The sequence below is a fragment of the Microtus oregoni genome, unplaced genomic scaffold (assembly GCF_018167655.1).
Source record: "Microtus oregoni isolate MIOR12 unplaced genomic scaffold, Mior012 000003F_ref0000135, whole genome shotgun sequence".
Lineage (NCBI taxonomy): Eukaryota > Metazoa > Chordata > Mammalia > Rodentia > Cricetidae > Microtus > Microtus oregoni.
The window spans coordinates 36,396,318-36,468,406 of NW_024543062.1; positions in this window are offsets into that span (position 1 = coordinate 36,396,318).

Genomic DNA, 72,089 nt, shown 5'->3' on the forward strand with positions numbered 1-72,089 from the left:
TATATTCAGGATTGAGACCTCCTCCTGATGAATTGTTCCTGTTATGAGTATAAAGTGACCGTCTCGGTCTCTTCTGATTGATTTTAGTTTGAAGTCAGTTTTGTTAGAAATTAGTATGGCCACACCTGCTTTTTTCTTAGGACCATTTGCTTGAAACACCTTTTCCCAACCCTTTACTCTGAGTAGGTGCCTGTCTTTGTGGTTGAGATGTGTTTCTTGCAAACAGCAGAATGTTGGATCCTGTTTTCGTATCCAATCTTTTAGCCTGTGCCTTTTTATAGGTGAATTGAGCCCATTAATATTAAGTGATATTAATGACCAGTGGTTGTTTACTCCGGTTATTCTTATTGCTTTTGGTAGTAGAGATTGTCTCCCTTCTTTGAGATGTGCTCGTGAAGGGTCATTAGATGCCTGGGTTATTGTAGGCAGTGTTGGCAGTGTTGGATTCCTTGGGTTGCGATTTTCCTTCTATTACTTTCTGTAGGGCTGGATTTGTGGCTACGTATTGTTTAAATTTGTTCTTATCCTGGAATGTTTTGTTTTCTCCATTGATAATGAATGATAGCTTGGCTGGGTATAGTAGTTTGGGTTTGCATCCATGGTCTCTTAGCTTCTGCAGAACCTCTATCCAGGACCTTCTGGCTTTCATAGTTTCCATCGAGAAGTCAGGTGTAAGTCTGATCGGTTTACCTTTATAAGTATTTGCCCTTTTTCTTTTGCAGCTCTTAATATTTTTTCTTTAACCTGTATATTTTGTGTTTTGATTATTATATGGCGAGGAGATGTTTTTCTTTGATCCAGTCTGTTTGGTGTTCTGTATGCTTCTTGAATATTTAAGTGAATATCTTTCTTTAAGTTGGGAAAGTTTTCTTCCATAATTTTGTTGAAAATATTTTCTGGGCCTTTGAGCTGTGACTCTTCTCCTTCTTCTATTCCTATTATTCTTAGGTTTGGTTTTTTTATTGTGTCCCATAGTTCCTGAATGTTTTGTGTTGAGAATTTGTTGGCTTTGCTGTTTTCTTTGATCTGTTCGTTTATTTTCTCTATGGTGTCCTCAGCATCTGAGAGTCTTTCTTCTAGCTCTTGTATTCTATTGATTATGCTTGTTTCTGTAGACTCTGCTCGTTGGCCTAGATTTTCCATATCCAGCTGGTCCTCAGTTTGTATTTTCTTCTTTGCCTTCATTTCAGTTTTCAATTCTTGAACTGTTTCCACTACCTGTTTGATGGTTTTTTCTTGGTTTCCCAGGGTATCATGTACGTATTTACTCATTTCTTCAAACTTTTTGTTATACTTCTCATCCATTTCTATAAGGGCATTTTTTACATGTTGTTTAAGGGACTCTATTATCTTCATAAAGTCGATTTTTTCCACTTCTTCTGTGTTAGGTTGTTCAAATACTTCTGTTGTAAGATCATTGGGTTCTGATGTTTTCATGTTGTTTTTCGGATTATTGGGAGAATTCTTGCCTTGGCGCCTGCCCATCTCCTCCTATTGATCCTATCCAATAGGTCCTTTAAAAACCGGATCAGGTTTCCCTGATCATGTGATTTTAATATCAGCTGTCTATGAATACTACAACCTTACTTGTGGGGAAAATAACAACAAATGCATAAATGTCCTTTGATTTTTATTTCTAGAATTTCAAATCAGTTTTTCTGAGCATTGGGAACTTGAATAACAAGCTGTAATGCTGCACAAAACATAGTTAATAAAATCTGTAGCATTGGTAGCTATCCCTGTTTTAAAACCTTAAACACTGACCCATCTCTCTAGCCCCTTCTTCCAGATTTCTAACCCACAATTTTAGTTCTTTCATGCTGGTTTGTGATTCCTTTTGGATCCCAGTATGTTTTTAGTCCTATCATCAAAGGACAGAGCCTATGATATCTACTCTTTTGCTCTTGGAATCTTTCTAACAGGAGAGATCAGCATCAGCTCACTCTTCCTGCCTTACACTTAAGAGAACAGTATTTGTCTTCTCCCACCTCAGGCTCATTGGGAATGCTTGGCTAATGTAGCATAGACAGGGGATACACACCACTTGAAATAACATATTGTGATTTTTCTCTAAATGAAGACACCTCCTCCTTCTTCCCTTCCTGCACCACCAGATGCAAGGAGCATTCAGTAATCAAGGCAGACTTACCCTTATGCCATGAAAGATGTGAGGGAAGCCTTTTCTGGGCAGATTCTCCCAGCCCAGCAGCAAAGAGAGATAGTTCAGTGTTTAAGAGAGACCTCTGTTCAATTCCCAGCAATCACATGGGGTGACACATAAGCACTTATAACTCCAGCTTTGTAAGATATGATATCCTTAAAATTTCACTACCATATACATATAGACACACACAATTAAAAATAAAAATAAATCTTGGAATGAAAAAAAAGAAGGCTTAGAATTAAGACAGCAAAGACCAATGGAAACTGGGCACCAAGAACTCACATCTTGACAGTACTTGCCCTACCTTCAGGACTAGTCAAGCTCAGAACCCACAAGAATAAGTCAACTGAGCACTCAAGCACAGCTCCCAAGGCGGGGGGGGGTAAATAAAACCTTAAACAAATATTCTTTTACAATATTTTAATTTATTTCCCATGTTTTGCAATTACCTCTTTTATGATGCAATTTCTTTTATACTTCCCTTTGAACTCTGACTTAAAGTTTGAAAGGCATTTTAAACAATCTGATATAGTTAGAGAAAATCTTGCTTAAACTATTTCTTAAAGAAACTGTGCTTGTTTTGCTTTCTCTGAAATTTTCCAATATGCTTTGTTCATGAAGGATTAAATTTATAGAAGAACCTCAAGATTTACTCTTACACTTTAAACTAAGTTCTAGACAATTGTTATCACCTATCATGGTGGGGAGTTACAGTTTTCCATGTTAAAACAGTATACAAAGAGATTTTCTCGTATTTCCAATTTTTGTCATCACTGTGGCATGACCAGCATTTGGCACAGTACTCATCCACAGGCAACAACCTGAATCGTCAGACTTTCTCAGTGCTATCTACTAGTTTCCTCTATGACATGGACAAGGTGTCATTTTCCATGCTTGCCTGCTTGTTTCCTCTCAGTGTCCATTTGTGTGAGGATTAATGTCTTTGCAAGTGGTTGGAAAGATCAAGCTACTTTATAATGCTGTTGTGGGAGCTGCGTGTTGCATTCCTGCCACCCCAGCTCCTGGTCGCCTGGCTAGCTAATGCCCCGAAATAACAACACACAAATTGTATTCTTTTAAACATTGCTTGGCCCATTATATCTAGCCTCTTCTCAGCTAACTCTCACACCTGGACTAGCCCATTTCTAATAATTTGTGTAGCACCCCAAGGTATGCTTACCGGGAAGATTCTAGCCTATGTCCATCCTGGGTTGGAGCTTCATCGCATCTGCCCCAGAGATGTGTAGCACCCTAAGGTATGCTTACCGGGAAGATTCTAGCCTATGTCCATCCTGGGTTGGAGCTTCATCACATCTGCCCCAGAGAGGGGAAGCATAGCATCTGATCTCACTTCCTTTTCCTTCCAGCTTTCTGTTCTGTTTACTCCTCCCACCTATGTTTTAACCTATGAGGGCCAAGAAATTTCTTTATTATAATTAACCAATGACCTTCCTCCATCATAATGCTGTGTCAGTCAAATCAAAAGTGTGAAGATTTGTTTGTTTGTTTGTTTGTTTTGTGGGGTTTTTTTTGACCTTGTATTAGTGGCTTTTAACAAATATAGGAGAAAAGAGGGGGAAAGACCTTAGTTCAGTATGCTAGCCTTTCAAGTCTCAGAATGTGTAAAGAAAAAGATGGAGTGTTAAAATATAAAGAACATGTGTGGATTACTGCTGAAAAACTGAGACGTTTAAGTATGACATTACTCTTGAAACATTAGATCAGTTGAAAGGATTTGCTCCATTAATTCTTAGACAGTTAACATTTCATACAGCAAAAAGGGTAATTAGTACCAGAATTCTCTTCAATCCCTTGAGAAGTTTTTGAACTTAATACTGCCAAAAGCTGTACTGCCCAAAGGTTACTGTTATTTATTGCCATTTCTTCCATCCTTAAAGAAAATTATTTCAATAGAAATTACTATGCAGACATTTTTAACATCCTAAAATCAATGACTTGAAATAAGTCCATCTGTTAAATGCTAAAATGGTTTTTCAAAGATATATTTTTGCTGGAGATATAAATTGTCTTTTAAAGGATAGAAGAGTGGTGAATAATTATTTAATTTTAAAGGGGAAAGGTATTCAAAGAGTTAGGATGTTAGAGTTATAGTGACTTTCACTAGTAGTAATGAACAGTGTATTGTTGAATAACTGAAATGAAATCTCATTCTTAATACGACACAGATTTTGATAGTAAATAGTAAGATTTTGTTTAGTTGTAGCAAGCATATCTTTTCATATGGTTCAAGACAACAAGTACACCCACAAGAAAATTAAGTTAACTAATAATATATTATGTAATCACATCTTGGTCTTCACCTAAGATAATAAGGAGTTGTTGCCATTTTTCCTTATATTTCTACTTCAGTTGTAAATTGTTCAGTGTCTATGCTTTATACTTGATACCTATATGGTCTTGTGTATGATTAATTAAAGAGTGATATATTAACATCAGAAATTTCTAATGTTGATAATATGTAAAATAAAAATATAAAAAAGAGAAAATGTAATGCTATAAGATTGCCTTCATTTTTATCCCCATGCATGTACACCTGCACACACACACACACACACACACACACACACACACAACCACAACCACTCATGTAAAAAAATCTTCATTGAAAAGCAATTGTACATCCTTCTTTCAAATGTTGAAAATTGGAGTTCAGATTTGGGGAGATGGCTTAGAGGGAACATTTTACAAGAGCCTGAGTTCAAATCATTCAAAACCCACCTAAAAACCTGGCAGTGATGGTATACATGCCTGTAATGCAAGTGTTGAGGATTGGAGCAGAGACTTGAGTACTGTTGAGTATTCATAGCTGCTGTCTTCACTCTAGGTTCAATAAGATAACTTTTATCAAAAGAATAGTGTAGGAGAAAAAAGTGTGAAACCAGATTTCCTCCTTGACCTCCTCATGTATGTACCAACACAAACATGTATACATACAGGCTAACATACCTGAAAAAATTGCACATGAAAACATACATGCATACCAAGTAATAAATTAATTGTTTTAATTTAGTTTAAATGGAAATTAGTGCAAAAGAAATTAGCAATACATTACAAAATTCAGCTTAGCACATATTCCTTCAATGACAAACAATTGTGTCAGCTTACACTGTCAGCAATATTTTGTCTTGTTTCTCATTTTTATGTATTTCTTTGGTAATTTTTGGTAAGCTTTAGGAATCCTTATTGGAGTTTTGCTCCTCAGGAAAACTAACTCATTATCTTCCATTAAAGTCAATTCGAAACAATTGCAAGTTCAGAATATCTCAATTTTTTTAAAATTTTAATTTCCATTCTTTTTAATAAGTAAAAAAATCTAAGACAGTGAAATATAAGTCAATTTTGATATATGCAAAAATTTTCCTATTTTTTCCTTAAATTAGTTCTAATAATATGTAAATTCTTACTAAGCATATCTCTTTACAAATTTGATATAAAGTTTTAACGTGATAAGTTCTCACTTTACAATATTTTGTCAATTACAGTTATAAAAGATACTGTATGTAATTCTTGCTAACACTGGTAAGCACTAAGCTACTTTCAACAAATACAAAGAAAGTAATATGCTGTAACACTGTGCTTTAAATTTCTAAGGCAATATACATTTCTAACCCCCTAAAGGAATTAGTATTTATCCATGAATTACATGTCTGTATGATGTGGAAGTGTCTTCTATTGCTTTCATTGGCTAATTAATAAAGAAAACTGCTTAGCTTGATAGGGCAGATTTTGGATAGGCAGAGTAGAACGAACAGAATGCTGGGAAGAAGGGAAGAGAGGCAGATGCTATAGCTCTACTATCCAAGATGGGTGCAGGTTAAGATCTTTCCTGATAAGTAACCACCTCATGGTGCTACACAGATTATTAGAAATGGATTAATCAAGATGTGAGAATTAGCCAGTAAAAGGATAGAGCTAACGGGCCAAGCAGTGTTTAAAAGAATACAGTTTCCATGTAATTATTTCAGGTGTAAATCTAGCCATGCGAGAGCTAGGTAGGATGAAAAGCAGGCCTGCCCACAGCTCCTCACTACATCTGAATACTGTTATTTATCTTGCCCTAAACCAAGTCATCTGTTGCACATTCTTTCTTCACAGCATCCTTTCCCAAAAGTAAATAGCACAAAACAGCAAAGAGTTTTCTCAGACAGATTACAACTTCTCAGCAATTTTCACTAACACAGAAAATGGTAACATGTGAATAAAAATTACTTATTTTTTAACTCATTTATATGAAAGTGTACTAAACCTAAAATATAATTCCAGAACACTTCTTTGGACCTATAAGACATTTAATTTCAATAAGTGTCTCCAGCACTTGTCTCTAGTAGCTGTCAAATGAGTGACCTATACTATGTTGGATTGCAATATCATTCAAATGTAGCATCTTAGAAAGCCTTGTAAGAAAAGAGTCTATAAAGTCAGTTTTCCTTGAATCATAGGGAAAATAGTGTCTGCCAGGCTCTACAACTATGTTAGCTAAACTGATTTTCTCTGGCTAAAATGACTGCCTTTACCATCTGTTCATTAAAAACTCTGTTTATTAATGCTAACTAAATTCTTTGATACATGTTCCACTTTTAAATCATATTTAAATCATTGTTATTAGTTCAGTTTAGCATCCATTTTAATAAATGTAACATATCACTTATCAAAATAAGTATTAATTTTACTTCTTTAAACACATATATTAAGAAATTACTAAGTGTATATAGACCTGCTAATTTAGGAGAGAAGCCAAAACATAAGATTTGACTCTTTGTTGTTGTAGTTTTAAAGTACCATCCTTAGGTGAGAAGTCATAGCCCTATGAAGTCTGCTGGATGTGAAATAGTTACCTTTACTCAGAATGTTATTCCTGTGTAAACTGCTTTAGTAGATGGTCTGACATTTATTGAGTTAAAAGCAAGAGGGCATGTTGTGGGGTACTGGGAGGAGTAGAAGAACAAATGGGGTGCAGTTATGATAAAAATGCATTGTATATATTGCATACATGTATGAAACAAGAGAATATGTTTAAAATATATTAATATAAAACCTTCAAAGGGAAAATTATGGAGAAAAGCAGAAGGTTAGGATCAAGAGTGAAAGAGAATGTTCTAATTTGGGAGTGAAAAATAAGTTGCTAGTGTATTCTATAAAAAGGATAATTATGCTGTTATCAAAGGCTCAATACAAAACAATGAAGAAAAATTCTTATTAATTTCCTTCCATATGACTGGGAAACTTAACTCAGAATCATTCTTTATTATTCTCCCTCAGTGCACTGTAAGACCCAGCCAACACTTCCCTCATGTTGCTTTTTGGAAAATATATATTCAGTAACACAGGAATTGTTAATGACCAGAATTGTCTCTGAGTTTTAAATTTCATGTCAATTAGAATTTAGTATCTGCTTTTGTTTTTGTTTACTTTTTAAACAAATATGAAGTCAAAACTGGCCTTAAGTGTTATATATAACCCAGGAAGAGTTTGATCCAAGAATACTTCTATCTCTACATCTTATATAGCAGAATTACCTACATGCTACATGTACCACTGGGAACAGAGATTATATATATATTCAAACAGATTCACTGACTCTAAAACTTTGAACTCTACCTCACAAACACCCAAATTACAGGATCCACCACCTTTTTACATGAGAGTGATGATTCAGAACTCTAAGCATCATGTGGGTTAAGGAAAAACTTTACTGGCTAAGCCATCCCATCCTTTATCCTGTTAAATGTATAGTTTATGCTCCCATTGATACATAATTGACAGTGGATCCCAAAACATGCACTCCTAATTTTTAAATGAATTTATTCCAATTTTCTGAAAAGTAGTTGAGTTGTAACTCAAAACAACTCTCTTACTAAATCCAGACAAATACCATGCTATGTTGTATCTTTAATAGTACAGATAACAATGTGATAATGTTATTTTGTGACAGTATTATTTTTCTTAGTCAAGTATTTATTAATTAAATATTTAATATCCACTCCAAGCATATACAACATTTTCACACTCTACCCATTCTGTGAAAAGATATTGAACTCATATTATTCCTTTATGATTGCTGCTGAAATTAATGTATAAGTTTTAATTTCTTTTGAATATTTTAATTTCAATTAATTTTTGATAGATTTATAAAGTATAACAATGTATCAAATGTGGTATCATTTTAGTTTTGAAGCAAACTCCATCCCATTCATTAATGTTATCAATTGTTAGATTGATGTTTCTTTTTAGTTGACTATCAGTCATTTTAATAGGTGTCAGAAAAATTTCTAGTTTTGATTCTATTCATAATGTTTACTTTAAGTGTTTTCAGTATAACATCTGAAAATACTCTGTTCTGCTGTTTTCATCTCTACTAGGCTAGATCTGACACCAAGCTGTAAATTCAAATTCTTCATATGTGTCCCAACAGTTTTGTGATTCTGAAGTAACAAACTACAATTAACTGTATGGCTTTATGCATACTGAAAAAATGATTGTGTTTTACAACACTCTCTGGATTAAATTTAAGACATAAGTAGGTTATATAGCTCTATTGCTGAATATGCTTCAGTGAATATGTGTAACATCCATGTTTTATGTATGCATGTATTCATGCACAGGTATATTTTCTTATAAAAACTTACACAAAGGTTAGAGGTTAATATAAGTGCAACTTCTTCAAATGCTTTTTATTATTATTGTTTCTTTTGAAACAATTTTGTCACTGACTGTCAATGTTTTGGCTATATTTGTTGATGAACATGTTCTCCACAAACTATAGATTCTCCTGTAACTTAGATCAAGCGTTGAACTTAGAGACATGTACCATTACTTAAAACTTTTACACAGATTCTGGGAATCTTATCTCAGGTCATAAGTTTTCACATCAAGTTTTACTTACTTGGATTTCTTATTCACCTTAATATATTTCTTGATTTTTGATATTGTTAAGAGTACTCAACCTCTTCTCATTATTAAAACTGAAGTCTCCATGATCTTTCTCTTTATGGGTGTACATTTTGGCTACTTCTTATATTACCTCAAATGGAAAAAAGGTAGAATTATATTCTTCCCATTAAAGTACCTGAAAGATAAAGGAGAAATAGAAGAAGCGATGAGGGAGAAAGGGAAGAGCTAGCATTGAAAAGGGACAGTAGTAAACAAGTCAAAGTAAAGTGGGGTGGAAGTGGAAGTAAAAGTGAGTAGAAAGCAGAAAGTTGAAGAGATAATAAGAAATAGAAAAGGAGAAAGGATATGGTAGGAGAGGACAAGGAAGGAGCAAGAGATGACTTTTAAAAGGCTGATAGTGTTTTGTACAATATAAAGATGTGTCACTCATATTGGTTTAATAAAATGCATATTGGCCAGTAGCGAGACAAGAAGTACAGGCAGGGCAACCAGACTAATTGAATTCTTTGAGGACGAAAGGCAGAAAAAAAGTCACAAGCCAGATGCAGAGGGAAAAAAAACTATGCCTCTCTGATTGTTGGGCCAAAATTATCTCTGGGCCTGTACTTCAAGTCCTGTAGGGTAGAGAAAAGCCTGCCTTGAGTTTGAAGGATAGACCTAAAGCTACTGAGGGGGGATGAGACAGCAAAACCTAGGTAGACACCCCTCCAGCCAGAAGGAGGGCTTAGCTGTCTGTCATTTGCTGGAGGTACCCCTACAACCCATGATGTCACTTAACCTATATAAGTTGATGCTTACAATAATAAACTGAGTTCCTGTTTTGACTTGACTCCCTATCTCATCTGATTGTCTTGTGTTGTGGGGACAGTGTAATGGGTAGATAGTGCACTCACCTTTTCCTGGGGAATAGGGATAAGGAGGCCTGGCATCTGATAAAAAGTATCAAGCCATGTGACTAAACATAGACAAGAATTGTGGGTTAATTTAAGTTGTAAGAACTAGTTAATAGTAAACTCAGTTAATAGGTCAAACAGTAAATAATAATAGACGTCTCTGTGTTTCTTTGGGACTGAAAGGTTGTGAGACTGAACAGGCAATATATATCATCTACAAATCATGCCTACACATTTGGCAAGAATTTACATGTAAACTTGAGAAAAAATTCTAAAAAATGAGATTCTAGACAGACAAGAACAGATTGAAGCACAGTTTCTTGGAAACCATCTTTTCTCTAGGTAGGTTCTGTTTTCTTTAAGAGAAGCTTCCTGACTCACCATTAATACAAAATAAAAAATAAAACTTGGAGCTCTTTTAAAAGGTTCTGCCACCACATTTACATTGTGTTTTTGAACAGCTGGCATCTGACCACTTGGTGGTGGCATGGGCCTAGAAACTTCATAGAGCTGTGCAAATTAATCTGGCTTCGGCCAGTATCTCTGCTATGAAACTGGACTTTTAAAAATCTAAGGAATAGACTGCAGTCAGCTGCTAAAGTTGAAGCTTTAATCCTAGCCACATTGCTTAGGAGATTAAAGACTCATGTGGTCAGAAAAAAAAATTATACAGTGAAAACTGATTCAGATGTAAAATAACTCCAAACATTTTACAGTGTGTTTAAAACTGAAATTTGTCTGTACTGCATGTACTGGCTTTGGGATCCTATGATCTTTGGATGTATACCTTGCTCAACATAGATGTAGTAGGAAGGGCCTTGGACTTTTCACAGGGCAGGGTGTCTTGCCCTCACTTAGGATTGGAGGAGGTGGGGTGGGAGGGTATGTGGAGGGAGTGGGAGAATGGGGGATTTGGGTATTTGAATTTGTGTTTTTAAAGAAATAAAATAGAATAAAATAAAATAAAAATAAATAAAAACAAAAAATGTGCATAGGCTTGAGAGAGAAAAGAAATAGAGTGGTTGGGTATGGTGGCACACATCTTAAATCCAATAACTTGGGAGGCAGAGGCAGGAGAACCTCAGTGACTTCAAAGCCAACCTGATCTAGACAGTCAAAGGTAAACTGAGAAACCCTGTGTTAAAAAATAAACATAAATTAAAGAAAAAAATGAATAAACAGTAAAAAATTAAAAGTCATGAAAAGATGGGAAACACATAGAGAATCTGGATACTGTATGTTATTGTGTTTGAATTGTTTGGCTGCAAAGGAGGGAGCAATAGCTTTTAAAAGATATTTGACTATAAATATAGTTGGATTATTCAAATGTATAAATATTTAAAATGACTTTTCTTTAAACTTAAGCCAAAAGATATGTTACTTTGAAGAAAAGGTTTTGCTTTTGTTTTCACAGGAATTGAGAGACTCTGTATTTATTCTGGGTAAAGAAAAATAAGGTTGGATTGAGGACAATCCCCTGAAAAATCTCCATTAGAATTGGATGACACAGCTAATCCAGTGTTTTAGTGCAGTTTCTTCTGAGTTCTACACCCAGAACACCTTCAAGAGTGCTGGCAGAGATGATCCAGCCACACAGAATACTCTTGTCTGAACTAGACCATAATCCTAAATTTTCTTTGTTTCCCATAATATCATCAGTACTCCTAGTCAACTGCTTGTAGCCTAGAAATCTATACCTGCATTGCCCAGAAATAGGTTTTAGATATTAGTTTAATATGTTGCTTGCATGTTGTTATAGAGAATGGTCAGGGGAAAAAGCTAAACAAAGGAGAATAGATTCAGTGTCTTGTTTTAGAAAAGAAAAAGGTGGGAGTGCTGAGGAATAATATTTTTTTATAATGCAAAAATTTGTCATTTGTATTGGTTTAATAAAACATTGAATGGCTAGTAGCTAGGCAGTAAGTATAGGTGGGACAACAAGACTAGGAAATTTCTGGGGAGGGGAAAGAGAGAGAAATGGTCACCAGTGAGACACAGAGGAAGCAAGATGAGATTGAAACACTAGGAAAAGGTATTAAGCTATGTGACTAAACATTAAAAAAATTGATATTAATTTAAGTTATAAGAGTTAATAGTAATGCTGATAGGCAAAATACCTTATTATTAATATAAATTTCTGTGTTTCTTTGGGACTGAATAGCTGTGGGTATGGATGTGACAGAAATTTCTGTCTGCATTATAGCATAAGAAGGACTTCAGGATCAGTGAATGCAGAATGTCTGGAAGCAGGAATATCTCCTCAACAAGGTGTAAAACAGTATTTCTCCATGAATCTAGGATCAGTGAACTAACCAAAATGATAGCATAAATCCTTGGGTTATATTCATTTGTAAATTAGACTAACCTCAAAATTGTAAGAAATACCTTACTTATTCTGTGTAATCTTAATTTACTCTAATGATAGGAGAAGAAAACCTGTATAATAATACCATTACTAGATAAAATGACATATTATAAAGATGGTAAATATGTTCATCAACATTATTTATTTTGTCTTTTAATCTTTGATTGTCCTATATATGTATATAATCCCCCACATATATTTGTACACACACACACACACACACACACATATATATATATATATATATATATATATATATTTCATTTTCCTGTTATCCTTTGTGTTCTCAAAGGATCCTTTCTTTTCATTTACTCTCCCATTATCTACATCACTAGAAAACCTAGTGTTGGGCCAAAATTTCTCAGGGTCTGAACCATGAGGCCTGTAGGACAGAAAAACAGCCTGGCTCAAGTTAAAGTAAAGATGAGAGAGCAAAAATTAGGTAGATGCCCCTCAGGCCAGAGAAAGGGCTTGGCTGTCTCTCATTGGATGGAGGTACCTCCATATCACATGATTCCACTTAACCTATATAAGCTGATGCTCACAGTAATAAACCAAGTTCCTGCTTTTACTTGACTCCCTATCACATCTGATTGTCCTGTGTCATGGGGCTGCAGAATGGGAGGATGTACACTTACATTTCCCTGGTTAATAGGGAGGCTCAGGATGCCCAGCAACTGGTGCAGAACATGGGTTGACTGGTCCCAAGGCAAAGTGGTTGTCAAGGTGAATGGGACTCCATGATGGGTAACACAACTTGGGAGGGGGGCAAGACAGGTGAAGAGGAGCAAGAGAAAGTCAAAGATTTGGAGAGGTCTGAAAAATACAAAAATAACCAATTATTCAAAATAATGGAAGAAAAGGAGAGAGATAAGAGTGAAAATCAAAAATGGGCACAATTTACTGAAGAGTGGCTCCAAGGGAAAGAAATATGTCAGACAGAGAGAAAGACAAAAAGGTAAGTAGATATTGCCTGTGACAAGAAGTGGTCCCAGCCTCCCTGGAAAGGATAAAATGAGAGAGGATAACAGGACAAATAAGGGGGCTTCATCCTTGTCAGAGAAAATAAATATACCAGCCTCCACAAGGAACTGCAAAGTAGGTACTCTCACACAGAGGAACATGGGGCAGAGCCTCCTGGGAATACTTATGCTGAAGCCTATATGGCTAAATTCCATGGAGCCCAAGCCTTCCACGTCAGTGTTGCCCAAGCACTAATTGCTCCCTAGCTTTGGGAAGCTAAGGACATGAAAGAATTGAGGAATGCAGTGGTCAAGGATGGCTTTAACTCCCCTTGGGCTATGACACTCCATCAGGAGGTAGCCTACCATCCTTGTGTCCCAAAAGACTGGTATAATCTGGCTAAGGCTACTCTGGGGGGATCCCAATATGTTAAATGAATGACCTTCTTTAATGAGGCCTGTCACACAAGGGCACAGTTCAATAGAGTGGCTGACCCCAATTTCCATTATTTATTTGATGATAACTGGTAGTGGAAGGCTTTTCCACTGGGGTCCAACAAGCTGGGATTGTGGCCCCATATTGGGACCAAGTTAGACAAGGAGGCCTGGAGGTCTGGGCCAAGCTAGAGGAGGGATCCACTGAATCACCTATAACTGGCATGATGTAAAATCCAGGGGAGCCACTTCCAGACTTTATTGTCCATTTGCAGACCAGCCTTAAGTGGAATTTGCCCTCTTGTGGGCTTAGAGACCAATTTACTAAGATACTAGTCTGGGAAGGTATGAAACAAGATACTAGGATGGCTTGCACTGGCCTTAGGGAAGGGTCTATGAGTCAATGGGTTGTGGCATTGCAGAATGTTGGGACCCGATCACATGCCAACCAGACTCTTGTGGCAGGCCTTCAGGCCCAGACCCACAATCTATCCTCTCTTATTACTAAAACCCTGCTGGCTGGACAGCAAAAGCCAACACTTGGGAAATGTTTCTTATGTGGTCAACTGGGGAATTTTAAGAGGGATTGTCCACAAAAGGACAATCAGACAAGGTGTAGAAGGGACTCTCTTTGTCTCTCTTCCCTCTCTGCCACAATGGGTACCATTGGGGCTCAGAATGCTGGCCCAAATTTGATATAAATGGGAAATTCATTGCGAATCAACATTTAAAGTAGATGAGAACACCTTCCAGCCCCCTTAACCACAGGAAGAAAGATGCACCTTCAGTTAACTGTGCCATTCCAATGGTAGAGGGGTTTTGACCCAATATGCCTATGATCTTTGGGTGACACAGATTCCAATGCCTGAAAGACATAGGAAATGACAGGATGTCCTCAGCAAAAAAAATTCACAATTAGCTGGGATATCATAACTGGGCTACATATCAGAGGGCTTAGGAGAATCTCTATTTCTCAAGAAATGGCCAGTCCCATAACTTGGGTGGGACCAGACAGAGACAAAGGAAAGTTCAGACCTCTTATCCTCTTGGGGTTGTCTGTAAACCTCCTGGGACATGATTTGTTAAGATAAAGGGATGCCATTGTTACAATTGACCACCAGCCTTTTATGATGATTAAACTGAGCAAGATGTCATCAGGCAGAACTCCAACACCTGGATTCATCCCCAAAAGTAGTGACCACTGCCCCAGACATGCCCCCATTAGGTGGGCACCTGGTAAGCTGGCATGGGTAGAGCAGTGGCCATTACTGGAACTTAAACTTAAGATGCTCAAGGAAATCATCAGAAATATGCCTAAAGAAGAATGGATAAGGCCCTCAAAATACCCATGGAACAGCCCTGTTTTTGTAATATGTAATATGGAGAATGCTCCAGGACCTACAAATAATCAATGCCCATATGGAGCTAGTAGGAACCCCCTTAAGGGGCATTCCTTGGGTCCCAGAAATCCCCTCCCAATTTGACCTCACTCTAATCAATTAATAGGACTGCTTCTTCTCATTTCCTTCCTCTTAGGAGGATTGCAAAAAAGTTCTCCTCTTCCATTCCTACAGTTAATTCCTCTCAATCTGACCAGAGATATGAATGAACTATTCTTCCCCGGTATCATCTGGGAAAGAGATATAACACATAACCCTCCATTTGGCAAATTAAAATACATATTTGTGACCATAGACACATACTCTAAGGCATACTCAGTGTCATCCACTCAGGGGAAAGTTAACCCATGCCAAAAGCCTCTTCTTACAATGTTTGCTAAGTTGGGACTACCACAACAGGTCAATACTGGCAACAGACGGATTTATAAGTAAAACATTAAAAGAATTCTTCCAGAGATGGAGTATATCCCATACCACTGGAATCCCATACAGCCCTCAGGGTCAAGCGATTGTTAAAACATATCACCAGTATCTCAAAGAGGTCCTTATAAAACAAAAAAGGGGAGAAGTCTCCACCATCTATAACTGCAAAAGGTGCTATTAACCATCAACATTTTAAATTTTCAAAAATCAGATTAACAAAATAGATTCCAGAACCAATGAGGATCCCTACCAACGAGGTCCTGCCTAAAGGTTAGGTGGAAGGATCCTCTCACTAATCAATGAATGGGCCCAGATCCCTTGTTGACATAGGGCCAAGTATGTGGATGTGTCTTCTCAAACAAAGGGGAAACACCTATATGGTTAATCTCTAGTAACTTAAAATTGCTCCTCTCCCCTCAGAACAATGGGAAAGACCAATATGACTAATAAGGAATGAAAGAGATTATGGTGTACAACCCTTAAATTCAAACACAAGAAAAGGAAAATAACCACTGCCCATGGGAGATTAACCCTTGAGAAAAGTGTTGCCTGTACTTTTAATTCAGATGGCCCTCCCAGTATTAATCCTGTTAATTCTTCTCATAGGGACTAAGGTCCAGGCAACAAAGCCCCACCAACCACAGAAAGTGTCATGAATCCTGTCGAGTATTGGCACTGGAGGGATGCTAAACCAGACTTCTTACATGATGACACTCTGGACATGGTTGCCTGACCTCTGTGATTTGGCACATGGGAGCTGGGATGTGGAGACTGTATTCTGGGGATAGAAGGGAGATCTGAATGTGGAGGCATTGGGGGTGCATCCTACCCCAGCCATCTTACCCTAATGAGCTTGAGTGGTCTCATGTCCTTAGAAGATATGCTTTCCTGCAGACACGCTTTTATCTATGCTCAGGAAGCAACTGGACTGCCTCCACTATTAGAAATTGTGTGTGTGTGGGGGGGTGCTTTTGATTATTATTATTCATCCTGGGGATGTGAGCAGACTGAGCTGGACATATTTAGAAAAGACAGAGACTGCATCATGTTATTTACAAAAGTCTTTGGATTCCTTAGTAAGGCTAACCTTACAAAATAGGAGTCTTGGACTTGTTCTTTATGGAACAGGGACAAATTTTCATGGCCCTTGGAGAAGAATGTTGCTTCTATTTGCACCATTTTTAGATAGTTACAAGAACCCTAGACGAGTTAAGAAAAAATATTGATTCATTTAAGTCAAGGTCCCCCTATGAGACCTGGTTTAATTGGTACCCATGGCTTACCACTCTCAACTCTTCCCTTATTGTGCTATTGGCTATTTGTTTATTTGTCTATTTTTTTTGGCCCATGCATTTTCTGAAGGCTGAAATGAGCATTCCAAAAACATATAGGACAGGTAAATTTCCATTTGAGTATATTATGATAGGCTAGAAACATTTCAACCTATGGATGAACTTTCAATTTGAGAGTGTCCAGGCTGAAACTCTGGATATGGGTGGCCATGACACATATTCTCTCCCCAGTGGGCTATTCTGGTTATTCTTACATGGTCTCTAACACTATGAATACAGGTATAAAGCATGTGCTTGCTCTCTTGCTTCCGGCTCTTGTTTCCTGCTGCTAGACTCTCTTCTTTTTCCCCATTAGTACAGAGGACTATTATCTAGGACAGTGATCTGTAGGTCTCCCCTAAATGAATAAACCTTTATCATTCATAATACTGAACTAGTATGGGATTATTTTCTGATTTCCACCATCATCATGGGGACCTGTCCAGACTTTTTGGGATGGGTCTGCCAGCTTCATGGAGCATTGGGCACTGATTCTCCCACCCACATTTCTAGCCAGTTTTAAGACACAGCAGGCTGCTGCTTAGTGCTCCCTGGCTTGCAACCCACATACAAACACAGACATTGCTGCCTGAGATCCCGATGGAACACACAGTCTGCAACTCATGTTGAGAGAAAACTTTGGATTGACTATCCTGGGTCCCAATTCTTGGAATCATTTGATCACCTTAATAACTGTTTTTAATTTGTTAAACAAAGCATAATTTCCAGTACCTAAGTAAGCAACATGTGCTGTTCACTGCTGCTGGCATCTCTTGGCTACATGGCTGAAACTGTAAAACCTGCTGTCTGACAATGATTATAACACCTACTCTAATTCATTGTAATTGTATTATGATAGATAAGATCTGAAAAATAACAAAAAATGACTAATATCCAGGAGTTCAATAATCATTTTGCTTATATTATAGAAGTTATTGTGAAATACTTTGGCTATTTTCCTTCCTATTATTTGATTCTAAGAATTAGCTTTGCTTTCAATATTATTTCTTTAAAAAGTGGTTCAATACTATGGAGAGAAAATTATCTGAAAGAATTTGTGCTGTTGAACCTAACTGTCAGAATCTGTTGAAAAGTTATGATATATCCAAGAATAAGACATTATCTTTACTGAACAATTTGGAATCCTTAGTGAGGACATTAGAACAGAACAGTGGAGAGGAGATTCAAACTTTTAAAAATGCAGCAGTAAAAAGATTTGAAAAGATTGAGAAATTTATTAAATTGATGATCAGGGACAGAAGGTACAAAGACAGGATTTAGCCTCATCAGTATGTGCCTGAACCCTGGATAACTTACGCAGAGTTTAAAATAAATATCTGGTAATTTCCTCAAAAGACCATCTGGCTCAAAGTATCCTAAGGTAGTCAAAGAATATGCATGGTAACCAATACCTACAAGTGATCTAAAAGAAACAAAACAAGCAATAGTCATGGAAATGGTGAAAATGTGGTCTTCAAGTACTAAGGCAATCACACACGAATGGTTTGAATTAATCTCAGTGGAACTAGAAAATGGACATCTGCTACTTTGGAAGTGTTATTGGAGAGAAGAGGTGAAATATTTTAGAATAGCAGGGCAATGTAAATAGATTTGAGACTGCCCAAGATCAAATTTTTGGTGAGGTTCATTACTCTGATCCTCAGGAACAGCCTTGCTACAATTAAGGCACCTTGTCCCTATTTAGTACAGCAGATTTAAATGCATGGGACAGGATTCAGAAACTAAGAGAGAGGACTAAGTCATATATTAGGATAAAACAGGGCCAGAGAGAACCCTTTAATGACTTCTTACAAATATTGACAAAGAATGGATAATTAGGAATGGCAGACACTAAAGCTAGATGTGTACTAGATGTGGCTTTTTAAAATGCCAACTTAGAATATAAGAAGATCCTCGGGCCTTTAAATGGACCATTCTCCCACAGGGAATGCTCAATATTCCTACCCTGTGCCAATACTTTGTAAATCAGCCTTTAGAAATAATATTCAAGCAATTTCCTAAGTCTATAATTTACCATTACATGGAGGACATTTTATTATCTGTCTCAAATGCAGATAGTTTAGAAACAATGTTTGAAGAAGTAAAAAAGTTTTGCCTAAATTGGGATTACAAATTGCCCCTGAAATAAAAACAGGAGATTTCGTTAATTACCAAGGTAACAAAATTAGCTTAAAAAATTAGAACACAAAAGGCAAAAGTTAGGAAAGACCAATTGTGGACTCTAAATGACTTTCAAAGATGGTTAGGAGATATTTTCATTCTAAAACCGGATGTCAGGATAACACCTGGCCTAATAGTACATTTAAACAAAGCCTTATATGGTGATAAGGACTTAAATAGTCCCAGAGAATTAACAGCTGAAGTGGAAAAAGAATTGATGATAATTAAAGAGAAATTACAGGAGTCACATGTAGATAGATTGAATCTAATCTTAATTGTATTCTAGTCATATTGCTTTCCAGAATTTCCTCTACAGGGCTTTGAATGCAAAGGGAAGATATTATCTTAGAATGAATCTTTTTCCCACATAAACAAGTAAAAAAATTTAAAAACTTATGTGGAAAAGTCTCTAATTAATTACAAAAGGAAAACTGAGATTTTGCCAACTAGCAGGTATAGACTCAGCAGAGATTATAGTTCCTTTTACTGCTGATGAAATTTTAAAAAAAAAAATTATGGGAAGAAAATGAACCTAAGAAAGGAGCTTGTGCTGATTTTTTGGAGAAATTAATACTAATTATTTCAAAAGTGATAGACTTAATTATAAAGAGAAATTGGTTTCTTCCCCAAATTATATGTGATGATCCAATAACTGGAGACTGTACATTTTATACAGATGAAAATAAATAAGGAAAGACATGTTACAAACAAGCAGAATTAAGTAAGGTCGAAAAAAATCCCTTATAATTCTGTCTAAAAGGCAGAATTTTATGATATCCTCTTGGTAATAAGTGATTTTAAAGAATTTCTTAATATCATTACTGATTCACAACATGCAGAAAGAGTTGTCTATCATATTGAGATGTCTGGATTTATACCAGATGATACAGAATTGACTTCATTATTCATGTAGTTTCAAGATATAATCAGGAATAGGCATTGTCCCATATACATAATACACATCAGATCTCATATGGATCTTCCAGGTCCTCTACCACTGATCAATTATTGATTGGAAGTGTGCTGAAGGCCCATGAATTCCATAAAAAACATGATGTCAATAGCAAAAGTTTAAAGAAAGACTTCTATTACATGGCAACAAGCTAACGAGATTATAAAGAAATGTCCTACTTGCTTTTTCTATAACCAAATATCATCAGCAGCAGGGAGTAACTAAAAAATACACATAGGAACAAAATTTGGCAGATGGGTGTGTTCCACATTGCAGAATTTGGAAAATTAAAATATGTATACTACACCATTGACATTTATTCAGATTTTCAATGGGCAACTGCCTTGAGCTAGGGAATGGCTGATCCAGCAATCTCACATTTATTAGAAATTATGGCCATCATGCATATACCTGCACAAATAAAGGCAGACAACAGTCCAGCATATGTGTCTAAGAAAATGAAACAGTTTTTTTGTTTTTTATGATATAAACTATATACAACAAGTATACTAAACAACACTACAGGTCCGACGGTTATAGAAAGGTCAAATCAAACTATAAAGAATATAATAAACAAACAAACAAAAAGAATGAAAAATATCCCCAGTAAGAGATTGCATAATGCTTTATTAACCTTGAATTTTCTTAATGCTAATGAGAAAGGAACAGCAACACAGAGAGACCTTGGAACTTCTGAATTAAATCTGCTGGTATATTTCAAGGATGTGCTGACCTCACAATGTAAACCAGAAGATAGGCAATGTTGGGGAAAGAGTTTTGCTCTTTTTTTTTTTTTTCTGCAGGAGAAGGAAAGCTATGGATACTATCAAAATTAATGTAAATTTGGTTTGAAAAAGAGAAACCTCTTGAGAAAAAGAAATGACAGCTCATCCACAAAAGTGACATTCATAAAAGTTGGGGCAGGGTTCTGTTCTTGTCTTTGCAGGGAATTATTTTCTTCCAATAGTTGAGAGACCTTGGAAAACTAGACGCCTAAAGATAAAAAGATAGCTATCCAGAAAGAGTCAGCAAGCAAATTGAAATCTGTTTTATTATGCAATATTATCTGGTTTGTAAAATTTGATTATCTCTACATGTATATATTTCTACTTAAAATAAGAGCTGGGTTTGGCTATATTTCTCTAAACCCAAGCATGTTGTTAAAAGAAAAATTCAGAATTTCTGTCTCATGTCAGGAGCCATCTGGCATAGGAAAGAAAGAAGATAGATATTAAAGAAATATTTTACTTTTCTCCATGCCCATTTTTTTATATTATAACTTTTGCTATATATATATATATATATATATATATATATATATATATATATATATGTTTAGATGAATAATGCCTACATTTTCTACAATGAATAGCATATTTTCCTGCAATAATCGTGGAAGCTTCCAGGAAGAAGATAGGATCCCACAACAACTCCCCCTAGTTGATATGAGGTCATGATGCTAATAGTGCTTTTATAAGACTGGTTTTGGGTACCAGTTGTGGAAATGGTTCATGTTCTTCCAACATTCTGGCCAGAAATTCAAATAAGAATTTCAAAACAAACAAACAAAAAGACCCTATCAACTACTCAGAGAACATTTGTAATTATAGAACACAGCAATCCTGAAACTTAACCATCATTTTACTATTTTAGAATCCCATAGAACAAACATCACCCCCACAACAGCAGGAAGCAATTCTAGGAAGCAATGTTTCCTATCCCAATAAAGTTTGTCCTCAGGATTAGAGACCATTTAGGGATTGATTATTACTTACATTTGGCTGGGTGTTTGGGTGAAAATTATATAGGCACAGAGATCTCAAAAACTAGGGAAGACTGAATGGGATGATAGGTAATTTAGTACGAACTTACCAAACTAATAATAGTATTAGAGAACACTTGTGAGCTATTATTTATGAACAATTTAAACAGAGTTTGTTTCTTACATATTGATACAAGTTCAAATTATATTTGTTATTTCTGTCTACAATATTTGTACACCTATGTGCAATTATTTTGTCATATTGTATGTGTGCATACATGCATATTTCTACCTCTGTTTAAGACATTTTGTATATTGATACAATTTTAGGATATATTTATCATATTTCATTATATATTTCTACCTCTGATCGAGATACTTATATTTTGTTTACATTTTGAATTCATTGTCCTCCTTCATTGCACAGTTGTTAAAATATTGTTTAATATTCTGATATGAAGCCGGGCGATGGTGGCGCACGCCTTTAATCCCGGCACTCGGGAGGCAGAGGCAGGCGGATCTCTGTGAGTTCGAGAGTAGCCTGGTCTACAGAGCTAGTTTCAGGACAGGCTCCAAAGCCACAGAGAAATCCTGTCTCGAAAAACAAAAAAAAAAAAAACAAAACAAAAAAAATTCTGATATGAAGTCTTAATCTCTAAGTTACATAGGTATTAAGTATTATAGGTCAATAGTCATTCATGTTTGTTATATTTTTAGTCAGATTAACTGGGTTTTTTAGATGCATAGAGATTGTATTTGCATAGATAGGTAGCCTTCAACCATGTCAAAGATCTGTAGAAAATAGCATTTAAGTAATTTAGGATTATGTTGACTTGATACACAATTGCTCCTGTCAGCACCAATCTTTTCATTAGAGAGTGTTGAGCATCAAAGACATTACACTTTGAGTTTGTTTTCTTCTTGGCACAATTGGCTTTTGGGCAAGAAACTGCCCATGCCTCAACCACTAGCAAAATGCACGATGTCCAGACTGGACAAGAAAGATAAAACAAAAAATTTGTCAAGTCTTGTCAGGACAGGGTAAGCTGGATTTGAAAATTTTCCTGCCTCTAGAAATGGTCTGTCAGTTACTCTAGGCCTTATCCAAAGCTGGTTGCTTCAACATTGCAAATGAGACTCTGAGTGATTGCTCAGGCATCCAGTTTTCTCTGTCATCCACTGCACATTTTAGAAGCCGCTTGATTGTACCTCCTACCTCCTCAAGTAATATTATTTCACTTCTCAGGTCTTTGATGGGGTTGAAGATTAGGTAGTTGTAGTTACTATCCTCTTATGATCTAGTCAAGCCATTTCAAATACAAGACTTAGACTTCTTAGGATAGAATATTTATTAAAACATTTAGCATACATTCCTTGCTTAATATTATTTATGCAGGTTGTCATTCTAATCTTATACTTGATATATCCTCCTAGTGTATATAGTTTTATAATATGTTTAAAACTCTCTTTTAAACAAAAGGGAAGGTGCTGTGGGTACTCCTTCTGCTACTTCAGCCAATACGAGCCTACTTGGGCATGATCTCATATACTATAAATGCAGCGATAAAGCATGCACTCACCCTCTTGCTTCCCACTTTCACTTTCAGCTACTAGACTCTGTTTCTGTTCCCTGTTTGTTCAGAGGACTATTATCTAGGACAATGATCTGTAAGTCTCGACTAAATCAATAACCCTTTATTATTCATAAATATAAACTAGTATGGGTTTATTTTGTGACTTCCACCATCATCATAAGACTTAGTTAATGGAATAGCTAAGTAGTATGAAGCCTGTAAATTCAGAATGAAGCCCTGTGTTCAAGCCTCATCATTGGTGGAAAAAAGTACACACACACACACACACACTCACATATATGTCACACACACATTAGGTAATTATTGTCTCTTTTAGTATTTTTTCTTAATTAGTTGGGAAAACATTTTATTTTATTTTCCTGAAGTTTTGACATAATAAAGAGTTTTAATCAAATCATATAGATAACAATAATAAAACAATTTAAAAAGATAATATTTCTCATTTGACTTCAAATTGATTAATATTTTGAGGTGTTCATAAATATACACTACCCATTGCCCCCCTTTTTTTCATGTTTTTATTGCATTTTCGGTTCAGAAAGTTTTGAGCACAAATGTTTACCTGTATTTTTTCATACAATTAAGTAAAAATATTTCTCTTCAATTGTATTTACAAAGAACTTTATAATTTACTCTTTATAAGCAAGTAATTTTGGTGAAATTTTATGGATTTATTTTCTGATATTGCTAGAAGGTACCATCTTTCTCCAATTTCCTGATCATCTGTGTTTTAAATCACCCTTACCCACTTCCACAATTTTCTCTGAAACTAAGAGGAAGAATTGTTTGGTATTTGCATTAATTTAAAATGGCCTGGTTGGTTGTTGTTTTTAGTAGTGGTCTCTGTCTGTTATAAAGAGAAGTTTCACTGATGGTAGGTTAAAACTACATTGATCTCTGGATGAATGGACAAATGTTTATAGGCTGTTATTAAAAATATTGCTTGTTTAGCAAGTAAGTCATAAATTCTCCTCCAAATCCATAATTTCACTAGCAATTAGTAGTTACTTAGATTTTCAGTACCACATGTGTATCCTTATTGAGTATGTTTTAAGTCCAAATAGAGAATTCTTAGTTACCACAAAGTGTGATACTATTTCACACATAGGGTTGTCATGACATGCTTGCTAGTGTGACACTGATGAACATGTCAAACTGGATGATAAGAAGAATGAGTTATTCAACATTAAACAAAGAGCCACAGATAGATGATTAAAACTGGAAGAAAATAGGTGGTTCTACCCAGGGAAGAGTATAACATAATAGTTGATCCATGCCAATTAGCCCTGAAAACATGCATTCAAGTAACTTTTTATAAAATCAACAGGTTATTTTAAGAAATATATGTGCACTTATATGCATATATTGCATATGCAATATAAGGACTTATATGCATACAATAAAAATTTAATGAAAAAAGAGACCATTAACTTAAAAGTGATGGGGGAAGAGAGAAAAGAAAAAAAATTACTTAAATTACAATATCAAAAAAGAAAGAGGTATTTTTGTATTGAGTTTTTCTATTATATACTTGCATTTCAAATAATTATCTGTCTCAGTTTCTTCAGATTTGTTTTTTGACTCAACTTTTAAAAATATATTTATTGATTTTTTAGTATTTGTTTCTTACTTTCAGTTATTGTCAATACTTCACTTGAATAACACTGTACTTGTGCTCAGTGAGCATTATGCAGGTAATTTTCTTTTAGAATACATATTATCTCTTTATATCATTTCCAGAATAATATTCCTTTACATGTTGTTTTAGCTTCTTTTCTGTTGCTGAGATAAAATACCATAACTAAAATCAAATTATAGAAGAAATCTGCCTGTGATTCCAAAGGAAGTGTCCGTAATAATAGAAATTACATCAAGCTCAGCCATGAAGTTTCTATTCAGTGACCAGAAAACAGAGAAAACTGAAAGTAGGGAAATCCTATGAATCTTTCATTCCCCACCCACTGAGATTTGCTTCCACACATCATGCTACATTTCCTGAAATGTTTATAGCATCTTTTGGCCACACATTAGGGAATGTGTTTAAATACTCGAGTCTCTGGAGAATCTTTCTCATTCACACCACTTTTTATTTGAAAGATAAATCTGATGTATCATTTCACAGTTGCTCTCACTAAGTAGTACATACAAGTTTGATGACAGATTTTCTATCAGCAGATTGCTTCAAAATGAAATTTATATGCCTCACATAACTTTTCTAACTGGCTTGAACAGATTCTTTTTAGTTACAAATACAGTAAAAATTAAAACATTTCTCTCAGTATCTCAGTAACTGAAGAAAATGCTGAGATAATGCTTTAAACAATTACCTATCAGATATTTGCTAGAAAACATGTGGCTACCACTATTTATCAAATTTTTGAATCATGCAGTCTACATATCACTATGTACATGCTACTTCAGTTTTATGAAATTTTGAGCAGTAACTAAACCCATCTCCCATTTATCATTCAAGCTATCCTGATCACTTAACATACTCACTGGACATGCACACAATTTATACAAAGAATGAGTTTTAAGAGACATATTGTCAAGTAGTTGTCTTATATTTATGAGATCCTAACTTGGTAGCTTAAACATTTCAATACAGAAGTGACATATTGATATCCAGTCATATGTTCTTTTTTTTTAACTTTTTTTTATTGAGAAAAGAAAAAAAAAAAGAAATTTCCTCCTCCTCCCAGCCTCCCATTTCTCTCCCCCTCCTCCCACCCTTCTCCCCCTCCTCCCACCCTTCTCCCCCTCCCCCCACTCCTCTCCCCCTCCCTCTCCAGCCCAAAGAGCAGTCAGATTTCCCTGCCCTGTGGTAAGTCCTAGGTCCTCCCCCCTCCGTCCATGTCTAGGAAGGTGAACATCCAAACTGGCTAGGCTCCCACAAAGCCAGCACATTACGTAGGTTCAAAACCCCGTGCCATTGTCCTTGGGTTCTCATCAGCCCTCATTGTTCGCCATGCTCAGAGAGTCCAGTTTTATCCCATGCTTTTTCAGTCACAGTTCAGCTGGCCTTGGTGAGCTCCCAATAGATCAGCTCCACTGTCTCAGTGGGTGGGTGCTCCCCTCGTGGTCCCGACTTCTTTGCTCATGTTCTCCTTCCTTCTGCTCCTCATCGGGACCTTGGGAGCTCAGTCCAGTGCTCCAGTGTGGGTCTCTGTCTCTGTTGGATGAAGAAAGTGTGGAATATCTACACATTAGAGTACTATGCTGCGTTAAAAAACAATGACTTCTCAAATTTTGCATGCAAATGGATGGAAATAGAAAACACTATCCTGAGTGAGGTAACCCAGACCCAAAAAGATGAACATGGGATGTACTCACTCATAATTGGTTTCTAGCCATAAACAAGGGTCACGGAGTCTACAATTGGTGATCCCAAAGAAGCTAAGTAAGAAGGTGAACCAAAGGAAAAGCATATAGTTGTCCTCTTGGCTATGGGAAGTAGACAAAATTGCCAGGGAGAAAATTGAGATCTTGGGGTGGGGTGGGATGGGGGTAAGGGGAGATGGGGAGAGAGGGGGGAGAGGGGGAAAATGGGGGGAGCTTGGGGAAAGGGGAGGATTGGGATGAAGGAAGGTTGGATGGGGGAGCACGGAAGCACGGTTCTTAGTTAAGGGAGCCACCTTAGGGTTGGCAAGAGACTTGAACATAGAGTGGCTCCCAGATACCCAAGCCGAGGTCCCCAGTTAGTTCCTTGGGCAGCTGAGGATAGGGAACCTGAAATGACCCTATCCTAGAGCAATACTGACGAATATCTTGCATATCATCATAGAACCTTCATCTGGTGATGGATGGAGACATATGTTCTTTTTTTAAGTATTGTTTTCGTTGCTTTGCTTAGCTTTACTTACACAGGGTTAACATTCTACCTCTTAACTACATTCCCATATGATGATTTTAAATATTCCCTCTGAAAGTATTGTGAAAGGTAGTGCAAATTTCTTTGGTCTTAATAATATAATCACAGACTTTGATATTAGTGAGTGAAAACTGAAGTATTTGAGAAACAGAGCAAGCAGTCAGCATTAGAGGGTGGCTCTTCCAAAGTTCAGAAAAAAGGGGCGATTTTGTCTCTTATGTTAGTACCCAAATATACCCTTCATCATTTGCAGACTCAAGTAAACTATATAAAGTGCTAAGGGCAATTTTATACATTTTCAGACTATTATACTCATTTCGCAGAGTGTTTATATGAATTAAAGTAGATTTTAGAGGTGATATCTCATTTTACAGTACTTGATTTTTTTTTTAACAAAGGCATGGTCATGCCTTTTATAGCAATATCCAAGTCACTGGTACAAACATTTATCTTACAGTTTCTATAGCTCTGGAGAAAACACATGACCATGTCAACTCTTTATTTTCTTTATTATTTAAAATATTATCAATCCAAATTTCTTCTAACTCCCCTCCTTTCACTCCCTGGCCACTCCCTCCACAGACCCTTCCATTCCACCCAAATCCAATGCTAAAAGAGGGCAATGTGCCACACCCTGTATAGTCAAAGGCCCTCCCTACTACATCTAGGTTGAGCAAGGTATACATCCAAAGAAAAAAGGATCTAAATAAGCCAGTACATGCAGTGAAGACAAATCTCAGTGTCGTTCTCAGTGGCCTCTCAGTCTGCCCCACCTGTCAACCACATTTAGAGGGACTTGTTGTTCCCATGCTCATTCACTCCCAGTCCAGTTGTAGTTGGTGAGCTCCCATTACCTCAGGTAAACTGACTCAGTGCATGAACAACTCATGGTCTTGACCTCCTTGCTCATACTCTCACTCCTTCCACTCTTCAACTGGATCTTGGGAGCTCAGTCCAGTGCTCCGATGTGGTTCTCTGAATCTGTTTCCATCTGTTCTTGAGTAAAGTTTCTATGATAATATTTAAGATAATCATCAGTCTGACTACAGGGTAAGTGCAATTCAGACACCCTCTCCTCTATTGCTATGGGTACCAACTGCCATCATTCTTGTAGATTCCTGGGCATTTTTCAAGAGCCAGGTTTCTTGCTAACCCCATAATGGCTCCCTCAATCAAGATATCTCGTTCCTTGCTCTTATATCTGTCTTTCCTCCATCTCGACTATCTCATTCACTCAAGTTCTTATCAACCCTTTTCTCCCCTTCCTTCTACCACTCTTCAACTGGATCTTGGGAGTGAGAGTATGAGCAAGGAATTCAAGACCATGAATTGTTCATTCCATGCTCCCTAATTTTTGTCTGTTTCCAATTTCCAGGTAGGTCTATATTTTTTTTAGGTACACCTTATTACTTAGCTTCTCTAAAATTGTGAACTATAGGCTAGATGTCATTTTTTTATGACTAGTATCTACTTATGAGTGAGAACATACCATAGTCATTTTTCGGTGAGGGGTCTGGGTTACCTCACTCAGGATAGCATTTTCTATTTCCATCAATATATACATCAATTTGTATGCAAAATTCAGGATGTTATTGTTTTTTACCACTTAGTAGTACTCTAATGTGTAAATGTGCCACAGATGTGCCATACTTGCTTTATCCATTCTTCCATTTGGGGACATCTAGGTTGTTTCCAGGTTCTGGCTATTACAAGTAATGCTGCTATAAACATAGTTGAACAAATGCTTTTGGAGTATGACTGGGCAATTTTTTCCCAAGAATGGTATTACTGGATCCTGAGGAAGGTTGATTCCAAGTTTTTTGAGAAACTACCACACTGATTTCCAAAGTGGTTGCACAAGTTTTCATACCCATCAGCAATGGATGAATATTCCCTTTGCTCCAAATCCTCTCCAGCATAAGCTATCATTAATGTTTTTGATTTTAGCCATTCTGACAGGTGTAAGATAGGATCTCAGAGTTGTTTTGATGTGCATTTTCCTGATACCTAAGGAAGTTGAAAATGTCCTTAAGTATCTTTTGGTCATTTGAAATTCTTCTGTTGAAAATTCTCTGTTTAGTTCAGTACACCACTTTTTAATTGGGTTATTTAGAATTTTAATGCCTAGTTTCTCAAGTTCTTTATATGTTGTGGAGATCAGTCCTTTTGTCTGATGTGGAGTTGGTGAAGATATTTTCTCATCCAGTAGGCTGCCTTTTTGTCTTATTGACTGTGTCTGTTGCTTTACAGAAGCTTCTGTTTTAGGAGTACCATTTATTTATTGTTGTTCTTATTGTCTGTGATACTGGGTTTATATTTAGGAAGAGGTCTCCTGTGCCCATGCATTGAGGGCTAATTTCCACTTCCTCCTCTATCAAGTTCAGTGTGGTCCGGTTTATATTGATGTCTTTAATCCAATTGGACTTGAGTTTTGTGCATGGTGACAGATATGGATCTAATTTCCTTCTGCAGGTTGACATCCAGTTATGCCAGCACCATTTGTTGAAGGTGCTTTCTTTTTTTGAATGTGAAATTTTGGCTTCTTTGTTAAAAATAAGGTGTTCATAGGTGTGTGTGTATTAATATCCAGGTCTTTTTATTAGATTCTATTGGTCAACATCTCCCTTTCTATGCCAATATATAGCTGTTTTGATTACTGTAGCTCTGTAAAAGAGCTTGATTTCAGGGATGGTGATGCCTCTGGCAGTTCCTTTATTATACAGGATTATTTTGGATATCCTAGGTTTTTCCTTTTTCCATATGAAGTTGATTATTCTTTTTTCAAGGTCTGTGAAGAATTGTGTTGGGATTTTGATGGAGATAGCATTGAATTTATATTTATATAAATTTATATGCTTTTGGTAGGATTACTATTTTTACTATGTTGATCCTTCCTATCCAAAAGCATGAGAGATCTTTCTATTTTCTGGTATCTTCAATTTCTTTCTTCAAGGATTTGAAGTTCTTGTCAAACAGTTCTTTCAATTCCTTGGTTAGTCTTACCCCAAGATACTTTATGCTATTTGTGGCTATTGTGAAAAGAGATATTTCTCTGATTTCTCTCTCAGCTTCTTTATCTTTTGTGTATTGGAGGGCTACTGATTTTTTTTTTAGTTGATCTTGTATCCTGCCACTTCACTGAGGGTATTTATCAACAGTAGGATTTCTGTGGTAGAGTTTTCAGTGTCACATATGTACACTATCATATCATGTGCAATTAACAAAGGTTTGATTTCTTCCTTTCCAATTTGAATTCCCTTGTTCTGCTTATGTTTTCTTATTGCTATTGCTAAAATTTCAAGAACTATGTTGAGGAGATATGGAGAGAGTGAACAAACTATGTCTTATTCCTGATTTTAGTGGAATGGCTTTGAGTTTCTCTCCATTTAATTTGCTATTAGCTGTCGTCTTGCTTAATAATGCTTTTATTATATTTAGATATGATCCTTGTATCCCTAACCTCTCCAAGACCTTTATCATGAATGATTGTTGACTTTTGTCCAATGCTTTTTCAGTATCTAATGAAATGATCATATTTGTTTCTTTCAGTTTATTTTGTTATGATGGATTACATTGATAAATTTTTATATGTTGAACCAGCCTGGCATCCCTGGAATGAAATTTACCTGATCAAAATGGATAATTTTTTGATGTGTTCTTGGACTCGGTTTGCCAGTATTTTATTGAGAATTTTTGCATCCTTGTTCATGAGTGGGATTGGTCTGTAATTCTCTTTCTTGGTTGAGTCTTTGTGCATTTTTGACATTGGGGTAGCTGTAGCCTCATAAAAAGGGTTTGGCAATGACCCTTCTGTTTCTGTTATGTGGAACACTTTGAGAAGTATAGTTATTAGCTCTTCTTGAAAATTCTGATTGAATTCTGTACTAAAGCCATCTTGCTTTGTGCTTTTCTTTGGTTGGGAAGTTTTTGATGACAGCTTCTATATCCTTGGGACTTATAGTTCTATTTAAATTGCTTGCCTGGTCTTGATTTAATTTTGATAGATGGTAGGTATCTATCTAAAAAATTGTCCATTTCTTTTACATTTTCCTATTTTGTGAGGTAGAGGTTTTTGTAGTAGGACTACTGATTCTCTGAAATTCCTTAGTGTCCATTGTTACATCCCCCTTTTTATTTCCAATTTTGTTAATTTGGATGTTCTGTATTTCCCTTTTGATTAGTTTGGATAAGGGTTTGTAAATCTTGTTGATTTTCTCAAAGAACCATCTCTTTCTTTCATTTTTTTAAAATGGTTTAAATGTTGTTTTCAGCCCTCACTTTGATGATTTCCTGTCTTCTACTCCTCCTGTGTGAGTCTGCTTCTTTATTTTCTAGAGCTTTCAGGCATGCTGTTTGGTCACTGATGTGAGCTTTCTCCATTTTTTTTTAAAGTGGACACAGTGGTATGAACTTTCCTTTTAGCACTGCTTTCATAGTGTCCCATAGGTTTGGATATGATGTGTTTTCATTTTCATTGAATTCAAGGAAGTTTATAATTTCTTTCTTTTCTATCTTTCTTTCTTGACCTGGTGGTGGTTCAGTAGTTGACTGTTCAGTTTCCATAAGTTTGTAGGATTTCTGGGAATAGTATTGTTGCATTCTAACTTTACTCCATGGTGATTAGATAAGACATAGTGGATTACTCCTTTTTTTGTCTCCAATTTTTTGTATCTTTGGATGTTTGCTCTTGTTACTGAGTATGTGATCATTTTTTGAGAAGGTTCCATAAATTGCTGAGAAGAAGGTATATTCTTTTATGGTTAAGTGGAATGTGATATAGATGCCTGTTAAGTCATCTGTTGATTAATTATTCTGACAGTTCTCTTATTTCTTTGTAAATTTTCTGTTTGATCTGTCCATTGTCGAGAGTGGAATGCTGAAATCTTCTACTATTACTGTGTGAGGTTTGATATGGAATTTAAGTTTTAGAAATGTTTCTTTTACAAATGTGGGTGCTCTTGAAATAGGGGCATAGTTATTCAGGATTGAGACTTCATCTTGATGATTTGTTCCTATTGTGAGTGTAAAGTGTCCTTCTCCATCTCTTCTGAGATTTTAGTTTAAAATGATTTTTTTTAGATTTTAGGATAGCCACACCCACTTGTTTCTTTGGTCCATTTAATTGGAAAACCTTTTCCCAACCTTTTACTCTGAGGTAGTGTCTGTCTTTTAGGGTGAGTTGTGTTTCTTATAAACAGCAGAATGCTGGATCCTGCTTTTGTATCCATTCTCTTAGCCTGTGTCTTTTTATAGGTGAATTCAGACCATTGATATTAAGTGATATTAATGACCAGTGGTTGTTGATTCGGTTTATCTTTGGTAGTATCATTTGTATGTTATCCTTCTTTGCGTTATGCTGGTGAGGGGGTTATCAGATGTCTCTGTTATTGTTGGTGTAGTTAACTTCCTTGGGTTGAGGTTTTCCTTTTAGTATTTTCTGTAAGGTTGAGTTTATGGATTCATATTTTTTAAATTTTTTTTGTCATTGAATATATTGTTTTCTCCATCAATGGTGAATGAAAGCTTTGCTGGGTATTGCATCCATGGTCTCTTAGTGTCTGCAGTACATCTATTCAGGACCTTCTGGCTATCATGGTTTCCATTGAGAGGTCAGGTGTAATTCTTTTATATGTTACTTTACCTTTTACTTTGCAGCTCTCAATACTCATTCTTTATTCTGTATGTTTTGTGTTTTGATTATTATATGCCAAGTAGATTTTTTTAAATCCAGTGTATTTGGTGTTCTATAAACTTCTTCTATTTTCATAGGAATATCCTTCTTTAGGTTGGGAAAGTTTTCTTCTATAATTTTGTTGAATATATTTTGTGTACCTTTGAGCTGGTGTTCTTCCCCTACTCCTTTCAGTCTTAGGTTTAGTCTTTTCATGGTGTCCCATATTTCCTGAATGTTTTTTGTTAATTTTGCTGGATTTAAGATTTTCTTTGACCAATGAGTCTATTTTCTCAATTGGACCCTTAGTACCTGAGATTCTTTCTTCTATCTCTTGCATTCTGTTGGTTATACTTATCTCTGTAGTTCCTGTTGTTTACCCAGATTTTCCATTTCCAGAGTTTCCTTGGTTTGTGATTTCTTTATTATCTCCATTTCAGTCTTTAAGTCTTGAACTGTCTCCTTCTTCTGCTTGATTGTTTTTTTTTCTTTGTTGTTGTTGTTTACTTTAAGGGATTTATTAATTTCTTCCAGAATTTTGTTTGTCCTCTCCATTTCAATGCTGCTTATTGGCTTGCTGGATATTTTCTTTAAAATATGAAGGTATGTTCCTTCTATCCCTGTTATTTTTAAGACCTTTATCATGAATGGATGTTGAATTTTGTCACAGACTTTTTCATCTGTTTTTTTTTTCATTTTGTTTATATGTTGGATTACAATGACAGATTTTCATATATTTAACCATTCCTGCATCTGTGAGGTGAAGATAATTTTATCATGGTGAATGTTTTTTATGATGTGTTCTTTAATCCAGTTTGGCAATACTTTATTTAATATTTTTCCATCAGTACTCATGAAAGAGATTGGGTTCTAATTCTCTTAGTTACATCCTTGTGTGGTTTGGATATCAATTTAATTGTAGCCTTGTAAAAAGAGTTAGTCAAAATCCCTTCTGGTTCTTCTATCTGGAAAAATTTGAGGAGTATATGTAATAGCTCTTCTTTGAAATTCTTGTAAATTTCTGTGCTGAAGCCATGTTTCCCTGTGCTTATTTTGTTTGAGAGAAAGTTGATGACTGCTTCTAGTTCCTTAGAGGTTACAGATCTATTTAAATTATTTATGTGATCTTGATTGTAATTTGGCCAGTGGTACCATTTTTTTTTAAATCCCATTTCATTAAATTTTTCAATTTTGTGGAGTAGAGGATTTGAAGTATGACCTGAAAATTCTCTGGATTTCCTCAGTGTCTGTCATCATGTCACCTTTCTCATTTCTGATTTTATTAATTTGGATATGCTCTCTCTGCCTTTTAGTGAGTTTTTATAAACATTTGTCTATCTTTTTGATTTTCTCTAAGAACAAACTATTTGTTTCAGTGATTCTTTGTGTTGTTCTTTTCCTTCTTTTTTTTTCATTTCAGTACTCAGTTTAAATCCTGCTGCTTCCTCTGCCTAGGTGAGTTTGCTTTTTGTGGGAGGGGTGGCTTTCAGCCTTACTCTTAAGATGTTCGTGTAAGGTTTCTCCATGTTCTCCTTACAGGCACTTAAGTCTCCCATAAGTTTGGGTATGTGGTATATTTAATTAGATTTAATCCTAGGAAGTGATTAACTTTTTTTTTGTATTTCTTTCTTGACTCAAGGGTGATTCACCAACATTTTTCAATTTCTCTAATTTGTGTTGTTGAATTTTAACTTTAAGTGCTGGTCATCTGATAAAATATAGAGAGATTTTCCAATTAGTTTATATCTATTGAGTTACTTAGTTGATGAGTATGTGCTTAATTTTAGGAAATCATTCATGAGGTGTCAAGAAGAAGGTATATTCTTCTATGTTTGGGTAGAATGTTCTATACATGTTTTTATTTTAAAACCTATTTGATTCATAACAGCTGTTACTTCGTTCTGGCCCTCTTGTCCAGTGTTTCGAGTGGGCTACTGAAGTGACACTCATAGAGTGTGAGCTTTGATGTAGGATTTAGTAATGCTTCTTTCACGCATGTGGGTGCTCTTGTATTTGGAGTGTAGAAGTTTAGAACCGAGACTTCATCCAATGGATTTTTCCTGTGACAAACATGAAATATCCTTTTTCATCTCTGTTGATTAATTTTAGATTGAAGTCTATTTTGTTAGATAATAGGATAGGTACAACATTTTGTTTCTTAGGATTAGAAAATATTCCCAACCCTTTGCTCAGAGATAATGTCTATCATTTATGTTTAGATGTGTTTCTTGTATGCGGCAGAAGAATGTATCTTGCTTCTGTATCCAGTCTATTAGCCTGTGACTATAAAAATAGGTGAATTGAAACCATTGATGTTAAGAGATATTAATGACTAATGATAGTTTCTATTATTTTTTCTTTTGTTTGTGGTGGCGGCATTGTGTGTGTTTCTCTTTTTTGCTTGCTTCTCTAGTACCTAATTGTTTACTCAAGGTTTCTTTTTCCAGAATTCATTTGGCTTGTGTTTTTTTATTGCCTCTATTTTAGTTTTTAAGTCTTGAACAATTTCCTTGACATTTTAGATTTTTTTTGCTCTCTTTAAAAATCAACTTGTCATCACATTAAATGTTGAAAAAGCCTATGACAAAATTCAATAACCATTTACAATAAAAAAAGTTCTGGAATAATAAGGGATACATAGAACATACCTCAACATAACAAAGGCAATATACCTCAAACCAATAACCAATATAAAGTTAAACAGAGCGAAACTCAAAGCTTTTCCACTAAAATCAGGGACAAGATAAGGTTGTCCTCTCTCTCCATACCAATTCAATATAGTACTTGCAGTTCTTTTTTTAATTAATTAATTAATTAATTTTTACTTAAAAATTTCTACCTCCTCCCCTCCTCCCAATTCCCTCTCCTTACTCCCTTCCCCTCCCTCCCAGTCCAAAGAGCAGTCAGTGTTTCCTGCCCTGTGGGCAGTCCAAGGTCCTCCCTACTCCATCCAGGTCTAGGAAGGTGAGCATCCTATAAAGACTAGGCTCCCATTAAGCCAGTACATGCAGTAGGATGAAAACTCAGAGAGCAATCAGGGTTCCCTGACCTGTGGGAAGCCCAAGGACCGCCCACCTCTATCCAGGTCCAAAGGTGAGCATCCAAACTGCCTAGGCTCCCACAAAGCCAGTACGTGCAGTAGGATCCAAAACCCACTGCGATTGTTCTTGAGTTCTCAGTATTCCTCATTGTCTTCGAGCAGATGAGGGAGGGGGACTTGATGGGGGAGGGGGAGGGAAAGGGGAAGCGGTTGCGGGTAGGAGGCAGAAATCCTTAATAAATAAATAAAAAAAATCTCTCTAAGAGGAAAAAAAAAGAAATAATGCAGCACAGTGAATAAAAAGATGACTTTGTTTTTTTTAAAAAAAAAAGAAAAAAAAAAGAAAACTCAGTGCCATTGTCCTTGACTTATCAGTCAGCCCTCCTTGTTTAACATGTTCAGAGAGTCCAGTTTGATAACATGCTCCGCCAGTCCCAGTCCAGCTGGCCTTGGTGAGCTACCATTAGAGCAGCCCCACCATCTCAGTCGGTGGGTACGCCCCTCATGGTTCTGACTTCTTTGCTCATGTTCTCTCTTCTTCTGCTCCTCATTTGGACCTTGGGAGCTCAGTCCAATACTCCAATGTGGGTCACTAGGACCTCAAGAACTATATTGAACAGATATGGAGAGAGTGGACAACATTGTCTTGCTTCTGATTTCAGCAGGATTGCTGGGAGTTTCTCTCCACTTAGTTTGATCCTGGCTGTTGGCTTTCTCTATATTGTCTTTATTATGTTTAGGTATGTTCCTTTTATCCTTTTATCCCTGCACTCTCTAAAACCCAGAGTTGCTGGGCAGTGGTGGCACACACCTTTAATCCCAATATTTGGAAGGCATGGTTGGTGGATATCTATGAGTTTGAGGCCATCCTAGTCTACAAAAGCTAGGTCCAGGAAAGGTTTCAAAGCTATAGAGAAACCCTGTCTGACTTCTGTCACCATAAAAGACAGTACTCATAGTGGAAGCATTCAGGTCAATTCCAGCTCAGGTTCTGCTTCTGAAGTCCATATTGCCTTCAACAAGAGGGACTTACTTATCAGTTCTGATAAGCAGTCAAGGACAAAACAATAGGGTGTAAGTTTTGGGAGTCTCTTAGATAATGATGATCAACAACTCAAAGCATAGCTTTTCATATACTGGATTTTTTGTTAGAAAGTCTTTGACTTTTAGAGGGAGCATTTTCTGCCCAGATGAGAAAAATTTCAACTATATTTAAACTATATTACATATTGTAAAACATATTAAATGCACTACATTTTAAATTTTTCTAAATAGCTGGATCTTGAGAGCTCACTAAAGTGCTACAATGTGGGTCTCTCTCTCTCTCTCTCTCTCTCTTTCCATCTACTGTTAGATGAAGGTTCTATGGTGATATTTAAGATAATCATAAGTCTGACTACAGGGCAAGGTCAGTTCAGGCACCCTCTCTATTGCATAGGATCTTAGCTGGGGACATCCTTGTGGATTTCTGGGTATTTTTCTAGAGCCTGGTTTCTTGCTAACCCCAAAATGGCTCCCTTAATCAAGATATGTCTTTCCTTGCTCTCATATCTGTCCTTCCTCCATCTCAACTATCCCATTCCCTCAAGCTCTCCCTAACCCTCCACTTCTCCCTTTTCTCCTCTCCCCTTCTTTCTACCCCCTACCCCCATGCTCCCAAACTTTGTCTGGCAATCTTATCTGCTTCCTATTTCCAGGAGGAAATATATCTTTTTCTTTGTTACTTAGTTTTTCTAAGATCATGAACTATAGGCTCAATGTCCTTTGTTTATGGCTAGAATCCACTGAGTGAGTGAGTACATACCATATTCATATTTTTGGTCTGGGTTATCTCACTCAGGATAGTGGTTTCTAATTCCATCCATTTCAATGCGAAATGTAAGATGCCCTTGTTTTGTTTTTGTACCACTGAGTAGTTCTCTAATGTGTAGATGTGCCACACTTTTTTACCCATTCTTCCATTGAGGGTCATATAGGTTGTTTCCAGGTTTTGTCTATTACAAATAATGCTGCTATGAACATAGTTGAACAAAGCTTTGTAGTATGATTGAGCATCTTTTGGGTATATTCCCTAAGAGCAGTATTGCTGGATCCCATTTGAGCATTGGACTTAGCTCCCAAGGTACAGTTGAAGAGCAGAAGGAAGGACAGTATGAGTAAGGAAGTCAAGACCATGAGGGTTTTACCCACTGAGACAATGTGCCTGAGCTAATGGGAGCTCACTAACTCCAACTGGACTGGGAATGAGCAAGCATGGGATCAAGCTAGTACCTCTGAATGTGGTTGACAATTGGGACAAATAGAGGGGGATGGTAATGGCACTGGAATTTGTCTCTACTACATGTATTGGCTTTTGGGGATACTATTCTCTTTGGATGTATCCCATGTTCAACCTGGATGTAGTGTAGAGGGCCTTGGATTTAACACACAGCAGGGGGCCTTTTCCTCTCTTAAGATTGGAGGGTGGTGGGGGGAGGGTGTATGGAGGGCATGGGAGAGAAGTGAGAGGAGGAGAAAAGTGAGAATTTGGATTGGTATTCTTCAAATAATAAAATAAAATAATAATAATAATAATATTAAATAAACCTTTGCACTTCAGATGAAGTACAAAAAATTTCCAAATATCTGCTAGTATGAGTTTTTATGATTTTCACAACTATTCATTACTATTTTATATTCCACCTCTTTAGTATTTTCCTCATCACATTAGAGATCCTATTTTGCCATTTGACCTATAAAATTACTTATATTATGTTGTTTCTGCTCCCTCCTTCTGTAACTATTTTCTTGTCCCCTCTCTAAAGAGCTCCTCTTTTCTCATTTCCTTTATCATATCATCTGTACTCTACTACATTCTCTTTTCTTTGTTCTCGAGCCCTCTTACACTACCCTGGTTTCTGTATTTACTCCAGATCATTAAGTGAAATGTAAAGATTTGCAGCTTGGATCTTTGCATGAGGGGAAGATATGCATGTGTTCCCTGGCTTCCCAAACCTTAGTTACCTCACTCAGTGTGATTATTTCATTTTTTTCTATTTATCTGCAAAGTCCATGGTTTCACTTTTCTTATATATTCTGATTCAATTGTATATTTGTTTGTTGTAGAGCATTTAGGTTATTTCCATTTCCTAGTTACTCTGAATCAAGAATCAAAGAACATGATTAGAATAGGATGAGGAGGTCTTTTATCATATGCCAAGAACTGGTACAGCTAAGTCATATAGTAGACTTATTTAAGACTTTTGGGAATTCATGCCGATTTCCATAGGGAGTGTACCTGTTTTTAGTCCCAACAACAATGAATGGGGAGTTTCTTCCTCCAACATTTGTTGAAGTTTTTTTTTTTTTTTTGCTGATTTTTGATGCTCTGGGTAGAAGGTATGAGGAATATTCTTATGTAGTATCTCATTATTTTTTTTTTTAAAGTTTTTGAGAACTGTTCATTCAGGTTTGAGGCCCATATTATTGGGATGGTATTCAAATTTTTGTTTTTACTATTTTTGAGATCTTTATACATTCTGGAAGTTAATCTTCTGTAAGATATATTGCTAGAGAACATTCTTTCCCTTTCTGTGTTCTTTCTATTCACTGGGTTAATTGTATCTTTATCTAAAAAGAAAAAAAAATCAAGTTTACTGAAGTCTCTGCTGCAGGAGCTCCTTCTGCTCCTTCAGCCAATAGTCTTTAAGATACCAGCACATTTGGGTGTGGTCTTTTTGCTTTAAAAAGCAGCAGTGGCCCTGTTCTCTCTCTCTCTCTCTCTCTCTCTCTCTCTCTCTCTCTCTCTCTCTCTCTCTCTGACTTCCGGCTAATAGACTCTGTTCCTGGTTGTGCAGAGGGCTATTGTCTAGAACAGTGATCTGTAAGTATTCCACTTAAATAAATAACCCTTTTATTAATCATAATTCTGAACTGGTGTGGTATTGTTTTGTGACTTACATCTACACCTGGCACCCATGTGTATTTAAACTCCATGCCTCTTGGGTTCCACAGACCCGGACAGTCTCTTCCTGCCTGGTCTGCTCTTTCCTGAGCAGTTTTGTGTGAATCAGAGTGTAACCAGTTGCTGAATGCTGCAACCCCTTGGGACAACTTTTTGTCGCATGGCAGCATATGTGGCTTCCAGGTTGCTGTTCTCTGCCCCTGGAATCTGGGTCTCTGTCTCCATGTGTGGAATTGATTTAATTACATTTACTTTGTTGAACAACTCATACTTCCCAGTCTTTAACAAGTACCAAGGCAGAGACTGAAATAGGACCATTTCTGTCACCGTTACATTGATTTTATTCACGACTTGGCAACAGCACCACCTGTACTGTACTGTGCTGTAACAGGTAATGTGGCAGTTTTCATTTCCAATGCATCTTTTACTGCTTTCTTTACTAATACAATGGATTATATAATGTGGGGCTTATATGACTATGGGGAAACCTCAATTTAATGGTTACTAGGTGTCAGTGTTATTTTGCATATTCTTTCATTAAGGAAGAATATGGCACTCCTAGGAACTATACAATCTTTACCGACTAATAATGAACAGCTAGTTGACAGGATTAAAATAATCAAAAATTGGAGGTTAAATGAACAAGTGGATACTATGATAGACATAATTGACTCAATATCTAAGAGTACTAAGAAGTTTTCTGGAAAAATTCATAGTATTGAATTTGACATTTGAAAGTTATCAAAAAGTTTTGATAAATTAACAGACAGAATGGACCTCCAGTATGGCAATCTACATGATATTCCAGAAAAGTTCAAGGAGGACATGTCTTAAAAGAAGAACATTAAAACCTTGGAATCTCAGGTGATTAATGAGGACCAGAGACTTGATGCCTCCATGAAATCACTAGAAATATATACAGGCCAGAAGATTCAGGCTTTACAAAAAACAATTATAAAAAGATTTGAAATGATTGAGGAAATTATTGGAGCTGATAAACAGGGAAAGAAGGCACAAGGACAGGATGCAACTTTTCCAGTGGCTGTCAGAAATGGATTACCCAGGGTTTTAGCTTCCTATCCAGTACTTTACTCTGACAAAGCATCAGGTTCTAAAGGCCAAAGAGGATCAAAAGAAGGTCAGGCAATTATAGAAAGGTCAAATCATACTTTAAACCATATAGTAAACAAACAGAAAGGGGTGGAAAATACCCCCAGAAATAGATTGCATAATGCTTTATTAACCTTCAATTTTCTTAACACTAATGAGAAAGGAACAACAGCAGCAGAGAGACATTGGATAATGAAAAGAACTTCTGAATTGAATCAACCAGTGTATTTCAAGGATGTGTTAAACCACACAATGGAAACCAGGAGATGTACTATGTTAGGGAAGGGGTTTCGTCCTTGTGTCCACAGGAGAAGAAAAATTATGGATACCATCAAAATTAATAAAGATTCACTTTGAAAAGGAGAAACCCATTTAAACAGAGATATGACAGCTCATTCACAATGGTAACAACCATACATGTGGTAAGGAAAGCCATATAGGGTTGGGGCAGGGTTCTGCTCTTATCTTTGAAGAAAAATACACATCATCAAAAATTCAAGAGACCCTTGATGTTTGAATGCTGGCAGAATAAAAGTAACTATCCACTAAGGAGCATCTAGACAACACAATAAGGTTTATGAATCCAGCTATGGGTTACACTTACATTCACACACACACACACATACACAGACACACAAGCATATATATATATATATATATATATATATATATATATATATATATATATGCTGTTTTTGGAGTTGGACAATGGCTCTGTACTTCTCTAAATCCAACCATGCTATTGAAAGAAACATTCAGAGTTTCTGTCTCACTTTGGAAGCTACTTGATTGTACATCCTGCCTGCTCAAATATTATCTCCTTTTGCAGGCCTTCAATGGGGTTGAAGATTAGATAGTAACAGTTACTTTATCTATGATTATATTGGTATTATGAACTAAACAATTAGTGAAAATTAAAAAAAAATTCCAGGTCAGAACAAACATAAGATTTATCTAATATTAGTTTAATGGTAACATTCTTAATGTTAATTATTATTGATCTTGCTATATATCAAGATACCTGTGAATATCTTTTGAATTTTTGACCTGTGCAAAATATTTTACTGCAGTTTTTCTAGTCTTCAGCTAAGAATGTTAGTCTTGTTATTTCTGCTCTTCATAAATAGACTTTATTTAGAATATACTTTATTTTAACAACATCATTATATTTTTGAATTTTCCATGAATATATAAAATAACATAAAATGTTTCATTGTAATTTGAACTATTAATGACCCTTCAAATATTATTTTATATTTTTCAAAATACACATCTTCATACAACCAAAAATTAAAAGCATTTGCTTTTGAATTTGAAATTTGACCAACATTCCTTTTCATTTATTGACCTCATGAATTATCAACTATGGTCATGTTTCCTTCTATTCACTTGGTTGAGACACTACTGAGAACTGATGTGGTAGTCATTGCTCACATCATATGTGATTGGCATAAATGAAAAGAGGCTTAAGTCAGCCTTTTTTTGGTTTCCCAAAATTCTCCTGAAGCAAGAAATTCAGAGGAGCCACTTGTCTTCTATGGCAGTTTTATGAGATTTGTTTCTTTTTCCGAAACAGAGATTCAGACAGCCAATAATACCCTTAAACTTGTTTTATTTACACAGAGAATCTTGTTCTTTCTGTCAATGTCTTTGGTGCTGGGATTATTGGTCTCAAGTTTGTCTCAGTTTTAAACTATTGTTTCAGCATAGGATTAGGCAACACAAAAGTTGTGCTGGTCACTGAACAGAGTAGGAAATGTATTTTTTCATGTGTTTATTTTTACTGATTTGCATGGATAAAACATTTCCTGGACTGAAAATTGTGACCAGGGAGTTGCAATTGCTATATAGTTTTTATACTGTCATGGTGTGATATAATTAACACAGTAGATGCACTGTTTGAAAACAGGGAAAGCAAGAGAGACACAATCATTAACAGTTAAAAACTTTGTTTAAATCTTGTAGCATGTTGCTAGTTTCTTGAATAACTCCAAATTTCTTGAATAATTTGAAGAACTCCATGTCATGCAATCTTTAAAATTCTTTCTAGGTTTTAATTTCATTGTGGTTTTTGCTTTCACATCTGATGTGGAGCTAATGTCATATATTCTTCAAGTCTGCTTTTAAATATTCATACCTGGTTCCTTAAAATCATATATAATGTTTTTGTTTTCATTCAAACTATTTATAAGTAGTATAAGACTCTGAGAATTCAGTGAACTTAATTTCCTTTCATTTCCTAAGCAAAATCAGAATAATAATTCATATCAGTTTAGCTTTACTTATGTTTTGGACTCTGAGGAACACCATCATCTATGTATGTATAGCTGTATCCATGTAAAATGGGACTCATAAGTAGGTTTTTAAGTTTTTTAAGGTCAAAGTGCTGCACACTTAATGTTTGTCAGTATCTATGCATGGTTGTAGACATCTCAGACTTCACTTATAGTTCACTGGGAGTGCCCTGAACCTAATGTCTGCCTTGGAGTTATTTCTTTCTAGACAAGTTCTTAGATCAGAAAAAAACTAATGAGAAGTAGCTCTGATCCAATCTCTGTGATTCCTGCTGATTCTTTTCAAAAGTAAACAGAATTCCTCTTCTTTGCAATTAAATGAGTTTTTATTATTGTGGTAGATCTTTTGGATTTTTCCTGTTTTATTTTGTTTCATTTAGTTCATTAATTAATTTGTTTGTGTGCTTTTATGTATGATCTCTCTTCATTTCCCTGACTAGTCTGGAACTTTCTCTGTACACAATGCCAGCTTTCAACACATAGAGAGCTGAGATTTTGATGTTGTGTCTCACACACCCAGCTATGCTGTTTTTGTAAATTTTTTTTTCATTTTGCCCAAACAAACATGTCAGGAGTCATATTTTCTAATTTGTGTATGAGTACAGATATCCTTGTGCTACTGTTTAGATATTTAAGGAGTTACCTGAGTAGTTAGGTAATTCTCAAAGAGGCTCCATAAAACTTTAAATACTGTCCTTTCAGCAAGCAATCCCAAATTTTATGTTAGTACTTAGTGAAGAGTAAATCAGAAATGTGGACTGGAGATACAATTTTTAGAAGAAAGATGGCTGTTCATGGCAGTTAATAAATGACCCCCAAAAAAGGTAAATTGAAGACAATAGATGTGGTAAGATATTCCCATCTTTCTCAAATGCATATCCTGAATTCAAGACTATGCCAAACTAACATCACAAGATTAATACTTATAATAATAATATGTGATTGTTCTTCTTTTGTTCCCAAGAATGCGGTTTTCACACCCAATTTTAGTAAAATTTAAATGGATACTTTCAACACATGATTTTTAGTTCCAGTGTACCTTACTTAACTAATGAATGTATATCCCTCTTATACTCCTTTAATAAAAGATCACTTATATTTTTTTCTGGTCTCTATTATTTTCAAGGATTTCTAAGGCAAATATTGTAGATGGAGTTTGGTTTGAGTTGTCATTTCCCAAATAATGACAAGGAGATATCTTACTAGTTATGAAAGCTCAGACTTAAGTTAGGTTTGTCCTACTAGCTATTATAACATAAAGTACCCAATTTTTATTGATCTATGTTTTACTATCTTCTACCCATCCTACTTCTTCTATGTCTCCTCTCTTTCTGACTGATGACTCAACCTTCTTCTTTCCTGAGTTCGGTCTGTCCCTGAAAGTCCAACCTAACCTCTTCTTGCTTAGCTATTAGCCATTCGGCTCTTTATAAAACCAATCAGAAGGCACCTTGACAAAAACACATCTTGACAGTGTAAACAAGTATTATGCAATATTTCCACTTTTTTGTCTAAACAAAAAGGAAATCTTTTAATCCTAACATAGTAAAATTATATACTATAAGAAAAATTGTCAGGAAAGATAATATTCACAATGTCTGGTGAATTTGTATTAAGCATATTCAGAGAAAACATTCTATTATCTTATCCTGATGAATTTACAGTTTTATACATATTTCACTTTCTATTCTATCATATATTATTAACCAAAGACTGTCATTTTAGATCTCAAAACCTTTTTTAGATAAAAAAAATTGAGCTTTTATGTCACTCAACCTTATACTTTATTCCTCTTTTATGAGTTTCTTTTCTGAATTTGTTAACAAGATAAACTATAAAAATAATTATCTTATCTTTAAATACATCAGAAGCCCAAGAAGCATAAAATATTACCTAAGCAAACAGGAATTACAGAACAAGCAAATTTCAAAAGTATAGAAATAACAGAAACAGCTGACTTCCTGGACAGTCACACAAGGTTCATCTGATCCATCTGAAATATAGGATCATTAATCCTCTGCCCACAGCCTAGAATATCTGTCAGACTTTGCTGTGATGTATAAATCTTGCAAGACTGTCTAATGATATCTTTGTAAAGTTTGGCAGTTGCCTTGTTTGGTGTCCTTCTTATCTATTTTGTAAATAATTCTGTCAAAAATAAATGAAGGCACAGATTATTTTCCTGGTGGCATGCTTTGCCACACAGAATGCAGGGTCTTTGATGCTGGCCATCATTTTTTAAAGAAATCTATGCTGCTGAGAAGCCAAGGACAATGGCACTGGATTTTGATCCTACTGCATGTAATGACTTTGTGGGAGTCTAGTCTGTCTGGATGCCCACCTTCCTAGTCCTGGATGGAGGCGGGAGGACCTTGGACTTCCCATAGGGCAGGGAACCCTGACTGCTCTTTGGACTGGAGAGGGAGGGGAAGGGGGATAGGGGGTGGGAGGGAAATGGGAGGAGGGGAGGAGGTGGAAATTTTTAATTAAATAATATGAATAAATAAAAAAGGAAAAATAATAATTTGGTACTGGTACAGAAGTAGGCCTATAGACCAATCAAAAAATATAATGCAAATATATTTATACTTATTACTACTGCTCTCTGATAATTGAAAAGAGCAAAAAATGCAGTGGAGAAAAATTTATTTAACAAATGATGGTGAAAGAAGTGGATGTCAACATTAAGAGCGGAATTAGATCTATATCAATCACTGCAAAATTTAGATGCAAGTGTATCAAAGACCACAATTTTAAACCTGAAGTGGTAAAATTGCTAGGCAGAACCCTCTATGATTTATGTGCACAAAAAGTCTTTTTTAATATGACTTTATTTGTCTAGGAATTAACCCCCACATTTGTTATCTTGGACCTCATAAAGCCAAAAAGCTACTGTAAGGCCAAAGAAACAATCAACTATGTAAAGATAAAATCCATACAATGGGACAGAATTTTTGCCTACTTGACATCTAACAGAGGATTAATTTCTAGAATATACAAAGAACTTACAACCTAGAATCAAGGAAACAATACAAAATTGATAATGGGGGCTATGAATCTAAACAGAAAACCCTCAATAGATGAAATAAAAATGGCTAAGAAATATAGCACTCAGAATTGCTAAGATCCTAAAAGCAACTGACAATAAATGCTGCTTGGAGAGGTTTAAGAGAAATGTGAACCCTCATCACTGTTATTGGAAATGCAAAGAAATGCAACCACTATGAAATTAGTATGGAGAATCATCAAAATTGTAAAAATAAAACTACCATATGACTGAGCTATCTCACTTCATGACACAAAGGAGTTTCTATCCCACTTCAGAAACACTTTTTCAGTCATGTTTATTCACAAAAGCTAGGCAATGGAACTACCTAAATATCCTTTAATTGATGTGTGGATAATGAGAACAAATGGGCAGTGGAGGAGAGGGTACCTGAACTGGCCTTGTCCCATACTAATGAATATCTTGAATATTACCATAGAACCTTTTCCTGAAATTGATGGAGATAGGGACAGAGACTCACATCGGACCACTGGACTGAGCTCCCAAGGTCCAGTTGAAGAGTGGAAGAAGGAAGAATATGAGCAAGGAAGTCAGGACCACGAGGGGTTGGTTCACCCACTGAAACAATGTGCCTGAGCAAATGGGAGTTTACCAACTTCAACTGGACTGGGACAAAACAAGCATGGGATCAAACATGTCACTCTGAATGTGACTGACAATTGGAGCAGACTGAAAAGCCAATGATAATGACACTGGGCTTTGTCTCTCCTGCATGTACCAGCTTTTTGGGATCATATTCCTTTTTGATGTATACATTCCTAAGCCTGGATGTAGCGGGGAGTACCTTGGACTTTTCCATGGGGCAGGGTACCTTGCCCTCTCTTAGGACTGGAGGGGGGAGGGTATGTAGGGGAGAAGGTGGGAAGTGTGAGGAGGGGAGGATGTGGAAATTTTGATTGTATTATTTATAAAGTAATAAAAAATAAATTTAATAAAAACATAATAAACCTCTAAGGAAAAAAATAAAAATAAAAACTTACATGATAATAAAAAAAGAAAGAAATCTTTGCTGCAATGAGTATACATGTCTCAGTTGCATGAAAATCCTCAAGTTATTAAATCATCTTAAATGTCATACACTGTAGATTTTGAAGTGTTTAAGGAGCACACCATCTCCCCATTTCTGTCTCAAATAAAACAATGGTTTTCACTTTAACATAGTAGAATTACATATAACAAAACATCAAATAAAATAATGGCTTTCACTTTAACATAGTAGAATTACACATAACAAAACATCAAATAAAATAATGGTTTTCACTTTAACATAGTAGAATTACACATAACAAAACATCAAATAAAATAATGGTTTTCACTTTAACATAGTAGAATTACATATAACAAAACATCAAATAAAATAATGGTTTTCACTTTAACATAGGAGAATTACATATAACAAAACATCAAATAAAATAATTGTTTTCACTTTAACATAGGAGAATTACATATAACAAAACATCAAATAAAATAATGGTTTTCACTTTAACATAGGAGAATTACATATAACAAAACATATCAAACAAAAATTACAGTTACTGTATATCATTGCAAGTCTTAAGTTTTATATCTAGTTTATTCTTTTATCATAACTTAAGAAAAATATATCTGCCATTCAATTCCATCAAAGACTCCAGGAAGCTGCATTGTAAGCACCTTCCAAGGCTTTAGAATTGACAGAGAAATCTCATTGCCTGGATAGTCACCCAAAGTTCTTCTGTAATATTGGGGCATCCATCTTCAACCATAGTATCCATAGTATCTGACTGCCTTTCCCATGAAGCAGAAAATTTGAAAGACTGTTTTGCCTATATTGACAATTAGTCAGTTAATTTCTTCTGTGTCCAGTCAAATGTCTGACAGTATCTTCTGTAAAGCAAGAACCCTAAAGAACTATCTCATCCTTTGAAAATTTCAGCAGTCAGTCATTTTTCTGTGGGTCCATCTTGTTCAGTCCATATAACATACCATTAAACATGTCCATGCAAGAGCAGATTTTTTTTGCAAATGACTAGCAAACTCTATAAGGAACCTATTTGATACCCATCATCTTCTTGAAGTAGACTGGAATTACCAAAAGCAGATATACCTTACTGTTGAGAAAAGTCTATGTTCTTAAAACATTTTAAATGCCATATTCTGAAGTACTTTGAAGGGTTTAAAGAATACCTATCCATATGAAATATAACTCTGTATATCTAGAAAACATAACTAACATGGCTACAGTTTGACTGTTATAGACAATTATCTATTAATCTATATTTTTAACTATACATTACATTTTTAAATGAGCTGTATAAACATAATACCTAAACAAGAATAGAAATATACATTATATACAGTGTAACAAAATTAACCTGAACTTTGTATCAGTAGATCAGGATCCAAACAAAGTATTAATCTCTATATCATCTACCCCTTACATTTTTTAATAAACTGACTATGACTATTAAATTTTTATAATAAATCCCCCTTAAATGAAAACAAACAATTATACACAATCATTTTGGGAATTTGGGTATATTTTGTTATCAAATTGCTTCCTGCTGTTTGTTGGACAAAGTATTTTTAGGGTTCATGGGCACGTTTCAAGGTCTTTATTCCTTCACACAACATTAGTCTGGAAGGAATTCACCAGTTCTCATTATCTGTGGGGGGAAAAAAAAAGAACCTCTTTTCCAAATTAACATGGATACACCTTAGACTTAAATTTTGTTATCTAGATACTTTTTAAATATGTATGAATATTTTAGCTTAGCAGCTGTCATGGTCAAGTGTCTCTCTGCAGATAGCTCATTAAAATTCAAAGAATTTAAAGAAAACACAGTAATATACATAATCTAGACTCTGTGTATATTCCATGTTTACATGGTGTTTTTATTGCTCTATTAATTTTTGATGCTTACTTTATTATCTTTACTACTTTAATCTTGACTGACTGTACTCTTTCTTCTCTCCCTTAAACCCATGTCCATTTACACAATCCTGTGAACCATTACAAAGTCTTTTTCATCTGCATCTGTCTTATTGTGTATTTGTAACCATTTTCTAACTGGAAGATTTTTTTTTTTTAAATGATAAACAGGCTTGGCTAGGATCACTGCTGAAACTTTGTCTATTGACTCCCAGTGCAACATGGCATTGGTATGTTCCCCATTTCTGCAAGCCATGCTCACTACTCCAGCCCCAAGGATGCAGCAGGTAAATAATCTATATTGCCATTAAGGATCCTTTCTTTCTTTCTTTCTTTCTTTCTTTCCTTCTTCTTTTTGTAATTTGGAGACAAGATTTCTCTGTGACTTTGGGGCCTGTCTTGGAACTAGTTCTTGTAGACCAGTCTGACTTTGAACTCATTGAGACTGAGATCCACTTGCTTCTGACTTGTGAGTGCTGGGATTAAAGGCACATACCACCGCTGCCCAGCTATCCCTCACTAGTTCAGAATTGAATATAATCGAGGATTATTTATTTAGAGGTAGACTCACAGATCACAATGGTCTGCTCGAACAGGGAACAGCAACCAAATGCTGCAGCTGGAAGAGAGAGAGGTCAGACATTTGCTTTACATTGTGATATATAGTATATGAAACCACACCCACGTGGGCGGGTAACTTAAAGGCTACTGGCAGTAGGAATTCCTACAGCTCGTCCTGCTTTGGTTTAAATAACACTCTGCTCACCAACCCTGAGTACTCCATATCAGGTACTCCCAAAATAACCAGCCAATTATGCTGCCAGGATGAGCCAAGAACCCTTTCATTTTTTTAATATTTTATTTTTTTTTATTAAAAATTTCCAGCTCTCTTTTCTCTTCCCCTCCCCCCACTCCCCATGCCCCACTTCCCTCCCCATCCCTCTCCATTCCAAAGAGCAGTCAGGGTTCCCTGCCCTATGGGCAGTCCAAAGTCCTCCCCACTCTATCCAGGTCTAGGAAGGTGAGCATCCAAACAAGCTAGGCTCCCACAAAGCCAGTACATGCTGTAGGATCAAAACCCAGTGCCATTGTCCTTGGCTACTAGCAGCCCTCATTGTCCGCCACATTCAGAGAGTCCGGTTGTATCCCCTGCTTTTTCAGTCCCAGTCCAGCTAGGCTTGGTGAGCTCCCAATAGATCAGCCCCACTGTCTCAGTGGGTGGGTACACCCCTCACAGTCCTGACTTCCTTGCTCATGTTCTCCCTCCTTCTGTTCCTCATTTGGACCTTGGGAGATCAGTCCATTGCTCCAATGTGGGTCTCTTGTCTCAATCTCCATCCATCACCAGATGAATGTTCTATGATGATATACAAGATATTCATTAGTATGGCTATAGGGTAGGGCTATTTCAGGCTCTCTCTCCTCAGCTGCCCAAGGACCTAGTTGGGTACATCTCTCTGGACTCCTGGGAACCCCTCTAGCCAACCCTAAAATGGCTCCCTTAATTAAGATATATATTTCCCTGCTCCCATATTCATCCTTCCATTATCCCAACCAACCCATTCCCCCAAGCTCTCCCCATCCTCCCCTTCTCACTTGTCTCTCCCCATCTCCCCTTTCCCCCATCCCACCCCACCCCCCAGTTCCCAATTTTTGCCCAGCAATCTTGTCTACTTCCAATATCCAGGAGGATAACTATATGTTTTTCTTTGTGTTCACCTTCTTATTTAGCTAAGAAGCCCTTTCTTAAAAGAGCCGTGCCTCTGCTTGCAACCAGCAAACAGAGCCTATATGGAAAAAAAAATGTGGCTACCAAGAAGTTACTCTTTGCTCCCTTTTTTGTGGGTGTGAGTCCGCTCCTAGAAGCTGTTCTTGTCTCCCATTTTTGTTTGTCTAGAACCCCTCTTTGTTTTTCTTAAGATATTTTAGGTCTTATGTGGATCCATGCCCCAGACAGTTGGTAACGTTATGTAAAAGGAGATTTTGCATTTGTTTCCCAGTTGCCTACACCCAAATAATCACACTGAAACTATATTAGTTACACCACTGTTTGGCCAATACCTTAGTGTATTCCAAGGTGGCTTTTACATTTTAAATTTTAATTAACCTATTTCTATTCATCTATGTATCACCACCATGTTGTGACATTTGCCTGACTCTAATGTCTTTCTCCCTACATTCAGTTTTGTTTTCCTGGCAAGCTCTATTCTAAAATTCAATAGGCAATGCAGCATTTTTACTAACCAATGGTATTAAAACATCTTCAGAGTATACATAAGGGAATCCCACATCACTATATGATGTCAACAACATACCTAACATGACCATAGGTTTGACTGCATAGATGACTAACTACTAACCTGTATCTCTTTATTATACTAAAGAGTTTTAAGGACTAGAATTTTACATTTTTAAATGAACTGTGTAAGTATAACAACTTAAACAAAGGTAGAAACATTTATACAGCATAACAAAAGCTCTCTTAAATTTGTATCAATATACAAAAATCTATACCAAAGTAAATATTTGAGACCAGCGATTGCTCAAAAATACACTTAATAATCTATTCTTTTAACCCATCATTTCTATATTATATTGTCTTTTTACCTTCAAAAAATAGCTATGAATTTAATCTTCTCTGTTTAGATTTTTTCCCTGACAATTACCAGTAACAACTTGTAACCAATGCCACTAAAGAATGACAACTATCCATAATCAAATGATTAAAAGCCACCCACACCACCTCTTGGTAATCTTGGTGTCGTGATCTGTAAACTGCTTCTTTTGCATGGGGGAGGAGGTGAAAGTGGTATTTTCTTTAGGGGACCATGAGAAAATTTTGCTAAGAATCAAATCCTGGGAGATCTAACTGTACTATTTATTGTCCAGTATCTGTGTGATAAAAAAAATTGTAGAGGATCTGTGAGACTGGACAATCTCAGCCAGCAATTTTGAAGACATTCTAGAGGCAGAATTTCAAAGACACAGTAAAAGAGTTACTCGGAGAAGCTATATCACCTGGGCTACTTGTCTTTATTGATGTTTGGTCCTTTTTTGCTTTCTGAAAACATAAAGCTTTAAAAAGTAATATATATACATATATATATATATATACATTAACACAAATATGAAATATGTAGAGTGCAGAAGTGAGGTATACATGATTTTTGTTCTGTCTTGAGTAAAGACATCTGTCAGTTTTATAAGTACATTTGGAATGTGTAAACAAACCTTTATCTATGCCTTATGAAAGGATGGCATATAATAATATGTCATGAGGATTCATAGATAAACAAGATTTATTATGCCACATCTAGTTGCAAAGATGCTTCCATGCCAAGGGATTGCTTCCAGATCACCTGTCTTGTAGTCTGTTTTGGCTTTTCTCTTCATGTCTGCAGTCAAGATCTTCAGAAGGTCTCTCCTAATGAAATTTAATCTTTATTTATTTTTATGAGAACTCATAACATTTTCTACACATGAAAACAAGAATATAACCTCTTCCCAACCTAATATATGACATCTACTTTGAAGTTAAGGCATTCTTCTTCATATACATATATATGTATGTATGTATGTATGTATGTATGTATATATATTAAACTAACCTCATTTAGGTTAGTTTAATTTTAGCAGTTTCCATAATCCAACATGGCATGGGAGAATTGTCTGTATTCTGTCCATCATGTTTTAAATAAATGGTGATTGGCTAGGCAGGAAGTATGGGCTGGTCAACCTGACAGGAATTAGAGGTGGAGCAATGAGAACAGTAGTATTCTGGGAAGAAGGAAGCTCTTCCCCCACTGAAGAAGCAGGATATGACCTACCCCACTGAAAAAGGCACTGAGCCATGTAGCTAACATAGATAAAAATAATGGGTTAATATACATTATAAGAGCTAATAAGAAGCCTGAGCTAATGGGCCAATCAGCTTATAACTTATGGAGACCTCTATGTGATTTTCTTTGGGGCTTGCTGGCTCTGGGATACCAGGCAGACAGAAACCCCAACAAGCCAGCCCTCATGTTACACAACATCTTTCAGAAATCATTGTATATTAATGTTTTAATAGCAGCACCTGACTTCTTTTTTTTTTCATTTAATCCATTTCACACACTCAAAATTTATCAGGGACTTACAGTCATGAGTTATGTCTCAATCCTGTGATTACTCAAGATTGAGTGGGGGGGAATCATGTGAAAAGAAACCAAGGAAAAGGTCAATATGAAGCACTATACAGAGTAAACGAATTTTTTAAAAATCAGTTTTTGGAACAGGAATCTTCTATGTCCTTTTCTGCTCTCTTCTCTTTGTTTATCTGTTCCATAACAATAACTGTGATTTTACTGAGAGTATATTAGCCTCTGTAGATTTAGGTAAAGTTCTTTGCAATAGATATCAATTTAGGAATGCTAAGTATTTCAAACCAAAACTTAAAATAAATGTCTTCAATTTATATCTCTAAATTCTGTCAAAAATTTGAGAAAAATACAACAAAAATACTTCACAGTTGTCTTCCTGTGAAGACAACTGAATTCCTAAAAGATAACTTTCTTAAAGTAGCACATAGACTGTAAAACTCTAGGATAACTCTAAAGCCATTTCTGACAACTCTGAGACCATTTCTGAGGTAGTGCCCCCCCCCCCGAACCAAGGGCCTAACAACTACAGATGCATGTACTAAAATGTTGGGAACTTTCCATCTCCCTGAGTCCTTGTGAGTGTTCTCCAAATAGAGCTCAGTTCCTGAAATTGGGACAAGATAACCCTTAAGATGTTGACACAGTTTCTGATGTTTTGTCTCAGTCCCTGGGAAAGGGGCAAAGTAGTAACCCTCAAATGTTTCCTCTTACCTCATCTAATCTGGCAACCACTCTCCAGCCAATTATTGGCAGTAGCTCTTTGAATAATCCAATCATAATAGTTAAAGAATAACCACCAGGTTCCCCCTTTTTGTGGCTTTTTGCTTTAAAGGTAGCCTGTGCCAGCTATTCGGGGTCTTTCTGGCTTCTTGAAGGCTGAAAGACTCTGTCATGACAGAATTAATAAAATCCCAATATTTTTATAGCAACTGTCCTATGGGAGATGGTCTCTTGGGACAACTCCTCCTGTTAGTTGGACTTTAGGGTCCAACAGGAGGATCTCTAATTCACTCCCCAGATACAGTGTCTGAGGCTTGGTTTCAATTAAGCTTTCCAAAGTGTTATGTACAGAGCTAGCTCAGCAAAACATCTGCATTGTGATGAGATTTTAGTAGACAATCACGTTGCTTTTTTGCCTCTTGAAGTAATGTACCAAAAAGAGGAGAGACTATTTTAGAACACTTTTTTTAATGATATTTTTTATTTAGGTCTCAGAATTGTTTTGGGGAATTTGTATGTAAACATCAAATTTTAAAGGCAGAGCCTGGAAAGATGGCTTAGAAGTTAGAAATGCTTCTCCCTCTTCTGAATTTTGTGCATGGACCCAACTCTCTCTTCTTACCTGTTAGAGAAATATACTTACATATATATACCCACATATACATTTATAAACAAAACAAAACCTTAATATCTTAAAATCGAAGATTCACAGTTATTATGAGGAGTAACAAAAAAGAGAATGCTCATCTTGATTTTACCAGTAAAAACTGATATGAGGTTGGTAACAGATTTTGAAATCTATGTAGATCACTTCTGCACATCATAAACATTTTTATTGTATGTATTCTTTCAGTATTACACAGTTTATAAAACTAAGGCTACAGCCATTGTTTAAGCACCTTATCATTGTGCTCTGAGAATATTAGGTCCAACCTACCTCTTGAATTAATGAATGAAATGAACATGTTTAACTTGAGTTTGAAAAATTTATTCTTTTAAAATGCTCTCAAACAGACAATATTTTCTACAATATATTTTATCCAATGAAACATATGAATAAATTTTCTGGCTCAAGGTTTTTGTTTTATTTTATTTTATTTTTAATAGATATAACTCATTCTTGTTAACAGTTTGATAGTTAAACCAGGGTACACACTCTGAAGTTGCTTTTATTTTAAGACTGAAGTTCTTGCTTAGAGCCAGCTATATTTTGGTGTTTCTTTGACAGATATGGAATGAATGTATGGTAGAATATGTAAAATAAAAATAGAAAACAAAGCATAAAACTGGCACTGCATGATTGCTTGAACTCTGGGGCACATAAAAGCAAAGACAAATTCATACCATTAATTAGGTATAATGTACATCTTGTGGTTAGAACGTCTCCATTTTTATGTGACTGAAGCTTCATTATGCAAATATTTCAAGTTAAAATTCTTTCATTGGTAACATAAAAATGGAGTTGGAATATGCATTAGAGTTCTTCACATGGTAGACCCTGCTGTGCTTCTTTTTCTCAGCTTGTCTAAAAATGATGTGCAGCTGAATTTTATAAATGATCATTGTCATTAGCTGTACCAGAAAAAGTTATGGATTTTGCAGTTTAGAGGTTACTATGATCTAATAATGCAGAGAATAAAATTAAGCCCTGTCTAAAAGCAATTAGGTAAGAAAATTTTAGGTACTGTCACAAGCTTGAACAGATGTCTGAAAACTAGTTGGTTGTGTTTATTCATTCAAAATATGTTCACATAATGTAATGTATGCGATTTTCTCAAACTTATTTGCATGGAAATGTATGGATGGCCATGATTTTGCCATCTTTCAACACGGAAAACTGCCACTGGCTTCTGGTAAAAATATGTATGTGACAGTTTTGGTAGTTTCCAACCAAAATAAGGTCATTCAGTCATTGGAAAAAAGGCCTCTGTTGCTATGCCTATGTAGTAATTCATGTAAAGAACAGCTGGCATGAACACCAAAGGTCTGGAGAAAGAACATGTGGAAGAACTTACTCAGTAATGTAGGTATGAATAAATAAACTTGCATTAATATACATGAGATCTTGGATGCTTACATACAATGCAATATTCACTTGTTTAATGTCTTTTCTAATGCTAAATTTCTATCTTTGTGTCAGACTATATGGGTGGAAATCAGAGATCAACATTCAGGAATACATCTTTTGTAAAATGTATTAATCTTTCATTTGTCTTTTAGTTTTTAATTTTTCCCTATTCCCCAGCTTGAGTTAATTTTCTATTGCTTCTATAAAAAATGCTTAATTTGGTTGCTTAAAACAACTAAAATTAACAGTATTTATTAAAGACATAGTCCACAAAAGTATTTTCAAGGCCCATAATTAAAACATTTGTATAATTATCAGTGTATATATAATTTTAAATATATTTTTAAAAATGATTATGTGTATGTGTGTGTGTGTGTGTGTGTGTTTAGATACACATGCATTGGAATGCTTGTGCTTGTGTAGATCAGAAAACAGTCTATGTTTGAGATCGGCTTCAACAAAAATACCATATATGAGAGAAGGGTAATGGGGATTAGAAAATCAGTAAAGAGAATAAATGTGAGTACAAATAATAAAACAGAAGTATAGAATATTAATGGGGGGAGTTCCAGTGAATATTGAAAATCATCACATTTACTTTCCATTTGCTTAAATATCCTGACCCCAATATGGTAGGTGTAAAATAAAAATTCATTAACATGATAAAAGGAGTGAATAGACAAGTTGAAGGATTATATGCTACATTCCTAAACATTCTGTTGCCCAAACAAGACAAGTAATGATCACACCCTAGAGCAAAACATACTGTAGGCAAATTACTTCCTGGATAGAATGCATAGTCATCTCTCTAAATGAGTAGGAACTTAGTTGGATCTTTAGACCTTTGTTTGACATAGAAGCATAGAAGCAGATCAACTTTGTAATACCTGAAATGCCAGGTCTAGATATTAGCCACACCTGTTGACAATAACCTTGAGAGAGCAGAACTTTCTGTTCTAAATCAGGTGGAATGTAGTTTTGACTTTTTTTTTTTTTTTGTAGGAACAGATCTTCTTCTTAATACCTGAAATACCAGGTCTGGATATTAGAGATATTGTTAACAATAACCTTGAAAAAACAGAAGTAAGTTCCAAGTCACTGACCTTTAGTCAAGGTAGAATGGACCCATACTTATGAACCCTGTCAAATCTGAGGGGTCATTTTTTTTTCATTTTTTTTTCATTCAGTGTGTAGGTACTTGGGATTGAGGTGAGGTGTCAGACATAGAGACAAAGGCCTATCCATTAGTTATCTTTATGGGTCTCTGATTCAAAAGCTCTACTTTCCTATTGTTACATACCACAGACATTGCATTACAACTACAATAGCTTAGAAAATTTCACTTGTGTGACATCAATATATTAAGATAGTTATCTCTTTTGTGTATATGGAGCTTTTGTAGAAAATAAAATATGCATTTTTTCCTGATTTGACAGCTTAAAAATCATACTAGGGGTATTTTATGGTTCTTAAGTAACAATTTGATAATTATGCAATCTGTATCTGTTGTTTAATAATAATTTTAAATATTATTTTCAGAATTTTAATAACTTCTGAAAGATAGTAATTTGAATTTGCTGAAGAATTTTTAACCAGCAAATTATATGTGTCAATTTTTAAATATCTATACAGATCAATCTTTCTGAAAACTTTTATTAAAAAATATTTTTCTACATACAACAAGAATAATTGATTATCCTAATCCAGAATAAGCAGAAGAAACCAATTTTAAATGTAACTTTAGGAAGATGATTGAGACCTTTAAAGAGGAAATGAAAAACTCCCTTAAAGCCGGGCGATGCTGGCGCACGCCTTTAATCCCAGCACTCGGGAGGCAGAGGCAGGCAGATCTCTGTGAGTTCGAGGGCAGCCTGGTCTACAAGAGCTAGTTCCAGGACAGGAACCAAAAGCTAGGGAGAAACCCTGTCTCGAAAAATCAAAAAAAAAAAAAAAAAAAAAAAAAAAAAAAAAAAAAAAAAAACAACTCCCTTAAAGAAATGGAGAAAAAGGCAAACCAAAAATTAGAAAAAAAAATAAATCTCTCAAGAAAACCTAGAAAAAACAAACAGGTGAAGCAAAGTGTTCAAGGCTTGAAGTCTGAAAAAGATGCAATAAAGTAAACAAAAACTGAGGAAATTTTGAATATGAAAAGTCTGGATAAACAAATGGGAACTACAGAGGCAACCATAACCAACAGAATATAAGAGATGGAAGAGAGAATCTCAGGTGGTGAAGATACTATAGAGTAAATAGAAACATTAAATCAAATAAAAACATTAAATCCAACCACTTCTTAATACAAATCATGCAGGAAATGTGGGAAACTATGAAATGCCAAACCTAAGAAAAATAGGTAGAAAGAATGAGAAAAAAAATCAGCTCAATGGCACAGAACATATATTTAGCAAAATCATCGAAAAAAAATTTTCCCAGCCTAAAACAAGACATCCTTATGAAGGTACAAGAAACTTATAGAACACCAAAGAGACTAGATCAGAAACAAAGTCCCTTCCCCATATAATAGGAAAAAAATGCAACAACATAGGGAATAAAGAAATAAATAAAGAAATATAAATAAATAAATAAATAAAAATAAATAAAGAGCTGCAAAAGAAAAATGTCAAATAACATATAAAGGCATACCTATCAGAACTACATCTGACTTCTCAGTGGAAACTATGAAAGCCAGAATGTCCTGGGGAGATGTGCTGGAGACACTAAGAAACCATGGATGCAAGCCAAGACTACGCAGAAATGCTTTCAATCACCATTGATAGAGAAAACAAGATATTCCATGACAAAACCAGATTTAGACATTACCTATCCACAAATTCAGCCCCAACCCAAGGAAGCTAACTTTACTCACAAATACTCAGGCAAAAGATAACCTCACACCAACAAAACCCAAAGAAAAGAAACATACACACTACCACAGAAAGATAACAGAAATTAAAAATCACTGGTCATTAATATCTCTTAATATTAACATACTCAATTCACCTATAAAAAGACACTAGCTAAGAGAATAAAGATAAAAGCAGGATCCAGATTTCTGTATACAAGAAACATACCCCAACTTCAAAGACAGATATTATTACAGAGTAAGAGGTTGGGAAAAGATTTTTCTATCAAATGGACTTAACAAACAGGTGTAGCCATCCTAATAACTAACACAATAGACATCAAACTAAAAACAATCAAAAGAGATGTAGAAGGATACTTTATACTCATAACAGGAACAATCAATAAAGATAAAGTTGCAATTCTCAGCATTCATGTTCCTGATACAAGAACACCCACATATGTAAAAGAAACATTACTAAAGCTTAAATCACACATCAAACCCCACATACCAATAATAAGAGAATTCAATACCCCACTCTCCACAATGGAGAGAAAAACCAGACAGAAACCTATCAGAGAAAAAAAGAGAACTAACAGATAACATGACTAAAAAGAAATTAACAGATATCTATAGAACCTTCTACCCAAACACAAAAGAATATGCCCTCTTTTCAGCACCTCATGGAACTTTCTCGAAAACTGACCATATACTCAGTAACAAAGTAAACCTCAAAAGATACAAAAAATAAAACTGGAGAAACCCTCTGTATCTTATTGGATCTACATGGATTAAAATTAGCATTCAACAACAACACTAATTTGAGAAAGCCCACAAACTCATGCAAATTGAACAGTGCTCTATTGAACCACCACTGGGTCAAGGAATAAATGAAGAAATAAATTAAAGACTTCCTAGAATTCTATGAAAATGAAGGCACAACATATCCAAACCTATGAAACACTATGAAAGCAATGCTAAGAGGAAAGTTTGTAGCACTAAGTGCCTATATAAAGAAAGTGGAGACATTCACACTAGTGACTTAACAGGACACCTGAAAGCTCTAGAACAGAAGAAGCAGATTCACCTAGAAGCAGCAGAAGACAGGAAATAATCAAATTGAAGGTTGAAATCAATAAAATAGAAACAAAGAAAACAATAAAAAGAAACAATTAAACAAAAGCTTGTTCTTTGAGTGAATCAACAAGATAGACAAAACCTTATCCGTCTAAAGGCAGAGAAAGAATATCCAAATTAGCAACATCAGAAATAAACATACAAGGCAACTGAAACTGAAGAAATCCAGAGAATCATTACTACAAAAGTCATACTACAAAAACCTATATTCCATATAATTGGTAAATGTAAAATAAATGGACATTTTTCTGGCTAGGTATCACATACAAAAATTAAATCAAGAACAGATGGACAATTTAAATAGACCTATACCGTTCAAAGAAATAGAAGCTTGTCTTCAAAAGCATCCCAACTCCCCCCCCCCCAAAAAAAAAGCACAGGGCTAGACAGTTTCAGTTTTCAGTCAAAAATTCTACCAGAACTTCAAGAAGAACTAATACGTATACTATTTACAGTGTTCCATATGATAGAAACAGAAGGAACATTGTCAAAACTTTTTATGACTCTACAGTAACCTTGATATCAAAACCACATAAAGACTTAACCAAGAAAGAGAATTACAGACAAATATCACTCATGAACATGGATGCAAAAATATCCAATAAAATATTAGCAAAATGAATGCAAGAACACATCAAAAAATCATACATCATAATCAAAATGGCTTCACCCAGTTTGTAGGGATGGTTCAACATACAAAAATCTATCAATGTAATACAACCTATAAATAAAATGAAAGAAAAAACCAATATGATCACCTCACTAGATGCCGAAAAAGCATTCAACAAAATGCAACACCCCTTTATGATAGAGATCTTGGAGAGATCAGAGTTATAGGGGACATATCCAAACATTATAAAAGCAATATACTGATGGAGGAAGGTCATTGGCTAATAAAGGAACTGCCTTGGCCCATTTTATTGGTTAGGACATAGGTAGGTGGAGTAAACAGATCAGAACGCTGGGAGGAAGAGGAAGTGAGGTCAGACTCACAGCTCTCCTCTAGGGAGCAGACGCCTGAGAGAGACGCCATGCCCTGCTCCCGGGATGAAGCTATAACCCAGGATGGACTAAGCTAGAATCTCCCCGGTAAGCGCACCTTGGGGTGCTACACACAGATGATTAGAAATGGGCTAAATTAGTATGTGAGAATTAGCCTAGAAGAGAATGGGCCAAGCAGTGTTTAAAAGAATACAGTGTCCGTGTAATTATTTCGGGGCATAAGCTAGCCGGGCAGGCGGCTGGGGTGTTGGGGACACAGCCCCGCCGCTCATATTACTATAATATACAGCAAGCCAACAGTCTACATCAAATTAACTGGAGAAACACTCAAAGCCATTGCACTAAAACCAGGAACAAGACAAGGCTGTCTACTCTTTCCATAGTTATTCAACATAGTGCTTGACATTCTGGCTATATTAGTGAGACAACAAAAGTTCCAAGGGGATTCGAACTGGAAATGAAGAAGTCAAACTTTACTTAATTTCACATGGTCTATTAATACACATAACTGACCCCTCATAAAACTATTAAGGAACTAATAAATACCTTCAGTAATGAGTCAGGATGCAAGATCAACTAGTTTCTCTGTAGCTTTGGAGCCTGTCCTGGAACTAGTTCTTGTAAACCAGGCTGGCCTCAAACTCACAGCATTCCACCTGTCTCTGCCTTCTAAACACTGGGATTAAAGGTATACCACTACCTCCCAGCTAAGTAACCCTTCTATATACAAATGATAAAGAAGCTAAGAAAAAAAAATCACAGAAGCATCACCTTTCACAGAAGCCTCAAATAACATAAAATATTTTGGTTTAACACTAACCAAAAATGTGAAAGAACTGTTCAACAAAAACTTTAAGAAATTGAAGAAGATGCCAGTAAATGGAAAGGTCTTTCATGTTCTTGGATAGGTACAATCAATATAATAAAAATGGCTATCGTACCAAGAGCAATCTTTAGATTCAATGCAACCCACATTAAAATTCCAACACAATTCTTCAAAGACCTTGAAAAAACAATACTCACCTTCATATGGAAAACAAAACAAAACCCAGGATAGCCAAAACTATCCTGTACAATAAAAGCACTTTCTGAGGCATCACCATCGCTGGCATCTAGGTCCATTATAGAGATACAGTAATAAAAGAGCTTGGTATTCACATTAAAAAAGAAAGATTGACAAATGGAATCAAATTGAAGACCCTGACATTAATCCAAAAACATATAAACACCTGGTTTTTTACAAAGAGGCTAAAAATATACAATGGAAGAAAGAAACATCTTCAAAAAATGGTGCTGGCATTACTGTATGTCAATATGTAGAAGAATGTAAATAGATGCATATCTATCCCAATACATATAATTCAAGTCCAAATGGATTAAAGACTTCGATATAAATCTGACCAAACTGAAAATGACATAAAGAAAAATGGGAAGTAGCCTTCAATGTGTTGGTACAAGAGAACATTTTCTAAATACAATACTAAAAGCACAGACACTCAGATCAACAATAAATAAATAGGACCTCCTGAAACTGAGAAGCTTCTGTAAAGCAAAGGTAAAAGTCAATAAGATAAAAAACATCACCCCACTAAAAAATGGTAAAATATCTTCACCAACCCATCTTCAGATAGAGGATTGATCTCTAAAATATATAAACAACTCAAGAAAATAGGTATCAAAATTCCAAATAACGCAATTAAAAAATGGAGAACATAAATAGAAAACACTCAACAGTAGAACTTCAAATAGCCAAAAGACACTTGAGGAAAACTTTAGCCATCAGGGAAATGCAACTCTGAGATACAGTCTTATACCAGTAAGAATGGTTAAGATGAAAAGCTTCTCCATTGCTGCAGGGAATGCAGACTTGTACAATCGGTTTGGCAATCAGTATGGTGGTTTCTTAAAAAATTGAGAATCAACCTACCTCAGTACCCATCAATACCACTCTTACGTATATGCCCAAAAGATGTTCAATCATATTACAATGACATTTGTTCAACTATGTTTATAGCAGCATTTTAATAGTCAGGGCCTGGAAACAACATAGATGCCCCTCAAATGAAGAAAGGATAAAGAGAATATGGCACATTTACACATTAGTGTATAACTCATTAGTAAAAGCAAAAACATCTTGAAATTTGCATGCAAATGGATGGAACTAGATAAAAATATTCTGAGTGTGGTAACACAGACCAAGAAAGATGAACATGGTATGTACTCACTTAAAAATGGATATTAGCTTCAAAGCAAAGGATATTGAGACTACAGTTCATAATCATAGAGAAGCTTAGTAACAAGGTGAACTCTAAGAAAAACATACAGAGATCCACCTGGAAAGGCAAAATAGACAAGATTTCCTGAAAAAATTGGGAGCATGGGCATGTGTGGAGTAGGAATGGTTGAAGGATGACATGAGGGGGGATTGGGAGGGCGAAGGAGAACTTGAGTGAATAGAAAATTGAGATGGACGAAGGGCATAGATGAGAGTAAAGACAGAGATATTTTTTATTGAGGGAGCCATTTGAGGATAGCAAGAAACCTGACACTAGAGAAATTCCCAGGAATCTACAAATATGACCCAACCTAAGACCCTAAGCAATAGTAAAGAGGGTGCCTGAACTGTCCTTGCCCTGTATTCAGACTGATGAATATCTTAAATATCACCATAGAATCTTCATCTAGCAACTGATGGAAACAGAGGCAGAGACCTATGAGCAAAGAGGTCAAGGGCATGGTGAGTACACTCACTGATACAATTCACCTGAGCATTAAGTGTCCATATAAAGAATGTGAAGAAGTCACACACTAGCAACTTAACAACACACTGAAAGATCTAGAACAGAAAGAAGCAAGCTGACCCAGGAGGAATACATGATAAGATATAATCTAACTCAGTGCTTAAATCAGTATTATTGAAAGAAAGAGAACAATACAAAGAAACAATAAAACAAAGAGTTGGTTCTTTGATAAAAATCAACAATACAGACAAATTCTTATCTAAACTAACAAAAAGGCAAAGAGAGAGAATATCCAAATTAATAAATCAGAAACAAAATATAAGCATAACAACAGAAGCCAAGGAAATCCAGAAAATTATTAGGTCACCTCCAAAAACCTGTACTCCATAAAAGTAGAAAACTTATAAGAAATGGACAAATTTCAGAATATGTATGACTTACCAACATTGAATCAAGACTAGACAAAAAATGTAAATAGACCTATAACCACTAAAGAAATAGAATCAGTCATTAAAATCTCCCAATAATAAGAAACCTAGAGCCAGATGTTTTCCATGTATATTTCTACCAAAATTTCAAAGACAAGCTAGTACCAATAAATTTACTCCTGAAAAATACAAAGGTCATATTCTATTATTAATCTAGGCTATAAATTATGTTTACAGAAAATCAGAACACAAAATTTCAAAGAAGTATAAATTGATTGCAAATTTTTAATGGATTTCCAAATATTGCTAGAAGACATTTCAATCTATTACTCACTACTGGAATGAAACTTTAGAGGTTGACAAAATCTTAAATAGTCCCAGGTAATTATTAGATGAAGCTGAGAGTGAATTGACTTTGATTGAAGAGAAATTACAGAAGACATATGTGTATGGTGTAGATTCAAATCATAAATGTATTCTGGTCATATTACCCTCCAAATAGTCCCCTACAGGAATTTTAATTCAAAGGAAAGATATTTTATTAGAATGGATCTTTTTACCACATAGAACAAGAAATTAGAAACTTATATTGAAAAGGTCTATGAACTAATTATATAAGGAAACTTAAGAATTCATCATTTAGCAAGAATAGACCCAAGATAAATTATAGTACCTATTACTGGTGATGAAATTACCAAACTCTGGGAAGACAGTGAACCCTGAAAAAGAGCTTGTATTATTTTTTTGAGGGGGGGAAGATTAATAACAACTATCACAAATATGAATTTGACTGATAAAGAGAGCTAATTGGATTCTTCTTCACATAGCACCAATAACTGGTGTCCTATGTTATATGCCGATGAAATAAATCAGAAAAGGCAGGTTACAAATAAGAAGATTTAAGTAAAATGGAACAAAGCCCTTATGATTTGTCCAAAAGTGAGTATTATATACTATTCTCATTGTACAAAGATATAAAGAACCTCTCAACATAGGTCTAGAACCGCAATAAGAAGAAACAGATATTTTTCCTATTGAAAATGTTGATTGTGGGAGCCTAGGCAGTTTGGATGCTCACCTTACTAGACCTGGATGGAGGTGGGGGTTCCTTGGACTTCCCACAGGGCAGGGAACCCTGATTGCTCTTCGGGCTGACGAGGGAGGGGGACTTTTTGGGGGAGGGAGAGGGAAATGGGAGGCAGTGGTGGGGAGGAGACAGAAATCTTTAATAAATAAAAAAAAAAGAAAATGCTGAATCTATACCAGATGATACAGAACCGACTTCATTATTTATGTATGTTCAAGATATAATCAGGAATAGGTTTTATCCCATATGTAAACCCCACATCCAATCCTGTACATGTTTGCCATGTCCTCTAGAATGATGTAATGCAGAAATCAATTGATAATTTATTGGAAGTGTACTGAAAGCCTCAAACTTTCACAAAAAATCATATGACTGGACAAGCTCCCAAGGTCCAAAATGAGTAGCAGAAGGAGGGAGAACATGAGTAAGGAAGTCAGGAACACTAGGGTGCACCCACCCACTGAGACAGTGGGGCTGATCTAATGGAAGCTCACCAAGGCTAGCTGGATTGGGACTGAAAAACAAGGGATCAAACTCTCTGAACGTGCCAGTCAATGAGGGCTGACTGAGAAGCCAAGGACAATGGCACTAGGTTTTGATCCTACTGCATGTAATGACTTTGTGGGAGCCTAGTCTGTTTGGATGCTCATCTTCCTAGATGTGGATGGAGGGGGGAGAACCTTGGACTTCCCACAGGGCAGGGAACCCTGACTGCTCTTTGGACTGGAGAGGGAGGGGAGGGGAGTGGGGGGAGGAGGAGAGAAATAGGAGGCAGAGAGGAGGCAGAAATTTTAATAATAAATAAATAAATAATAAATATAAATAAATAAAAATAAAAAATGATATTTCTAGTACATGTCATAGAAATTATAAGCAGATGTCCTGCTTGCTCATTATACAACAAAACACCACTACCTGCAGGAAGTACACCAAATGGTACTCAAAGGAATGAAATCTGGCAGATTGATGTGTATCATTTTGCAGAATTTGAAAAACTAAAGTGTGTACACTACACCATTGAGGTTTTCAATGAACAGCTGCTTTGAGTTTGAAAAGGTTGATTCAATAATCACACATTTACTAGAAGTTATGGTCATAATAGGCATAGCTGCACAAATAAAGACAGACAATGATCCAGCATATGTTTCAAAAAATATTGAAGTAATTTTATTTTGTTTATTACAATATAAAGCATATTACAAATGTACCACACAATCCTACATGTCAGACAGTTATATAAAAATCAAATTGAACTATGCAGTATATGTTACACAAACAGAAAGGGAAGAAAATATATCCCCAGAAATGATTGAATAATGGTTTATTAACCTTGAATTTTCTTAATGCTAATGAGAAAGGTACAATAGCTACAAAAAATTTGATAGTACAAAATTTTTGAATTAAATCAGCTCAAGAATGTTTGACCTCAGAAAAAGCCAGAAGATGTGTTATATTGGGCAGGGGTTTTTATCTTGCTTCCACAGGAGAAGAAAAGCTACAGATACCATTGAAATTAACAAAGATTTTGTTTGAAAAAGAGAAACCTCTAAATAAAGAGAAATGTCACTTCATTCACAGAGGTGACAGTCCTACAAGTTGTAAGAATAACTTGTAAGGGGTTGGGCAGGGTTTTGTTTTTGTCTTTGTAGAAAAATACATATCGTTGCTATCTACATTAGACCTTAAATATCTATATGCCTAAAGAAAAAAGATAGATAATCAGAAAGAATCACCAAGCAAAGAGAAACTATGATACCAATATCATCCACAGGGTAAAACTTCACTACCTCTACACATACGTATCTCTTTACTTCTGAGTGTAATGATATTTGTGACTCAGTTAAAAATCAAAGATGGCTTTGGAATTGGATGATGTCTTACCTTCTACAAACTCAAGCATCCTGTTAAAAGAAAAATTCAGAGTTTCTGTTTCATATCAAGAGCCAGCTGGTGTGGGACAAAAAGAAGATAAAATCTAGGGATTGAGGTTATCAAAATTTTGTTTCAAAAATTTTACTTTCCTCCATACCTATAGTACCTTTCTTTGAATATATGACTATTGAAACTCAATTTTCCATTTTGATATAAACATTTAAGTTTTCCATGGTCTACATTTAATTTTCCTAAAGTAAATTTTGATTCTCGAGGAAGAAGATGGAGGCCCACAACAACAATCCCAGCTGGTTCATATGATGCTATTCAGCTGGCTAGCTGAGACATTCAAGTCTCACAAAATACTCCACCCTCAACTTGAGACAATCCCTGAACTTTCCCATTATGCATATACTAAACAAAAAATGATACAACTATCTCTCGCAGGACTTGACAATTGATACACATTTAACTTTCAGGATCCTCAAAAGATACTCTGACCCTCCAAACAGCAGGAAGTAAATTTAAGTATCCCTGCATTTCTAATAGGTGGCGTTAAGGAAGTTACAAAATAATCCCATACTACTGCAGAATTACATATAATATTTCACAGACTTTTTCCATATAAATTTTAATTTTTCACTTGATTTATGTGGTAAAAAAAGACCCATCCTAAGATAATGTCTTCCCTTTGCTTTCAATTTCCTGTTGGGGAAATTCTGAAAGGCAATATGACTAGAATACGATTATGATTTGGATTCACTCTACCTATATGTGTCTCCTGTGTTTCCCTTCAATAACTGTCTCTTATTTTTCCACTTCAGCTATTAATTTCCTAGAACCATTTAAGTCTTTGCCACCATATAAGGTTTTGTTAAAATGAATTATTAGATCAGTTGTTAACTCAACAGCCAGTTGTAGACTGAATATGTCCCTTGATGTTATATTCCCCTCTTTATGTTGTGAATACCATTAGTTAATAAAGAAATTTGCCTTAGCCTATGATAAAATAGAATGGAGCTATGGGTAAAAATCCCGCTGGAGATAGATGCTGGAACTTTACCCTGTAAGCCACAGCCTTATGGCAATACACAGATTAATGGAGATGGGTTAATTTATGGTATGAGTTAGACTGAAATATGCTAAAGCTATTGGCCAAATGTTTTGCAAATTAAATGGTTTCTATGTGATTATTTCAGGGCTGAGGAACTGGGAATAAACAAGTGGGCTCTTACTACATCTCCTAAGAATCCTTGAAAGTCATTAAGAGTCTGTAATAGTTCCCTCCTAATTTGTGCCTTTGGTGTTTTAATTTTCTGTAAACCTATTATGTAACTTAAGTAATTGACAGAATCTGCTCATTGTAATTTTTCAGGAGCAATTTGTAATTCCCATTTAGGAACCTTTTATTTTATTTTATTTTTTTACTTCTTCAACCATTCTTTCTAAAGTATCTGCATTTGAGTCAGTTTAAAAAAAATCACCCATGTAATGGTAAATTATAGACTTAGGAAATTTCTGCATTTAATTCAGGTAAAAAAAATCCATGTAATGGTAAATGATAGACTTAGGAAATTGCTTGTGTATTATTTCCAAGGGATTTTTTTTTTACTTCTTCAACCATTCTTTCTAAAGTATCTGCATTTGAGTCAGGTTAAAAAAAATTCATCTATGTAATGGTAAATGATAGACTTGGGAAATTGCTTGTGTATTATTTCCAAGGGCTTAATTACAAAATATTGGCCGATTGGGGCTATTACACATTGCCTGTGAGAGGATGGTCCACTGATATCTCCTAGTAGGCTGAGAGTTATTATAAGTAGGCACAGCAAAGGCAAAATTTTCTCTGTCCTTTCTATGTAAAGTTATAGTGAAAAAACAATCTTGCATCCTTTTGGTAATTGAGAAAGCTGAGGAAATCCAGATTGTAGAGGACCCAAAAGTCGAATAACCTTATTGACAGTTTTTATATCTGTCACCAATCTTCATTTTCCAGATGTTTTTAACAACAAATGCAGGAGAATTCTAAGGTCTGATTGATTCTTCATTATGGTAAGCATGCAGTTGCTCCTATACCAGCTGTTCTAAATCCTGAGGTTTGTTTTCTATTGAAGGCCAATGCTTAACCCAATGACTTTCTCTGTTAACCATATTAATGGCAAGGCCATTAGTAACTCTGAAGTTTTGCTAGTTGCTTTGTGTTCTTGTATAGCCAGAAAGACTGATGACCTTTTTTATAATATCTTATAATATCCTTCCCAGAAACATGAATTTTTGAGACTGCAGAAATGTCAACCTGGGTATCCCATTGAGAAGCAGGTTATGACCCCCCCCAAATCCCTACAATATTAGCTACATATGGCCTCAGCCTTTCTTTCTGTTCTTCTGGTCCTATGCATTCAACCCACCTCATGTTTTGTTTTACTTGAGATAGGGTTACAATGGCTAGGAAGTGAATATCTGCCTCCTAAAGAGACCAATGTGGATACCAAGTTTCTGGGGGTAATGATACTCACGTCTGTACCCATTTCTGGTAATACCTTAATTGCAATGTCATTTATATGCCCTTTTAGCTTTGGTGTTTGATCATTTATAGATGTCTGCAAAAATATACATTTTGTATTTTCTACTGGAGTTTTTGGTTGATCTTCCATGTTTATTACATCACCCAGAATATTATAGGTTTTTACAGTAGACACTGGATTTTTAATTTTTCTGATGAGCCATGTTTTTCACAGTAACTAGGAATGACTGGACCTTGTTTGACACAGGAGCCTGCAAGAGGTTCCCAAGGAGTTTCACAATGATATTGGATTGCCTTCTCTGTCTTTTATCAACCTAAATTCATTGGTACAGTGTCAGCCTTTGCCACACCTCATACAAATACCAGAAGCTGAAGTTGTCCTATTTTTGCCATTCCTAGAAAAGACATTATTCCTAGGAATTCCTTGTCTACAGTCCATACTTATATGCCCTATTTTACCACTATGAAACATTTGGCATTTTGGAGTCTCCTCATACCATTGGAAATCACTTCTCCTAACCAAGCATCAGTACTATAGTCAAATATTTCAACATTTGTTGTATGCAACATCTATTCATCTATTGGTGCTGATATGACTTTTAAAGTCCCAAGTACCTTCTTACATTCTAACTTGGCATTTTCAAATGCCAAAGATTCAATAAATATAGGTCTACCTTCGGGTTTTGTCACTCTTACTTGCACAGCCTTACTTAATCTAAGTAAATCTATTGAATGATTTAATCCTCTTTTCTGATTCCTCAATCCTGTTCCAAATATTTAATGCTGTTGTGCTCCCAGCAAATACCTATATATCTGAAATACATCAGTACATCTAAAAAACCCTAACTAACATGACTACAAGCATGCCTATTATAAATGACCATCTATTAACCTGTATTTCTTAATTATACATTACATTTTAATGAGCCACAGAAACACAATACTTTAATCAAACACAATACTATAACAAAATTGATCTTATATTTGCCTAGATGGACCAAGTTACATACCAATGCAAAGTATTCATCTTTATATCTTACCTCCTTTTAAATGTAAGCAAAGATTTATAAACAATATTTGGGAATTTAGATGTAGTTCTCTCCAAACTGCCTCCTGCTGGATTTTGGGTGAAAGGTTTTTTGGATCCATGGAGGACTTTTGGAGGGTCTTGTTCCATTAAAGCATATTAGTTTGGAAAAAAATCCATAAGTTCTCATCCTTTGAGGAAGCAAAAATAGAACCTCTTTTCCAAAGCAACATAGCCTTAGACCCAAATTTTGAAGTCAAGGTATTTTTAAAATATGTTGGTTTAGCTTAGTAGCCCTCAGAATCAAATATCTCTCTGTACTCATCTCATTCACAGTTAAGAAATTCAAAGAAAACACAATAATATAGATTATCAAGACTCTGTATATATTCCATGTTTATGTGGTTTATTTTTTTACTCTATTACATTTTAAACTTTAATACTTATTTTATTATCTTTACTCCTTTAATTTATAACTGCCTGTACTCTTTGGTATTATAATTGTCTGTACTCTTTTACCCAAGTCTACATACATTTTCCCAACACTGTGACATATATAGAGGACTTTACATCTGAATTTATCTTTATTGCATGTATATATGCAATTATTATTTGACCAGAAGTACTTTTAAAAAATGCTCAACAGGTATGACAAGGAGCAACTCTGTCACCCTCCTGATGGCTCCACTCAGTCCAACATTGCAGACACATGCTCCCTGCCTTTGAGAGCTATTCATATTGCCCCAGCTCCAGTGGTGCAGTGGGTCTATGTCACCATTAAGTAATTTGTAGAATGCTGCTCACAAACCCCATTTAAAAGTTCAGCCTCCTGAAAGATATAGAGCTATTCATGCAAATACCATGAACCAGGAAACTTTCTTATAGGTTGCACAATTTTTTGATGCTACTGCTGTGTCAGAAAGCTTTCTCTTAAAAGAAATGCAAACAGAGATCACCCAAAAAGATGTTGCTACAAAATGTTTTTGTTTACACCTTTTCTTTTGTGTCTAGAATTCCTTTCCAAGCTCTCTCAGGCCTTCTGTGGATGTATTTGGCCCATGTGTTGGTGCCCATTTTATAAATGGAGGCTGTTGGTTCTTTTCCCAGAAGCCCAGACCCAAAATAACCACACAGAAATTGTACCAATTATAATACTACTTGACTATTAGCTCAGGCTTTTTGTTAACTAACTCTTATGTCTACAATTAACCCATTTT